This window comes from Pongo abelii, chromosome Y (assembly GCF_028885655.2).
Source record: "Pongo abelii isolate AG06213 chromosome Y, NHGRI_mPonAbe1-v2.0_pri, whole genome shotgun sequence".
NCBI classification, from domain to species: domain Eukaryota; kingdom Metazoa; phylum Chordata; class Mammalia; order Primates; family Hominidae; genus Pongo; species Pongo abelii.
This window is the reverse complement of record NC_072009.2, coordinates 38,896,665-38,968,753: the sequence shown is the minus strand read 5'-3', so window position 1 is coordinate 38,968,753 and position 72,089 is coordinate 38,896,665. Positions and strand designations below refer to the sequence as shown.

The 72,089-nt window shown below is 37.4% G+C and overlaps 1 protein-coding gene and 1 pseudogene across 1 annotated transcript; both read left to right on the top strand.

Annotated features, from left to right (window-relative positions):
• The first annotated feature begins 8,623 nt into the window (after positions 1-8,623).
• Positions 8,624-9,748, top strand: LOC129053175 (actin, cytoplasmic 2-like; annotated as a pseudogene).
• A 14,998-nt stretch (positions 9,749-24,746) lies between these two features.
• LOC129053238 (glutamate dehydrogenase 1, mitochondrial-like) lies at positions 24,747-64,942 on the top strand. The gene is given in 3 exon segments (XM_054545361.1): positions 24,747-24,792; positions 36,915-37,278; positions 63,289-64,942. Coding segments are annotated over 3 exon segments (2,064 nt in total).
• The last annotated feature ends 7,147 nt before the right edge of the window (positions 64,943-72,089 follow it).

The following is a 72,089-nucleotide window of genomic DNA, read 5'->3' as shown; positions in this document are numbered from 1 at the left end:
TGGTAAAGAAAATTGATGAGGAAAATCACCTTTGAAAAATTCTCACAGTTTATTGCTGTTTATATTGGATTTGGTTTTAAATAGTCACATAACTTGCCCTGTGGCCCACATTGGAATCCTGTGGCATGATCATGGCCTTCTGCAGTGGCAACCTCCTTGGGTTCAAATGATCTTGCCAACTTAGCCTCCTGAGCATCTCACCTCTCTGGACTCCACCAATCCTTCCCCCTCAGCATTTCACAGTACAGGCATGGGCCTCCAAAACTAGCTTATTTTTGTATTCTTTTATACAGAAGAGATCTTGTCATGATGTCAAGGCTGGTCTCATAATTCTGGGCTCAAGTGATTTGTTCTCCTAAGCCTTCTAAATTGGTGGGATTACAGATATGAACCACCGCACCCAGACTCCTACTGGTATATTTAGAAGGATAGAAGTATGCCCATTTTTGGATGCATGCATGGAGAAGACCCCAAAACTTTTAACTTTTTCCTGACTTTGGACTAAACACTAGAGTTCCTGAAAGAGTCCATATGCAAATTCTGGACAGTTTTTCTTCTCTTTCTTTTCCTCTTTTTCTTTTCCTTCCTTGGATTTTTTTTTTTAATGTGTCAAGGAAAGGATATGAACAAAAATATGAGAGAAAACAGGTTAAGTGGCCATACATGACAAAGAACACAGACTACAAAACTAGCTTTAAAGAGTTTTAAACAAGTACACAACCCACAAACTAAGCAATTGTGGAGGTCAAGAATTTTTTATCTAAATATGCTGAATAATATCCAAAGTGTTCAAAGTTCAACAATAAAATAAAAGTCATTCAAAGATAAACACAAAAAAGCACATTCAAAGAAAACATGATTAAAAGAAACTATTTCAGAAAGCCCAGGCATGGTACTAACTAGGGAAATCTTTCAATTCTCTTCATTTTAATGTTCTCAAAGACCTAAGGGAACCCAGTAGAACAGTGATTCAAAATTGAAAATACCAATAAATACACATACATTATTTGAAAAATGAAATCAATAATCTGTAACTAGAAAGATTGAATTGCTTGTGTGAGCATGCAAAAAGCATAATGAGGCAACTTGAAGATAGATTGTTTGATATTATTCAGTGTATGAAACAAAAAGAGAAGCAAGAATAATGAACAAAACTAAGGTTGCCATGGGATTCCATCAAGAATATCAACATATTCATAGTGGGAGTTCCACTGATAAAAGAGAAATATGAGGTGAAGGAAAAGAATATTTGAATAAACAGTGGCTGAAACTTCACAAATGTGTTGATAGATGGAAATCTACTCATCCAAGTATCTCCGAAGAAAAAAAAAAATTCTCCAGGAAGAATAAACTCAAGGACATCCACACTGAAACACATGCACTGAAATTGACAGAAGACAAATAAATAGAGAACTTTAAGGAAATGTCACTGTGATGAGATCTTCAAACTGCTGAAATAAACAAAATTAAGTCAATCATAAACTCAATATCTGTCCAAACCAAAATTTAAATTTATGAGCAAGTAAGGCATTGCCAAGCAAACAGAATTAAAGAGAGTACATTACTACTAGATCAGCCTTACCAAACATGATAAAAACATATAAGGAGTGAAAGTAAACCCGTACCTCATGTGCAAATCAAGAAATGAAATAAAGAATATCAATAAAGTAATTACACCAGGAAATAGAAAAGCCAATATTATTGTATATGGGGTTTCTGTAACTGTATTTTTCTACTGGATTTAAATGACAAGAGGAAAGGCACAGTATCTCACAACTGTAATCCCAACCAAAGATGAGGATTTCCTTGAGCCCAGGAGTTTGAGACCAGTCAAGGCAAAAAAACGTGACCCTGTCTCTACAGAAAATCAACAATATTAGCCAGCTGTGGTGGCATACACTTCTGTCACAGGTACATGAGGGGCTGAGGTGGAAGGATCCCTTGAGCCCAGGAGCTCAAGGCTGTAGTGAACCATGTTTAGCCTATGTGACTGAAACCCTGTCTCAATGAAGTAAAATAAAATTCAATAATAAAATGAAGAAATGACAAAGAATAAAACAATAATTACATATCTGTGTTGTTACTACATATTGTATGACAAACAATTTTTGACAAAAAAAGTAGAAAGGTAGGGAGAGCATTATAGGAAAACGATTTGTGTATGTCAATACTCAGTTATTGTAATTCACACTGTATTATTATAAATTTCAGATATTAATTATAGTGCCATTAATGGCCAATAGGAAAATAACTGTTCAATATACTGAAGAGAAATGAAGGATTCAGAATTGTACCCCAGAAAAACAAATGTAAATATGAGCAGTTTTGGAGGAATGAAATATAACAACAACAAAACTTGTAGAAAAAAAGGACAAAAATAGGAAATTAAATTCTTGTCAGCAATTAATTTCAGTCCAAATAAACTCCAGTTAAATGTCAAAGACTGGCAGAATAACTTTTTAAATGTTTTAAAAGTGAGGGAAAAAATAACACAAACTGTAACCAAAATAGAGGTGGAATTACTAGATAAATATCAAAATTGTTTAACTAATCAAGAAGATATATCACTTACATATATACCTAATAACAGATCCTCAGAATATGTGAAACAAAAACAAATAGATTTGTGGAGCTAGACAGTTCTGCAATAATAATAATAGTTGGAGATTTCAACAGCCCACTTTCAATAATGAGTGAAGTGACCACATCCAAGTTCAATAAGAAAAAAAAGGTCTTGAAAAGCAGTATAAACTAAATAAGTATCTCAGACATATACAAAACAGTCCACAAGCTGACTACACATTCTTCTAAACTGCTTATGTGTTATTCTCTGAGCTATCTTCAGAATAGACTTTATGGTAGTCCACAAAGCAAGTGTAATTATATCTAATATTATTGAAATCACATATAATGCTTTCTCCAACCACAATGGAATAAAACTAGAGACCCATTTTCTTTTTTTTTTTTTCTTTCTTTCTTTCTTTCTTTACAAAATAAATAAATAAGTTGGAGTTTCACTCTGTCACCCAGGCTGGAATTCAGTGGTGTGATCTCGACTCACCAAAACCTTTCATGTTCAAGCAATTCTCCTGCCTCATACTCCTGAGTAGCTGGGACTACAGGCACACACACCACCATGCTAGGCTAATTTTGTAGTTTTAGTGGAGAGGGAGTTTCACTGTATTGAGGAGGCTAGTCTCAAACTCCTGACCTCAGGTGATAAACCCACTTCAGCCTGTCAAAGTGCTGGGATTATAAGCATGACCACCACGCCTGACTGAGTCTCATTTTCTAAAAACTGAAAAAATACATATTGTTTGGAAACTAATAAACACACTCTTCAACAACCTATGGTTAACTGAAGAATCTGCAAGGAATTAAATAATTTTCACAAATAAAAGGAAAATTAAAACATACTAAAGCTTTTGAAATGCACTAAATCAATTTTGAGAAATATATATGTGTAAACATATAGATAAAAAAGAAGAAATGTAAAATTTATAACATAAATGTATACAAAAAGAAGCAGAAAAAGTTTAAACTAGAGTAGAGTACTTTTATAAAAAATATGGCATAGTAAAGGAAGCTGCCATCAATTGCCCCCAAGCCTAACCCCCAAAGAACACCCACAGAAAAACTGAGTATACAGTGTTGAGATTATCACCATCAATAAAGCAGAGATCAAAACTGAGAATGAGGCTGCTCCTAGGGTGACAGAGAAGTGAAGAAACCAGGCAAAGTGTAAAAAAATTGACCTTTTATATTCATGACACTTGTCCCCTATTCTGCTGACAACCAAGTGTGAAAAAAAAGAAAAAAGTTTGGTAGCCAAGATGGCCGAATAAGGAAAGATTCCGCTCTACATCTCCCAGCATGAGTGACACAGAAGAAGGGTGATTTCTGCATTTCGATATGAGTTACCGGGTTCATCTCACTACGGAGTGCCAGACAGTGAGTGCAAGACAGTGGGTGCAGCCCACTGTGCACGAGCCAAGGCAAGGCAAGGCATTGCCTTACTCAGGAAGTGCAAGGGGTCAGGGAGTTCCCTTTCCTTGTCAAGGAAAGGGGTGACAGCTGGCACCTGGAAAATCGGTTCACTCCCACCCTAATATTGCGCTTTTCTGATGGGCTTAAAAAACAGTGCACCTGGAGATTATATCCCACACCTTGCTCAGAGGGTCCTATGCCCATGGAGTCTCCCTGATTGCTAGCACAGCAGTCTGAGATCAAACTGCAAGGTGGCAGCGAAGCTAGGGAAGGGTCGCACGCCATTGCCCAGGCTGGCTAAGGTAAAGAAAGCAGTCAGGAAGCTCGAACAGGGTGGAGTTCAACACAGCTCAAGGAGACCTGCCTGCCTCTCTAGGCTCCACCTCTGGGGGCATGGCACAGACAAACAAAAATACAGCAGTAACCTCTGCAGACTTAAATGTCCCTGTCTGACAGCTTTGAAGAGAGCAGTCGTTCTCCCTGCACGCAGCTGGAGATCTGAGAATGGGCAGACTGTCTCCTCAAGTGAGTCCCTGACCTCTAACCCCAAGCAGTCTAACAGGGAGGCACCCCCCAGTAGGGGCAGACTGACACCTCACATGGCCAAGTACTCCTCTGAGACAAAACTTCTAGAGGAACAATCAGACAGCAGCATTTGCAGTTCACCAATATCTGCTGTTATCATCCTGATACTAAAGCTGAGCAGAGACACAACCAAAAAAGAGAATTTTAGACCAATAACCTTGATGAATATTGATACAAAAATCCTCAATAAAATACTGGCAAACCAAATCCAGCAGCACATCAAAAAGCTTATCCACCATGATCAAGTGGGCTTCATCTCTGGGATGCAAGGCTTGTTCAGTATATGCAAATCAATAAATGTAATCAAGCATATAAACAGAATAAAAGGCAAAAACCACATGATTATCTAAATAGATGCAGAAAAGGCCTTTGACAAAATTCAACAACACTTCATGCTGAAAACTCTCAGTAAATTAGGTATTGACGGGACGTATCTGAAAATAATAAGAGCCATCTATGACAAACCCACAGCCAATATCATACTGAATGGGCAAACATGGAAAGCATTCCTTTTGAAAACTGGCACAAGACAGGGAAGCCCAATCTCACCACTCCTATTCAACACAGTGTTGGAAGTTCTGGTCAGGGCAATTAGGCAGGAGACGGAAATAAAGAGTATTCAATTAGGAAAAAAAGGAAGTCGAATTGTCCCTTTTTGCAGATGACATGATTGTATATCTATAAAACCCCATTGTCTCAGCCCAAAATCTCCTCAAGCTGATAAGCAATTTCAGCAAAGTCTCAGGATACAAAATCAATGTATAAAAATCACAAGCATTTTCATACACCAATAACAAACAGAGAGCCAAATCATCAGTGAACTCCCTTTCACAATTACTTCAAAGAGAATAAAATACCTAGGAATCCAACTTACAGGGGACGTGAAGGACCTCTTCAAGGAGAACTACAAACCACTGCTCAATAAAATAAAAGAGGATACAAACAAATGGAAGAATATCCCATACTCATGGGTAGGAAGAGTCAATATCATGAAAATGGCCACACTGCCCAAGATAATTTATTGATTTGATGCCATCTCCATCAAACTACCAATGACTTTCTTCACAGAATTGGAAAAATCTACTTTAAGGTTCATGTGGAATCAAAAAAGAGCCCGAATCACCAAGTCAATCCTAAGCCAAAAGAACAAAGCTGGAGGCATCATGCTACCTGACTTCAAACTATACTACAAGGCTACAGTAACCAAAACAGCATGGTACTGGTACCAAAACAGAGATATACATCAATGGAACAAAACAGAGCCCTCAGAAATAATGCCACATATCTACAACTATCTGATTTTTGACAAACCTGAGAAAAACAAGCAATGGGGAAAGGATTCCCTATTTAATAAATGGTGCTGGGAAAACTGGCTAGCCATATGTAGAAAGCTGAAACTGGATCCGTTCCTTACACCTTACACAAAAATTAATTCAAGATGGACTAAAGACTTAAAAGTTAGACCTAAAATCATAAAATCTCTAGAGAAAAACCCAGGCATTACCATTCAGGACATAGGCATGGATAAGGACTTCATATCTAAAACACCAAAAGCAATGGCAACAAAAGCCAAAATTGACAAATGGGATCTAATTAAACTAAAGAGCTTCTGCACAGCAAAAGAGACTACCATCAGAGTGAACAGGCAACCTACAAAATGGGAGAAAGTTTTTGCAACCTACTCATCTGACAAAGGGCTAATATCCAGAATCTACGAAGAACTCGGACAAATTTACAAGAAAAAAACAAACAACCCCATCAAAAAGTGGGTGAAGGACATGAACAGACACTTCTCAAAAGAAGACATTTATGCAGCCAAAAAACACATGAAAAAATGCTCATCACCACTGGCCATCAAAGAAATGCAAATCAAAACTACAATGAGATACCATCTCACACCAGTTAGAATGGTGATCATTAAAATGTCAGGAAACAACAGGTGCTGGAGAGGATGTGGAGAAATAGGAACACTTTTACACTGTCGGTGGGCAGCTATAAAGACACATGCACACATGAATGTTTATTGCAGCACTTTTCACAATAGCAAATAATTGGAACCAACCCAAATGTCCAACAATGATAGACTCGATTAAGAAAATGTGGCACATATACGCCATGGAATACTATGCAGCCATAAAAAATGATGAGTTCATGTCCTTTGTAGGGACATGGATGAAATTGGAAATCATTATTCTCAGCAAACTATAGCAAGGACAAAAAACCAAACACCACATGTTCTCACTCATAGGTGGGAATTGAACAATGAGAACACATGGACACAGGAAGGGGAACATCACACTCTGGGGACAGTTGTGGGGTGGAGGGAGTGGGGAGGGATAGCATTAGGAGATATACCTATTGCTAAATGACGAGTTAATGTGTGCAGCACACCAGCATGGCACATGTATACATACGTAACTAACCTGCATATTGTGCACATGTACCCTAAAACTTAAAGTATAATAAAATAAAATAAAAAAATAAAATAAAATAAAATAAAATACTCATCTGTATTCACATTAAAAAAAGAAAAAAGAAAAAAAAAAAACTCCTCCGACTCTTAGTTACTACACAGAATAAAATAAAGTTGAAATGGATGGACAGATTCCCCATCACTGTGGATTCCCTGGCAGGAGACTTATTCTTGTCTTCACCCAAGGAAGCCCTGTGAGTGCTGAAAAGAGAAAAAAAAAAAAAAAAAAAAAACCTGAGGACAACCAGGCATGAAGTAGAAAGGCAAGACTACCATCTCCAGCCTGGATATCTCAGTCACAGGAGATGTCAACCCTGAGTGCCTGTACAGCATTACCATAAGGTAGGAGGTATAGTGCATAATTTCCTTGATGACAAACCTATAGAGAGCCTTCCCACACTCTTAGGATATCCCTTTCAAAATCTCTCAGATAGGAGACTGGCAGTGTTTCAAAGTTTGTTAGAGCCATGATAAACCTGGGCTTAAGGCACCATCTACTGCCAAAACAGAGGCACTGACCTAGCCAAAATCAAGCAAACAATACCCCACAATACTTATGTCTTAAAGAAAACTCAAAATGCAAAATAAGACAGAGAAAACAATAAAGTAAATAACTACTCCTTCAATAAAGAGATATAGATGTACAACTACAAGAAATAATACCAAACAGGAAATTGTAACCTCCCTAAATGGACAAAACATAAACCATTGACCAATGCTAATTAATGAGATGGCTATCAGTGTTTATTGGATCAAGAATTCAAGATATCAGTTTTCAGGAAACTCAGATATCTAAAACAACACAGAAAAGGAACTGATACACTTCTGAAAGAAATTTTTAGAAATGGACTGAAATTATTTAAAAATAAAAAGAGTCCCAGAACTGAGAAATATACGGGTTGAAGTTTAAAATTCAGAAAGCTTTCAACAGCAGAATAGATCAAACAGAATAAAGAAACAGTGAGCTGTAAAATGAGTTATTAGGGCCAGGTGTGCCGGCTCAGGCCTGTAATCACAGCACTTTGGGAGGCTGAAATGGGTTGATCACTTGAGGTTAGCAGTTCAAGACCAGTGTGGACATCATGGTGAAACCCTGATTTTTCAGGGAGTCAATGTGGTGTCATTGAACTCCAGCCTGGGCAACACAGAGAGGCTTTGTCTAAAAAAAAAAAAAAGAAAAAAAAGCAAAAGAAAAAAGAAAAGAAAAGTAAATTAACAGAGGTTATTAAGAAATTCACAAAGAACAAAACAGAAAAACAATCAAAAAGAATGAAGAACATTTACCAGATATACAGAATTACCTTAAATAAGAAAATCTAAGATTTAGCAATATTCATGAAAGAGTTCAGCAAAAGGAAGTTATATACAGCATATTCAAATGAATAGTAACAACTTTCAAAAATTTGAGAGAAATATAAATATATAGGTTCAGAAAGATCGGAAACTACAAAAAAGATTAACACTGCATAAAACTATCCCACAACAAACAAGAATCAAACTCTCACTCCCAGTCACCACTGCCAGCTCGCTCACCTTGTTCTTCTGCGGCTCCACTATCCCACTCCTCCGCCCATTGCAATAGAAGAAGTGATCGCCATGCTGGTCATTGACAATGGCTCTGGCATGTGCAAAACTGGCTTTGCTAGGGACAGCATTCCCCGAGCCATGTTTCGCTCCATTGTGGGTTGCCCCTGACACCAGAGCGTGATGGTGGACATGGGCCAGAAGGAGTCCTAAGTGGGCAACGAAGCCCAGAGCAAGCGCAGCATCCTGACCCTGAAGTGCTCCATCAAGCATGACATCCTCACCAACTGGGACAACATGGAGAAGATCTGGCACCACTTCTACAATGAGCTGCATGGGGCCCCAGAGGAGCAGCCAATGCTGCTAACCAAGGAACCCCTGAATCCCAAGGCGAACAGAGAGAAGATGACTCAGATTATGTTTCAGGCCTTCAACACCCCAGCCATGTATGCGGCCATCCGAGATGTGCTGTCCCTCTATGACTTTGGATGTATCACTGGCATTTTCATGGACTCTGGACACAGGGTCACCAACACAGTGCCCTTCTGGGAGATCTAATCCCTTCCCCATGCCATCCTGCATCTGGATCTAGTTGGCTGGGACTTGACTGAGAACTTCATGAAGATCCTCAACAAGCTAGGCTACAGCTTCACCACCACACCCAAATGGGAAATCATGCACGACATCAAGGAGAAGCTATGCTAGATCTCCCTGAACTTCAAGCAGGAGATGGCCACTGCCACATTCTCCTCTTCTCTGGAGAAAAGCTATGAACTGCTCAATGGTCAGTTCATCACCATTGACAACGAGTGTTTCCAGTGTCCAGAGGTGCCGTTCCAGCCTTCCTTTCTGGGCATGGAATCTTGCAACATCTGCGAGACCACCTTCAACTCCATCATGAAGTGTGACGTGGACCTCTGCAAAGACCTGTATGCCAACATGGTACTATCTGGCAGCACCACCGTGTACCCAGGCATTGCTGACAGAATGCAGAAGGAGATCACTGCCCTGGTGTCCAGCAATATGAGGATTAAGATCATTGCACCACCAGAGCACAAGTACTCAGTTTGGATTGGTGGCTCCATCCTGGCCTCACTGTACACCTTCCAGCAGATGTGGATTAGCAAGCAGGAGTATGATGAGTTGGGACCCTCCATCGTCCACCAAAAATGCTTCTAAATGGACTGAGCAGATGTGTAGCATTTGCTGCATAGGTTAATACAGAAGAAGTATAAATTTGCCCTTGGCAAATGCATACACCTCATGCTAGCCTCATGAAACTGGAATAAGCCTTTGAGAAGAAATTGTCTTTGAAGCTTGTATCTGATATCATCAGCACTGGATCATAGAACTTGTTGCTGATTTTGACCTTGTATTCAAGTTAGTTGTTCCCCTTGGTATTTGTTTAATACTGTGTACATATCTTTGAGCTCAAACTTTAGTGCATGTGGCTTGGTCACTTCATGACTGAGGTAAGAACGTGCTTGTGGAAGACAAGCCTGTGGCTTGGTGAGTCTGCATGGCCAGCAATCTCTGATCTGTGCAGGGTATTAATGTATCAGGGCTGAGTGTTCTGGGATTTCTCTAGAGGCTGGCAAGGACTCCTGACTTAGTTGCTTCTGTCCTGCCTCTCTGTCACGGTTGAAAAGTCCAAGCCATAGGACCCAGTTTCCTTTCTTAGCTGATGTTTTTTTGCCAGAACACCATGGGCTGTCACTTGCCTTGAGTTGAAAGCAGTTTGCATTTACACCTGTAAATGTATTCATCCTTTTAATTTATGTAAGTTTTTTTGTATGATATTCTAGATTCTTTAAAGACATGATAACAAATTTTTGTTTCTACTGTTATATGAGAACGTTAGGACTCAGCAACACATCACTGTGTAAGAAAAAATAAAAGTGCTGCCAAAAAAAGAATCAAACTCTCAAAGGTTGAGAAATAAAGAAAATTCTAAAAGCACTAAGGGAAAATAAACAAAAAAAGGAGGAGCTTGAAATCATTCAGCAAAAGACTTGTCACCAATAGGATTTTAAGGAAGACACTGTATTAAAAGACATAAATTGTGACATCAAAAACATAATTGGAACAGAGGGTAAATGTCTACAGTTTTTATATGACAAAAGTTGTCAGCTTAAGCTAGTTGATAATTAAGTATAAGATGTTTTCTCTGAGCCTTTGAAGACCATCAAAAACTACAGCAGCAACACTAATGATAAAAACAAAGCAATCAAAGCTTATCACTACTGAAATTATTTAAATGCTAAACATTTAAAAGCAGACATGGGAGGAAGAAAGGAAAAAATGATGTATGACTCAATCAGAAACAACTAACAAGATAACAGTAGTAAGAACTTACTTATCAATAATTATCTTGAATGCAAATGAATTAAATTATGCAATTAAAAGTTGTGGAGTGACCAAATGGATTTTAAAAATGGAATTCAACAACATGTTACCTATGAGACCCACTTAATCTTTAAGGACAAACATGGGCTGAAAGTGAAGGAATTGAAGAAGATACTGCTATGCAAATGGTAATAAAAAATTTGGAGTGGCTATACTCCTATCTATAAAAGAGATTTCAATTCAAAACCTGTCATAAGACCAAGAAGGTCATCATTTAATAATAAAGCAACCAATTCATCAAAAGGTTATAACAGTTATATATATAAATCTGCACTCAACATTGGAGCACCTAAATATTTAAAGCAAATAGAAATAGAAATGAAGAGAAAAATGGCAATAAAATAGTTGTAGGAAATTTCAGTACCTCAATTAAAACAAGGAACAGACAAACTCGGCAGAAAATTAATAAGAAAATGCCAGACTTGAATTGTAGTTTTAGCTAAATGAACCCACAGACATATACAGAACTTTTCATCGTGTAGAAGCCGAATATATATTTTGCTGTAACACGCCTGGAGGATTCTGTAAGATAGACCATATGCAAGGCCATAAAACAAGTCTTAACAAAGTAAGATGGCTAAAAATATAGTGAGTATTTTTTCAGACCGTCATGGTAGCAAACCAAAAATCAGTAAGAAGAGAAATCTTAAAAAAAAAAGTCTCAAATAATGAACATTTTTTTTTTTTTGAGACAGAGTCTCGCTTTGTTGCCCAGGATGCAGTGCAGTGGCACAATCTAGGCTCATCGCAAGCTCTGCCTCCCAGGTTCACGCCATAGTCCTTCTCCAGTCTCCCAAGTAGCTAGCACAAAAGGCACCTGCCACCACACCCAGCTAATTTTTCATATTTTTAGTAGAGATTGAATTTCACCATGTTAGTCAGGGTGGTCTCGATCTCCTGACCTCATGATCTGCCCAACTCGGCCTCCCAAAGTGCTGAGATTACAGGCATGACCCACCACCCCCCAGCCTACATGGCATTTTTAAAACATTGTCCTGAATAATGAATTGATGAAATGAAAAATGAAAAGAAAAATTCATAAATATCTTGAGGCAAATAATAGTGGAAACTCAACATACCTATACCTATGGTGTGCAGTGAAGCAGAATTATGATGGAAAATTACAACAATAAATGCATACATTAAAAAAAAAACATACCAAATAAGCAACATCTCATTGTATCTAAGAAACTAGAAGGAAAAACATCTAAATTCAAAATTAGCACAATTAATAAAATAATAATTAAAACAGAAACAAATCAAATAGGGAACATAAACATCTGATGAGAAAAAAATAAAGGCAGCCAAATTATAAAGAAATAAGTAAAGTTGTCTCTCTTTGCAGATGACAAGCTCCTATATGTAAAGACGGTTCAAATATTCTATTTAAGAATCTGTTAGAACCAATGAACGAATTTGGTAACATCATTGTATAAATAATTACCTAACTGAAAAAGAATTCAAGACACTCATCTGACTTATAAGCATATCAAAGAAATTAAATACTTAAAAAAAGGTAACCAGAAAGTAAAAGATCTCTCCATTGAAAACTATGAGACATTGTTAAAAGCAATTTAAGAAGACAAAAATAAATGGAAAGATTGTCTATGCTTATGGATTGGGAGAGTTAATATTGTTAAAATATTTATAGCATCAAAAGCAATATACAGATTCAATGCGATCCAACAAAATTTCAATGGCATTCTTCACAGAAATAGAAAACAAAATATAAAACTTGTATAGCTATATAGAGAGCCATAAATTGTGAAAACAATTCTTGAGAAACAAAAAAGAAGTAGGAAGAATCACATGAACTTATTTGAAATTGGCATGAACACAGAATCATGACCAAAGGAACAGAACAGAACATCCAAGCATATTTAGTCAATTAGTTTTTGAAATCTACAGCAAAATCATAAAATGAGAAGAGGGATCATGTTTTCTATGAGTAGTGCTGGGAAAACTAGATTTCCACATGCAAAAGAAAAAAATTGGATCCACATTTTACATCATACACAAAAATCAAATGAAGATGAGTTGAAAAATCCTAAATGTAAGACTGCAACCTCTAAAACACCTAGAAGAGAACACAGAAAAAAGCTCATGAATGATGGCCTTGATAATAATTATTTTGAATACCATATTAAAAACTCAGTCCACATAAACAAAAACAAATAAGCAAGACTACATCAAATGAAAAAGGAATCAATCGACCAAATACAATAGCCTAAATATTGGGGAAAATATTTTCAAGCTATATATCTGATGATGGGTTAAGATCTAAAGTTTATGAAAAAATTGTATGTGGGAAAGAAAGTTTCTGGGGTGCCAGTTGATTTGATCTCCCCTATGTGAGACACCCATGGGGAGCCATGGGTGGCTTCTGAGGAGAAAAATCTCCTTACTGCCTTCATGTCTTTTTCCCTGAGAGCACAACCGCACAGCACATTCCACTGGTTGCTCAGGGAGATAACACTCCCTTGAAGCAGTGGAGTATAATCAAACGTCTTGGCTCTTCCTGAAACCTGTTCCCACCCATTTCAGTTCTGATAAGTTAAAGATCTTAAGTAGTTTAGCCACCCGCCTTTGCTCAAGGGAATTCACAGAAATCACCAGTGCTATACATCTTACTCAATGACTGAGGAGTTCTCCTTCACTGATTAATCATTTTCCTCATTCCTTCCTCCCCCTCCCATCTACCCTAAGAACAAAGAACTTGTAAACCACTAAATTAGGTGGAGCCTGACAACTTTGGGCCGTGAGCAAGCCTCCAATGCTCAGGCCCCCTGGACCAGCATTTTAAATGCTTATTCTCTCTCTTTCTATCTCCTTTGTCTCCCCCAGACTCAAGGTACCTGTGGGGTGTTGTGAGACTGTTTTCCCTGACATTGTACAACTCAACAGTAGCAAAACAAATAAATATATTAAAAGCTGAGCAAAAGCTCAGAATTGACATTTCTCCAAGGAACATGTAAAAATGGGCAACAGGTATTTAAAAACTTTTCAACATCATTAATCATCAGAAAAAAATTAAATCAAAGATACTTTGAGACGTTACATAACTCACATCAGGATAGCTATTATTAAAAACTCAAAAGATCACAAAGATTGGCTAGGATGTATTGAAAATGAAACTCATGTACAGTGTTGTTGGTAATGTGTAGCAATTATAAAAATCGGTATGGAGGTTTCCAGAAAATTAAAAATAAAGCTACTTATGCCTCAACAACTCTTCCTTTAGACATATAACCAAAGGAAATCCCTACCTCATAGAGATATTTGCACTCTCATGTTCATTGCAGCATTATTAACAATAGCTAAATATGGAAACAACCTTATTGTCCAGTACAAAGAAATATTATTTAGCCCTAAGCAAGAATGAGATCTTGCCATTTGCCCCACCATGGAGGAGCTTGGGGGTAACTATGCTAAGTGAAATAAACCAGACACAGAAAGAGAAATATTTATAGTCACATATATGCAACAGAAGGGAGGGCGGTGCCAGGCTTTTTTTTCTTAATGAGTTCTCAAAGGCTAATAAAAAAAGATCTCGCTCCTTATCACAAGAATGACACTAAACTCTTCAAAAAGTATCCACCCCCAAGACCTGAGCATCTCCCACTCAACCTTTCCTCCAACACTGGGGATCAAATTTCAGCATAAAGTTTGTAAAAGCAAATATCCAAACTATAGGAGTAACTATGTGAGATTAGAAATATGTTAATTTGCTCTAGTATGGTAGCCTTTGAAATAGCAATATGTATCCCATAGTATATGTCGTACACATGAAATGAACATAATAGGATGCATTTTTATTTATTTATTTATTTTTAAATTTTTATTATACTTTAATTTCTAGGGTACATGTCTACAGTGTGAAGGTTTGATACATAGGTATTCGTGTGCCATGTTGGTTTGCTGCAACCATCAACACATCATTTACATTAGGTATTTCTCCTAATGCTATCCCTCCCCCAAATCGCTACCCCCCCCATTTCTTGACAGGCCCTGGTGTGTGATTTTCCTTGCCCTGTGTCCAGCTGATCTCATTATTCCATTCCCACCTATGAGTGAGAACATGTGGTGTTTGGTTTTATGTCCTTGTGAAAGTTTACTGAGAATGATGGTTTCTAGCTTATCCATGTCCCTGCAAAGGACAAAAACTCATCTTTTTTAATGGCTGCTTAGTATTCAGTGGTGTATATGTGCCACATTTTCTTAATCCAGTCTATCATTGATGGACATTTGTGTTGTTTCCAAGCCTTTGCTATTGTAAATAGTGCCACAATAAACAAATGTATGCATGTTTCTTTATAGCAGCATGATTTATAATCCTTTGGTTGTATATCCAGTAATAGGATTGTGGGGTCAAATGGTAATTCTAGTTTTAGATCCTTGAGGAATCACCACACTGTCTTCCACAGTGGTTGAACTAATTTACTCCCAGCAACAGTGTAAAAGTATTCCAATTTCTCCACATCTACTCCAGCATCTGACTTTTTAATGATCGCCATTCTAAGAGGCATGAGATGGTATCTCATTTTGGTTTTCATTTGCATTTCCCTGATGACCAATGACGATGAGCATTTTTCCCTGCACGTGTTGGCTGCATAGATGTCCTCTTTTGAGAAGTGTCAGTTCTTATCCTTTGCCCACCTTTTGATGACTTTTTTTCATATAAATTTGTTTGTGTTCTTTGTTGATTCTGGATATTAGTTCTTTGTTGGATGGGTAGATTGCCAAATTTTCTCTCATTCTGTAGGTTTCCTGTTTACTCTGATGGTAGTTTCTTTCACTGTGCAGAAGCTCTCTAGTTTCATTAGATCCTATTTGTCTATTTTCACTTTTATTGCCATTGCTTTTGGTGTTTCAGTCATGAAGTGCTTGCCCATGCCTATGTTCTGAATGGTATTGCCTAAGTTTTCTTCTAGGGTTTGTATGGTTTTAGGTTTAACATTTAAGTATTTAATCCATTTTGAATTAATTTTTATGTAAGGTGTAAGGAAGGGATCCAGTTTCAGCTTTCTAAAAATGGCTAGCCACTTTTCCCAGCACCATTTGCTAAATAAGGAATCCTTTCCCCATTTCTTCTTTTTGTCAGATGTGTCAAAAATGAGATCATTGCAGATGTGTGGTGTTATTTCTGAGGCCTGTCTTCTGTTCCATTGGTCAATATATCTGTTTTGGTACCAGTACCATGCTGTATGGTACCAGTATCATAGGCTTGTAGTATAGTTTCCAGTCAGGTAGCATGATGCCTCCAGCTTTGTTGTTTTTGCTTAGGATTGTGTTGGCAATGTGGCTTCTTTTTCGGTTCCATATAAACTTTAAAGTAGTTTTTTTTTCCAGTTCTCTGAAGAAAGTCTTCGGTAGCTTGATCAGAATGGCTTTGCATGTATAAATTACTTTGGGCACTACAGCCATTTTCAAGCTATTGATTCTTCCTATCTATGATCATAGAATATTCTCCCATTTGTTTGTGCCCTTTTTTATTTTGTTAAGCAGTGTTTTGTAGTTCTCCCTGAAGACGTCCCTCACATCCCTTGTCAGTTGGATTCCTAGGTATATTACTCTCTTTGAAGCAATTTCGAATGGGAATTCACTCATGATTTGGCTCTGTGTTATTGGTGTATAGGAATGCTTGTGATTTTTGCACACTGATTTCATATCCTGAGACTTTGCTGAAGTTGCTTATCAGCTTAAGTAGATTTTGGGCTGAGACAATGGAGTTTTCTCAATATACAATCATGTCATCAGAAAACAGGGACAATTTGATTTCCTCATTTCCTAATTGAATACTCTTTATTTCTTTCTTTTACCTGATTGCCCTGAGCAGAACTTCCAACACTATGTTGAATAGGAGTGGTGAGAGAGGACATCTTTGTTTTGTGCTGGTTTTCAAAGGGAATTCTTCCAGTATTTGCCCACTCAGTATGATATTGGCTGTGGGTTTTTGATAAGTAGCTTTCATTATTTTGAGATACGTTCCATGAATACCTAGTTTATTGAGAGTTTTCTAGCATGAAGGACTACTGAATTTTGTCAGAGGCCTTTTTTGTATCTGTTGAGATAATCATGTGGCTTTTGTCGTTGGTTCTGTTTATGTGATAGATTACATTTATTGAATTGCATAAGTTCAACCATATTTACATTTCAGGGATGAAGATGACATGATAGTTGTGGATAAGCTTTTTGATGTGCTGCTGGATTCAGTTTACTGGTATTGCACTCAGGATTTTCACATCAATGCTCATCATGGCTATTGGTCTAAAATTAACTTTTATTGTTGTGTCTCTGCCGGGCCTTAGTATCAGGATGACGGTGACCTTATAAAATGAGTTAGGGAGGATTACTTCTTTTTTTATTGATTGGAATATTTTCAGAAGGAATGCTACCAGCTCCTCTTTGTACCTCCAGTAGAATTCAGCTGTGAATCCATCTGGTCCTGGACTTTTTTTGTTTGAAAGGCTATTAATTATTGCCTCAATTTCAGAGTCTGTTTTTGGTCTATTCAGAGATTCAACTCCTTCCTGGTTTAGTTTTTGTAGGGTGTATGTGTCCAGGAATTTATCCATTTAGTCTAGATTTGCTAATTTATTTGCATAGAGGTGTTTATGGTTTTCTCTGATAGTAGTTTGTGTGTCTGAGGGACTGTTTGTGATATCCCCTTTATCATTTTTATTGCTTCTGTTTGATTCTTCTATCTTTTCTTCCTTATTAGTCTTGCTAGGGATCTATCAATTTTGTTTATCTTTAAAAAAAGCAGTTCCTAGATTCATTGATTTTTTGAAAGGTTTTTTGTATTTCTATCTCTCTCAATTCTGCTCTGATCTTCCTTATCTTTTGCCTTCTGCTAGCTTTTGAATTTGTTTACTCTTGCTTCTCTATTTCTTTTGATTGTGATGTTAGAGTGTCAATTTTAGATCTTTTCTGCTTTCTCTTGTGGGCTTTTAGTGCCATAAATTTCTCTCTACACACTGTTTTAAATGTGTCCAGAGATTATGGTACGTTGTGTCTTTGTTCGCGTTGGCTTCAAAGAACATCTGTTTTTCTGCCTTCATTTCGTTATTTACCCAGCAGTCATTCGGGAACAAGTTGTTCAGTTTACATGTAGTTCTGTAGTTTTGAGTGAATTTCTTAATGCTGGGTTGTAATTTGATTGCAGTGTGGTCTGGCAGACAGTTTGTTGTGATTTCTATTGTTTTACATTTGCTTAGTAGTGCTTTATTTCCTATTATGTGGTCAATTTTAGAATAAGTGTGATGTGGTGCTGAGAAGAATGCATATGATTTCGGGTGGAGAGTTCCATAGATGTCTATTAGGCCTGTTTGTTGCAGAGCTGAGTTCAGGTCCTGGATATCCTTGTTAACTTTCTGCTTCGTTGATCTGTCTAATATTGACAGTGCGGTGTTAAAGTCTCCCACTATTATTCTGTGGTAGTGTAAGTCCCTTTGTAGGTCTATAAGGACTTGCTTTATGAATCTGGGTGCTCCTGTATTGGGTGCATATATATTTAGGATGCCTAGCTCTTCTTCATGAATTGATCCCTTTACCATATGTAATGGCCTTCTTTGTCTCCTTTGATCTTTGTTAGTTTAAAATCTGTTTTATCAGAGACTAGGATTGCAAACCCTGCTTTTTTTTTTTTTTCTTTCCATTTGCATGGTAAGTCTTCTTCTATCCCTTTATTTTGAGCCTATGTGAGTCTTTGAATGAGACATGGGTCTCCTGAATACAAAACACTGATAGGTCTCAACTCTTTATCAAATTTGCCAGTCTGTGTCCTTTAATTGGGGCATTTAGCCCATTTACATTTAAGGTTAATATTGTTATGTGTGAATGTGATCCTGTCATTATGATGTTTGCTGGATAGTTTGCCCGTTAATTGATACAGTCTCTTCATAGCATTGAAGGTCTTTACAATTTGTCATGTTTTTGCAGTGGTTGGTACTGGTTGTTTCTTTCCATGTATAGTGCTTCCTTCCGGAGCCCTTTTAAGGCAGGCCTGGTGGTGACAAAATCTCTCAGCATTTGCTTGGCTGTAAAGGATTTTACTTCTCCTTCACTTACAAAGCTTTGTTTGGCAAGATATGAAATTCTGCATTGAAATTCTTTAAGAATCTTGAATATTGGCCTCACTCTCTTCTGGCTTGTATGGTTTCTGTTAAGAGATCCACTGTTGGTCTGTCAGGCTTCCCTTTGTGAGTAATTCAACCTTTTTCACTGGCTGCCCTTAACACTTTTTCTGCATTTCAACCTTGGTGAACCTGACAGCTATGTGTCTTTGGGTTGTACCTCTCAAGGAGTATCTTTGCGATGTTATCAATATTTCCTGAATTTGAATGTTGGCCTGCCTTGCTAAGTTGGGGAAGTTATCCTGGTTATTATATTGAAGAATATTTTCCAACTTAGTTCCATTCTTTCCCTCACTTTCAGGTACACTAGTCAAATGAAGATTTGGTCTTTTCACTTAGTCCCATATTTCTTAGAAGATTTGATTGTATCTTTTTACTCTTTTTTTTTTTCTAACCCTGTCTTCTCATTTTATTTTATTGATATGATCTTCAGTCACAGACACCCTTTGTTCCACTTGATCATACTGGCTATTGAAGCTTGTGCATGTGTCACGAAGTTCTCGTGCCATGGTTTTCAGATCCATCAGGTCATTTAAGGTCTTCTCTACACTGTTTCTTCTAGTTAGCCATTCATTTAATCACTTTTTGAGGTTTTTAGCTTCCATGTGATGGGTTCAAACATGTAACTTTAGGTCAAGGAGATTTGTTATCACCAACCTTCTGAAGCCTACCTCTGGAAACTCATCAAAGTCATTCTCCATCCAGTTTTGTTCCACTGCTTGTGAGGAGCTCTGCTCCTTTGAAGGAGAAGATGTGCTCTAATTTTTAGAATTTTCATCTTTTCTACTCAGGTTTCTCCCCACCTTTGTGCATTTATCAACCTTGGGTCTTTGAGCTTCTTGACCTATATGTAGGGTTTTGTTGTAAATGAACTTTTTTTTTTTGATGTTGAAGCTATTTCTTTCCATTTGTCAGTTTTCCTTCCAACTACAAGGTCCCTCAGCTGCAGGTCTTTTGTAATTTGGAGAAGTTCCACTCCAGATTCTGTCTGCCTGGTTTTCATGAGCAGAGGATGCAGAAGAGCAAATATTACAGAATGGCAAATATTGCTGTCTCATTCTCCCTCTGGAAGCTTTGTCCCAGAGGGTCAACTGCCTATATGAGGTCAGCTCCTACTGGAAGGTTTCTCCCAGATAGGCTACAGAAGGGTCAGGGACCCATGTGAGGAGGCAGTCTGTCTATTCTCAGAGCTCAAATGGCATTCTAGTATAACCACTGCTCTCTTCAGAGCTGTCAGACAGGGATGTTTCAGTCTCCCAAAGTTGTCTGCTGCCTTTTTTTAGCTATGCCTGGCCCACAGTTGCAAAGTCTAGAGGCAATAGGCCTTGTTGAGCTGTGGTGGGCTCTGCCCAGTTCAAGTTTTCTGCATGCTTTGTTTACCTACTCAAGCCTTAGCAATGGTGGATGCCCATCTACCAGTCAGGCTGCCACCTTCGGGGTTGATCTCAAACTGCTGCATTAGCAGTGAGCAAGGCTCTGTGGGCATGGGACCCACCAAGCCAGGCATCGAGAGAATCACTTGTTCTTCCAGATGTGGTGACCTTGGAAATGTGCAGTATTTGCACAGGAGTACCCTTTTTTTTCCAGGTAGTCTGTCATGTCTTCCCTTGGCTAGGAAAGGGAAATCACCCAACCCCTTGCACTTCCCAGTAGAGGTGTCACCCCGCCTTACTTCAGCTCACTCTCTGTGGGCTGCACCCACCTCCATGGGCTGCACCACTGTCCAACCATTCCCAGTGAGATGAACCAAGTACCTCTGTGGGAAATGCCGAAATCACTGATCTGCATTGATCATTCTGGGAGCTGCAGATGGGAGCTGTTCCTATTTGGTGATCTCGGAAAACCCCCAGGAAAAAATAGGATGCATTTTTAAAGGTAATTTTTTTTTAAGATGGAATCTCATTCTGTCACCCAGGCTGGAGTTCAGTGGTGTGGAGAGTGCTTCCTCCACACATTCCCTGTCCCTGTCAATCAGCTGGCTGTGAGATCATTGAAACCAGTGATCTGAGGCTCAGGACAGGCCCAGGCAGTGTTGTGGCTGCCTGCCTGCATTTCAAGGTCACTGTATGATAGGGTCAGTTCTTTGGCTACAGAAAAGGCTATCGTGTCACCAGAGGAGGGCTTTTTGAGTTGATTTGAGAGACAATACAATCAACAAGATTTGGAATGTACCAGCTTAGTGTTGGGGAAACCAACCCCACAACATTCAGTTGGTACCCTGACTCTGGGGAAGACAAAGGAATTAGAAAGAGATAGAATAAACATTTAAAAAGTAGGTCCAGGGGACCAGAGCATTGAAGGCTTGCTCATGGCCCATTGCTCTTGGGCTTCACCCTATTTATTGGTTTACAAGCTCTTTGTTCTCAGGGCATCTGGGAGGGGGAGTAAGGGATGAGGAAAATGATTAATCAGCGAAGGAGAACTCGTGAGTCATTCAATAAGATGTTTGGCACTGGCAGTTTCCATGAATTTCCTTGAGCAAAGGTGTGTGTCTAACCTACTTCAGTTCTGTAACTTATTGGGCCTGAAACAGGTGGGAGTTGGTTTCAGGAGGAGCAAAAATGTTTGATTATACTCCACTGCTTCAAGGGAGTGTTATCTACCTGAACAACCTGTGGAGTGCTGCTGAGCAGTTATGCACTTGGTGCATAAATAAGGGAAGGCAATAAGGAGACTTTTCTCCTCAGAGGCTCCCCATTGCTCCCCATGAATTTCTCACACAGGGGAGACCAACACAACTGGCACCCCAGAAACACGCTTTTCCACAGTTAGTAATTATGGGTTTTTCGTTTGGACCAAAGAGAGGACAAGAGATAAACAAAAATATTGGGGTGGCCCTGTGGTGACAGCATTTTCCAGCCAGCAGGCCTTCTTTACCTTCTGGGAAGAAGGCTGGGCCTCAGAGTCCCACAAACTTCTTCTTCCATCTGATCCCTTCTAGAGGGACATGAATAAAATGGGCCTCCACAGTCCCAAGAAAGCACTCAAGGACTTGGGCTTGGACTTTCCTGGAGACAAGACAATTTGAATGCCACTGACTACCAGGTACAGTCGTCCCATGGGCCACAAGACCATTTCACCTGTTCAGTTCCTCTCTACATTTTATTGGGGACTAAGGCATGGAATGGGTGTAGGGATGACAGATGACAGGGCCCTGTCTGTGGGATAAGGACAGACCCCAGGGAAGGGGAAGCCTCCAGCCAGGAGTCCAGGTCGGGGGCCAGGTGTGGGCAGCAGTTTCCTCTGACCTCACGCTTACTCCTGCAGCCTGACTCATCACCTGAATTTATGTCTATTTTGGAGAATGGAGAAAACAGACTTAGAAAAAGACACTTGCAGTCCTGTCATCTAAAGACAAACCCAGTTGTAATTCTGGAGTGTTTATTGTTAGTATTTTGTCTGTTTCTCTTTTCTCATGTTTCTGCTACATGTCAGTGCTTTTTTGAGCAAACTACCTGCACTCCGTGATCTTCCTTTGATGAGGAGGATCCTTTAAGATAAGAAAAGTACCGGCTGGACAGCTGTGGATCTGGTCTACATTTCGGGCTGGCCTACATCTTGTCTGGCCTTCACATCATGTGCACTTTTTCTCCCCCTTTCCACATACCATAAGGATATTATCATGTTTCCTGGCACCTCTTTTGCCAGCTTATATTTAGATCCCGCACTGCCCAGATGTGTGACCCTAGGCAGGTTAATGTGACTTCTCATCTCTAAAATGGGGATGGTGCCAGGACCTGCCATGGGGATTGTTGCAAAGTTAAGTGGCAGTGGTTATCAAAAGCCTAAGAGTACCATTGAGGTACAGTGTGCATTCATGAAATACAAATTCTTTATTATCAAGTGCTGCCTAATTGTTCTTTAGGATCAATCATCATTTATTCAAATAACTATCAAGCTCTTGTTAATCGTTTTCCTATTTTCAATACTGGAGAACAATACTTCATTGAAAGTCATTGTAAATAAAGTGCTAACATATTATCAATTTCAAGTAATAGGCATTATTAAGTGCCTCAAGGGTGCCAGGTCAATCAGAGCCTGAGCCAAGTGTTTGCAGCCACAGAGAAAATGGGAAAGGCATTGCAATTTGTGATATCCTGGGACTCACAGCCACGAGTGGCCAAATTGAAACAGGAAACCACATTCCTCAGCTTGTCTTCAGTTTCTTTCCAAGTCGTACTACTCTGACCCGAGAGAGCCTCTGCCCACCAAAATAAGGTGTGCTTTGTGTCCCCCAGGCCACTGCAGGGTAATGAGATGTACCAGTAGGGGCCCAACCATGTTGTCACCGCCCTTCCTCTCATCTTTCTTGCTCCTTTCATCTGCCTTCTGGCTGCTTACAGTAACATTCTGGACCACTCTATGGCTGCACCTGAGTCGTGGTTGATGGCACTAGAACTGGCATCCTCTAAGGAAATTTCCTTCCAGACTGGGAAGTTGGTCTACAGTTAGGGGCTGGACTTCATGATGCACACTGCAGACACCTCTGTGGTTGTGTCTATTGATACCATTGGTGATGCCTACATGTGGATCTGCTTTGGAAAGATCTTGAGTTTTTGAGTTGGATCTGGTGATTATTTGGGTCTTGTTTGAGGGAGTGGAAGTGTGGGTAGAGCCAGGATTTTCTGCTGGAATCTGTGACATTTAATTAGACTTGGAACAAGTACACCTGGAACAGAGACTGTTCCTTGAGTCTCTGATACCATATATTATTTCTCATATATTTTATTTTGAAAATAAAAATATATACACATGACTGAAAAATACAGACGTGAGCCAAGAGTAACATAGAAGGAGCTGCCACCATGTACACCTCACTCTAGTCACCTGAACTACCTGTTAACAACCAGGTACCACAGAGGACAACCGAGTTTCTTACATTCCCACCTTTCCTCCACCCTCAGCCAATTATAGGAATGCCATGATTTTAGTTTCTTTCTTAGTTATCATTGAAATTGTAAGTAACTATAGAATATAAATATTTATATATATATATATATATTTTGTTGATCCAATACAATAGAATCTTGTGACTTTCCTCTTGTAGGAAGTATATTATCACTGTGAATTCACACACACATTTTGTTGTTCTATGGGTATATACACATTTGTTCTTTAGCTCTCTATTTTCTTGAAGTTTCTATTCCTTTTCTTCTCTCTTTCTATTTAAAATTAAATTGTCTCCTTTTATCACATCCTTAACATCTTCCCTCATTTCTAACCTCCCATCTGAAAAGTCACTGCTGGATGCCTTCCTTTTTCCTGTTCCCACCTAACCAACATCTCTCTAGGCCTGGGATGGAGCTGTCATTTCAAGGGCTTTCATAACTGCCTCCCTGGGTTTTTACATGTCAAATGCTATTTCACTACTGCAACTCGGCGACTCATCTCCCAGAGAGCTAACCACTTTTCTTATGGTTCATTTTTTTAGTTGTATGTGCTTTTGAAATATTTTGTAGATTCTGTCTTCCATTTTTTGATAGTTACACATTTTAAGAGAATTTCAAGCTGTCTTTCCTAATCTCAGAATTTTCTTATTATCTTCCTAAATTTTGTTACTTTCTATGGATGCAATATTTTATACTTCTTTGAGACTACAGGGAGCATGCATTCTGAAATTTCCTTGAACGGAGGGCATGGGGTCAGAAGGAAAAAGGAACTTAAAGACTCGTTTCTCTGGAGGTGAGTTGTGTGTTTGATCATATATGTCTTTTATTTTTTGCAGTTTTAAAAACTGTTGAACACTCATGTTTGCCTGTGCAATTAGTACTTAGGCTGAAATAGGGATGTTTACAAGCTCATTTCACATTGGGACAAGAGGAGCTGGCCATCAATCCAGGGGTCTACACATGGGAAGGATGATTTCCTCTGGGAATCCCTAAGCTTCCTTGTTTCCTCTGCAGTAACCTTCACCTTCAGTTGTCCTGCTGCTGCCTTGGCATGGCGATGCTCTTCCTCCACTTGCAATCTGACTTGCACAACCATGGACATTGTGCTCATGGCTTTTCCCTTCTCTTTGTCTTAAAGAGAGACAATGCAACCCATTTCTCTACTGTGATGGAACCAGAATGTTCATATTAGAACTTGAACATCATTTCCTCTACATCAGAGGGCACGTAAGATTCTGCATGTAAGAGGAAATATCAGAAAATAGACACAAGGACAGGAAAGTCACTTTGACCTATAAAGGTCCTCAGGGGTAGCCGGGTACTATGTTAGATGGTCACTCTTCTGTGCAGAAGGAAGGACTGTGTGAGCCTTCCTCTCATGCCTGTTCTGTTTATGAGCTCAGTGCCAACTTAATTCTCATTGTACAGCCTCATAAATTAGGAAAAGAAAAAAATCTGCCTTCTCAGACCTCCTGCTCATCCATATTCTAAGCTTCAGACGGTGATTCCTTATTTAAAAACAGCTTCGTTGAAGTGTGATTGGCATACGGTAAACTGCACATGTGCAGATAGAAGAACTGGTGGTTTTCTCCATGTGAGTATTTCATTCACCGAAAGACCAGAAGTGCAATGAAGGTCATGAAAACATACCTTCCTCCCCGCAATAACAATCTCTCTCTGGCCAATCTCAGATCACAGATTTGCTTCTTTGACTAAAATTTAGCAGGTATTTTATAGAATTACATGTAAATACAGTATGTACTTGGGTCTATGTGCATCATTCTGATCTGGCTTCTTTTACTTAGCAGAACCACTTTCAGAGTCACTCTGTTCTGAGTGCATAAACAGTCCATTCCTTTTCATGCTGAACCACATGCCATGGTGTGGATGTGCCACAGCTTGTTCACCCTTCTTCTGTGTATGGGCATTTGGGAGCTCCTGGTTTGGGAACATTGTGTATAAGGATGTCTTGAAAATGTATTTATGTATGTAGCCTGTAAATTTGCCTTCATTTCTCATCGTTCATTCCTAGGAGTGCAGTGGCCACATCATGTCATGGTAGGTCTGCTTCGACCTTGCTAAGGAACCACTGACCCTTGTGCTAAGTGTTTGGTCCATTCCCTGATTTCTGTCTTGCTCCATCTGATTTAGTCATACTAACATCTTGTCTCCTTCACCCTCAAGGGCAATAACTTCTTAGCATACCACCCTTCCTTTACACTTGGAATCACCAGCTCCTTCTCCATGTCATGGCTTTGATTCCCTCACTAAAGTTGCCTTCTGTGACCCATGTGTAACACATTGCCCTTGAAACATCCTATGTATGAGAGGGTTTTGGGATAAGAGAGTGTTCCTGATGAGTATCAAATACCCACAATAGCTCTGAATGGAAGAAAGATGACTGGGTGTGTCTTGTCACCCCTTGTCCCTGGAGCTCATCTTCATTGATAGAAAGAAGACTGGGTGTGGCCTGGACATGTGTTGAAGTGACTCACCAACTTTTTCTAAATGACAACTGGAGACCTGGCAAGGGGTTGGAACCTGAAGTTACTTGGAAGCTGTGTGATTGAAAGTGAGTCACTCAATCACCCTATCCTGGCCTTTTTCTCTACATGTTGGACTACCCATACCTGGCAGAGTTACTGTGAGTTCACCTGAGCAAGTCATCTGCACATAGTGGTGCTCAGAAAATGTTAATTTCCCTTTATTTAAGTGGAACAATGCATGGATATTATATGTGAGGTCTGGATTACAAAAGAGCAAGATGCAGAAGACCTTGTAAACCCTGAGTAGACATCACTGATCACTGGGTGTCTGGATAGGCAGAATAGAAAAAGTGACCTGTAGCTTGAAATGGCCAGTCGGTGTGTTATAGATATTTAAACAGGCATCAGTGGGGCAGGAGAGGGATTATTTTATACCCACTAGAATGTCTTTTTTTTTTTTTTTTTTGGTAAAAGGGAGAGTTGGAGTGTTTGTGGAGAAAACAGAACCCTTGTGTGTTGCTGGTGAGAATGTGAAATGATGCTGATGGTTGCAAAATAACATAAACATACTTAATGCCACTTACCTATACATGTAAAAATGTTAGATTAGTAAAATTTATGTTATGTTTCTTTTAACACATACAATAAAGGCTTCCTGAGAACTGGTCCTGAAATAGTTCCATGTGGAACAAAACAAGACTCTTCTTTCCTAGAGTGAGTAGGAACCTTTTATTTTTTTCAAATGGAGTCTTGCTCTGTGGCCCAGGCTGGAGTGCAGTGGTGTGGCCTCTGCTCACTGCAGAGCTTTGACTATGGCCCCAACCAGCTAGTGAGACTCGCATTAATTTAGTAAAGATTAATTGACCAAGGCTGAAGTCAACACCACTAAAGGGTAATTGACAGTTTGGACTTCCCAATTAGAAAGCAATCTAGCACTGTACTAAGTCAGAGATTAAACTTAGGACCACATGAGTAAGCAAGCTAGTTAGATAAACACCCCATATTCATTTGTTTCTATTCTAACTTACTTAACTAAAGGGAAAAGGCCATTTTCAGGCAAGTTTATTACTGGGGCTTGTGCCAACCCGCTAGGCCTTGCAAGAAGGTTTGCATCTGCTAATTTTGCCCACCATCTTGACTGAAACCCCACAGATATCAAAGCAACAACAGGAATTTCTAGAGTACAAATTCGTTTCTGTGAAAATTGAAGAAATCATTGATTTCAATTTTAGTGCATACTTCACAATGCTTAATACTTGATAGAGATTAGAAATCTTGAGGTTTACCTTCTTAAATCTGCTTTTTCAAAAGTAAATGAAAATGTGAAATCACATGTTTTTGGTCTATTCATTTTTCTTCACCTTTCGCAACGTGGCACTGCTTTCCATTGACATTTGAAGACAGAGATTAATATATTAAAACATTTCTCACTGTTCTTTTCCCTTTGGCTTTGAGACATTACAAGTGAAATTTCTCATAATTTCAGCAGTGCACACTTTAAATAAGAAGAAAAGGTGATGAGCATCTGGCAATATGGTTGAAAAGTAACAACTCTGGTCTACAGCTCCCAGCAAGATGAAGACAAATGACAGGTGATTTCTGCATTTCCACCTGAGTTACCCAGATCAGGTCACTGGAAGTGGTTAGACATTGAATGCAGCCCACAAAAGGCAAGCAGAAGTAGGGTGAGTGTTGCTTTACTCAGGAAGTGCAAGGAGCTGAAAACTTCCTCCCTTAACCAAGGAAAGCAATTGGGGGCTGTGCTATCAAGCCCATAACCTGCAGTTTTCCATGGTTTTTACAATGCAAAGACCAGGAGATTCCCTAGTGCGCTTTCATAACCACAGACCTGGGTTTCAAGCACAAAACTGGGTGACTGCTTTCACAGATACTGAGCTAGCTGCAAAATAATTTTTGTACCCCAGTGGCATGTGGAACACCAGTGACACAGAACCACTAACCCCTCTGGAAAGGGGCTGAAGCCAGGGAGCTAAGTGGTCTCACTGAGCAGGCCCCAATCCCATGGACAACAGCCAGCTGATATCCAATGTCTTCAAGTTCTCACTACCCACAAAGAAGCCTGAAGTCAACCTAGACTGATCATGGTTGGTTGGGAGAGGGTTGACCACCATTACTGAGACTTGAGCATAAGGATTTCCCCTCAGAGTGTTAAGAAAACTGCCAGGAACTTTGGACTGCATGGAACTCACAGAAGCATGCAAAGCAGCTGTGGCCACATTGGCTTTCTAGATTCCTCCTCACTGGGTAGGGCATCTCTGAAAGAAAGGCAGCAGCCTGAGTCAGGGGCTTATATGTAAAACTCCCATCTCCCTGGGACAGAACACCTGGAAAAAGGGATGGCTGTAAGTGCAACTTCAGCAGACTTAAACATTCCTGCCTGCTTGCTCTGAAGGGAGCAGTGTATCTCCCAGGACAGTGCTCAATCTCTGCACAGGGACAGACTGGCTTTTCAAGTGTGCACCTGATGAATGTGCTTCCTGACTAGAAGACCCCTTCCAGCAGGGGTCAAAAGACACTTCGTACAGAAGAGCTGTGGCTGGCATCAGCCAGGTATCGCACTGGGAGAAATATTCCAATCATTGCTGTTGTGCAACTTCATATGGTGATACCCAGGCAAACAGCATCTGAGGTAGAGAAGCAAACTGTAGCAGATCTGTAGAAGAGAGACCTGACTGTTAGAAGAAAAACTAACAAACAGGAAACAGTAACATCAACATCAACAAAAAGACACTCACACAAAATCCCAATCCAAAGACATTCAGGATCAAAAATCACAGGTAGATAAATCCACGAAAAATAAGGAATAGCCAGCCAAAAGAGCTGAAAATTGAAAAAACTAGAATGCCTCTTCTCCTCCAAATCATTGCAACTCCTCTCCAGCAAGGGCACAAATGTGAATGCAGAATGAGGAAGATGAGTTGGCAGAAGTAGGCTTCAGAAGGTCAGTAATAACAAAATTCTCTGAGCTAAAGGAGTATGTTCTAAATCAATGCAAGGAAGGTAAGAACCTTGATAAAATGTTACATAAGCTGCTAAGTAAAATAACCAGTTTAGAGAAGAACATATGTTAACTCATAGAGCTAAAAAACACAGTGCAAGAAACATTGTGAAGCAAAAACAAGTATTAATAGCTGAATCAATGAAGAGGAAAAAAGAGTATCAGAGATTCAAGATCAACTTAATGAAATAAAGCATGAAGACAAGATTAGAGAAAAATGAAAGAAAAGCAAAAAACAAAGCCTTCAAGTGATGTGAGACCATGTCAAAAGACCAAATCTATAATTGATTGGTGTACCTGAAAGTGATGGGGAAAAATGGAACCAAGTTTGAAAACACACTTCAAGTCATTACCCAGGAGAACTTCACAAATGGAACAAGACAGGCCAACATTCAATTTCAGGAAATACAGATAACACCCTAATATACTCCTTGAGAGGAGTAACAGACATATAACTGTCAGATTCTCCAAGGTTGAACAAAAAGAAAAAATCTTAAGGACAGCCAGAGAGACAGGTCAGGTTACCTACACAGGGAAACCCATCAGACTAACAGAGGATCTCTCTGCAGAAACTCTGCAAGCCAAAACAGAGTGGAGTCCAATATAAAACAATCCTAAAGAAAAACCATTTCAACCTAGAATTTTATATTGAGCCCAAGAAAGCTTTATAAGCAAAAGAAAAATAAAATTATTACAGACAACAAAATGTAGATGGTTTTGTCACCACCATGCCTGCCTTAGAAGAGTTCCTGAAGAAAGCACTAAATATGGAAATAAAATACCAGTACTCACCTGGTGCAGAAGCTCAGACCTGTAATCCCAGCACTTTGGGAGGCATAGCCAGGAGGATCATGAGGTCAGGAGCTGGAGACCATCCTGGCTAACACAGCGAAACCACGTCACTACTAAAAATACAAAAAAATCAGCCGGCTGTGTTTGTGGGTGCCGATAGTCCCAGCTACTCAGACTCAGGGGGCTGAGTCAGAATGGCGGGACTTTTCAGTGAGCCGAGTTCACACCACTGCACTCCAGCCTGGATGACAGAGTGAGAGTCTGTCTCAAAAAACAAAACAAAAGAAAACCGGTACTCACCATTGAAAAAAATAGCAAATTATAAAGAACAACAACACTATGAAGAAAGCGGATCAACTAATATGCAAAACAACCAGCTAGCATTGCCATGCCAGGATCAAATTGACACTTAAGAATATTAACCTTAAATGTAAATGAAATAAATTTGCCAATTAAAGTACAGAGACAGGCAAATTGTATAAAGAGTCAAGACTCTTCAGTGTGCTATATTCAGGAGACCCATCTCATGGGTGAAGACACACATTGGCTCAAAATAAAGGGATGGAGGAATATTTACCAAGCAAATGGAAAGTTAAAAAAAAAAATGCAGGGGTTGAAGTTGTAGTCTATCCTAAGACAAAATTTAAGCCAACACAGATCATAAAAGACAAAGAACAGAATTGCATAATGGTAAAGGAATCAATTCAACAAGCAGAGCTAACAATCCTAAATATCTATGAACCTAATACAGGAGCACTCAGATTAAAAAGCAAGTTCTTGGAGACTTACAGAGACTTAGACTCACACACAATTGTAACAGGAGACTTTAACACCCCACTATCAATATTACACAGATAAATGAGACAGAATTTTAACAAGAATACTCAGGAAGGGAATTCAGCCTTGACCAAGTAGAGCTAATAGACATCTGTAGATGTCTCCATGCCAAATCAACAGAATATACATTCTTCTCATCACCACGTAGCACTTATTGTAAAATTGACCACATAATTGGAGGTAAAACACTCCTCAGCAAATGCAAAAGAACGGATATGCAAACAAACAGTGTCTCACACCGGAGTGGAATAAAATTAGAACTCAGATTAAGAAAGTTACTCAAAACAGCACAATTGCATGGGAACTGTAAAACCTGCTTCTGTTTGACCACTGGGTAAATAACAAAATTAAGAAAGAAAGAAAAAAGTTGTTTGAAATCAATAAGAACAAAGACACAACCTACCACAATCTCTAGAACACAGCTAAAACAGTTTTAAGAGAGAAATTTATAGCACTAAATGCCCACATCAAAAGTGGGAAAGATCTAAAATCAACACCATAAAATCACAATGAAAAAAACTAGAGGGACAGACATAGTGGCTCATGCCTGATATTTCAGCACATTGGGATGTTGTGCCAGGCAGGTCACCTGAGTTCAAGTGTTCAAGACCAGCTTAGCCAACCAACATGGTGAAACTCCATCTCCGCAGAAAATAAAAAGAAAAGAAAAGGAGCCTGGCATGGGGGCACACAGCTGTAATACAGGATACTTGGGAAGCTGAGTTGAGATAATCTCTTGAACCCAAAAGATAAAAGCCACAGTGAGCTGAGGTAGCACCACTCCACTCCAGTGTGCATGGCAGAGCAAGACAGCTTCTCAAAAAGAAAAAAAAAATGAAGAAGAAAGAAAGAAAAAGATCTGGAGAAGCAAGGACAAACAAATCCAAAAGCTGAGACAAAAAAAGAAATAACTGAGTTCAGAACATAACTGAAGGTGATAGAGACAGGAAAACCCTTCAAAAAATTCATGACTCCAGGAGTGTTTTTTTTTTTTTTTTTGTAAAAATTAACAAAATAGATACACTGCTAGCCAGACTAATAAAGAAAAAAAGAGAAGAATCAATTAGACATAGTAAAAAAAGATAATGGGGATGTAACCACTGATCCCACATAAATATAAACTACCATCAGAGAATACTCTAAACCCCTCTATGTAAATAAAGCAAAAAATCTAGAAGAAATAAATAAACTCCTTGACAAACACACTTCTAAAAGACTAAACCAGGAAAAATTAGAATCCCTGAAGAGACCAACAGATTCTAAAGTTGAGGCAGTAATTAATAGCCTACCAACCATAAAATGCCCAGACCAGACAGATTCACAGCTGACTTCTAGCAGACGTACAAAGAAAAGCTGGTGCTATTTCCTTCTGAAACTATTCCAACAATAGAAAAAGAGGGACTCCCCCTGAAATTATTTTAAGAGGCCAGCATCATCTTAATACCAAAACCTGTCAGAGACATAAAAAAAAAAAGGCCAATATCCCCAATGAACATCAACGTGAATATTCACAATAAAATACTCACAAACTGAATCCAGCAACACATCAAAAAGCTTATCCATCATGATCAGATCAGCTCCAACCAGCAAGGCTGGTTTCAACATACACAAATCAACAAACGTAATTCATCACGTGAAGAGAACCAATGACAAAAACCACATAATTTTCTCTATCGATGCAGAAAAGGCCTTAGATAAAATTCAATATCCCTTCCTACTGAAAACACTCAATTTACCAGGTATTGATGGAATGTATCAAAAACTAAAGAGAACTGTTTGTGAGAAACACATAGGCAATATTATACTGCATGGGCAACAGCTGGAAACATTTCCTTTGAAAACACAAAACACAAGGCACAAGACAAGGATGGCTTCTCTCACCACTCCTATTCAACACTGAATTGAAAGTTCTGCCCAGGGCAATCGGGCAAGAGAAACAAATAAAGGATATTCAGATAAAAATAAAGGAAATCAAGTTTTCCCTGTTTTTAGAGGACATAGTCGTATATTTAGAATACCCCATTATCTCACCTCTAAAACTCCTCAACAATAGACAAGAAACTTGTCTTTTGTATGAGTTTGCTTAAGCTTATAAGCAACTCCAGCAATCTCAGACTACCAAATCAATGTGCAAAAATCACAAGAATTTCTATACACCAATAATAGACAAACAGAGAGTCAAATCATGAATGAACTCAAATTCACAATTGCTCCAAAGAAAATAAAATAACTAAGAGTAAAAATTACAAGGAACACGAAGGACTCCTTTATGGAGAACTACAAACCACCATTCAAAGAAATGAGAGGACACCAAAAAAAAAAAAAAAAAAAAAAAAAAAAAAAATCGTGTTCACGGGTAAGAAGAATAAATATCATGAAAATGACCATACTGCTTAAAGTAATTCACACATCTACAGTGATCTGATCTTTGACAAGCCTGACAAAAACAAGCAACTGGGGAAGAATTCCCTGATATGGGAAAACTGGCTCACCATACACACAAACCTGAAACTAGATCCCTTTCTCACACCACATAATTAACTCAAGATGAATTAACAGACTTAAACATAAAACCTAAAACCCTAAATGCCCTAGAAGAAAATCAAGAAATTACCATTCAGGATATAGGCATGGGCAAAGCCTTCATGACAAAAAAACCAAAAAACAATTGCAACACAATGCAAAATTGACAAATAGGACCTAACTAATCTAAAGAGCTTCTCCACAGCAAAAGAAAATATCATCAGAGTGAACAGGTGACATACAAAATGTGAGAACATTTTTTCAACCTATCTATCTGAAAAAGGTCTACAATTCAAAAGCCACAAGAATTTTTTAAAAATATACAACAATATAAAAAAACCCATCAAAAAGTGGGCAAAGGAGATGAACAGACAATTCTCAAAAGAAGACATTTAATCAGCCAACAAACGTGTATAAAAAAAGCTCTGCATCACTGGTCATTAGAGAAATGCACATCAAAAGGACAATGAGATACCATCTCACACCGGTCAGAATGGTGACCATTAAAAAGTCAGGAAACAACAGATGCTGGTGAAGATGTGGAGAAAAAGGAATGCTCTATACTGCTGGTGGGAGTGTAAATTAGTTCAATCATTCGGGAAGACAGTGTGGTGATTCTTCAATGATCTATAACCAGAAATACCATTTGACCCAGCAATCCCATTATGTTGTATACCATAAGAGGATTATAAATCATTCTACATAAGGAAACATGCACACATATGTTTATTGCAGCACGATTCAGACGCAAAAAAGACATGGAACAAACCCAAATGCCCATCAATTATGGACTGGATAAAGAAAATATGGAACATATATACCATGGGATACTATGCAGCCATGAAAAAGAATAAGTTCATGTCCTTTTCAGGGACATGAATGAAGCTGGAAGCAATCATTCTCAGCAAGCTAACATAGGAACAGAAAAGCAAACACTACCTGTTCTAACTCATAAGTGGGAATGGAACAATGAAGACACAATGGAGCCTGTCAGGGAGTAGGGGGTAAGTGGAAGGAGATCATTAGGACAAATACCTAATGCATGCAGGACTTAAAACTTAGATGAGGGGTTGATGGGTGCAGCAAACCACTGTGTCACATGTACACCAATGTAACAAATCTGCCTGTTCTGCACATGTATCCTAGAAGTTAAATTATAATTTTAAAAAGTCAGGTTAAATGACAGACTAAATAGTATCCATGAATTCATGATTACTCCCTATTTGGTTTTTACTTTATAATTTGTCTGTGCTTTGTGTCTCCAGGGAAACAAAATAAAAATATATTGTACCGAACATTTTAAAAGAATTTACTAAAAAGCAGTTGGAGCCAATTCTTTTATCTCTTTATGAAGACAAGTGTGGATTAAAAACCAACTCTCCTAATGCTTGTCAGTGCTGCAAGGTTCTTATGATAAAAATAAAACTTCCAACCTAATGATACTTGGCAGCCTCCAGAACTTTAAGGAAAGCAGAGAAACAAAATATCCAACTTCAGGCTCTTTCTGGGAAAGGATGCCCAGTGCCTTGAGGATTCTTGGACCCTGGAGGAAGGATGGAAGTGGGGTAGGTGGGGGCGGCCTTTGGAGTCACTGCCGCTCTGGCAGCCACTGCTGTTCCCCATGAATAGCTAGGAGTCTCAGCCCTCAGCAGAAACAGCAGGCTTTCAGCAAGCAGTGTTTGGCGTGCCTGCCTGATTTCCATCTCTATATCTTCCTTAGTGATGTATCTACTCAGGTTTTTACCTTGGAATTGGGTTGCTTATCTTTTTGAGTTTGAGAGTTTCCTCGTATATTGTCCATACAAGTCACTTTTCAGATGAGTTTGCTAAATTTTTCTACCTGTGGCTGGCTTTTTGTTTCCCTTTATCGGATTTTTATTTTTTTTGACGTGGAGTCTCATTTTGTCACCAAGGCTGGAGTTCAATGACCAGATCTAGCCTCACTGCAATCCCCACATCCCAAGTTCAAAGGATTCTCCTTGCTCAGACTCCTGAGCAGCTAGGATTACCGGCGCACACCAGAAATCCCAGTTAAATTTTTGTATTTTTAGTACAGACGTGATTTCACCATGTATACGATGCTGATCTGGACCTCCTGTCCTCAGGTGATCTGTCCACTTTGACTTTCGAAAGTGCTAAGATTACGGGCTTGAACTGCCATGTCCAATGGCAACAGGGTGTTTTACAGAGTAGACAATTCAGCTTCCAATAAAGTTCATATTATCCATTCTTTTTCTTTCATGGACTTGCTAATAACTCATTACCAAACCCAGACCCATGAAGATATTTTCTAATTACAACTTTGCATTGAATAAAGTTAATGTATGGGTATTTTTGACTAATTTTTTAACTGTAAAATTTTTGTCTATATTCATTGGTTTCCATTTAGTTTCCAGCAGTTTTCTTGACACTTGTGAAATAGCTTTGCCTCTTCCAAAGAATATGCTTTGCATTTTTGACAAAATCAGTTGACTTGGGACGGTTTTGGGGCTATCTATTCTCTTCCACTTATCTGCTTGTCTATTAAATTATGAATGCCACACTCTTCTTTATTACGTTAGCTTTAGTGTAAGTATTCATATCCAGATGTGCAAGTCCCTTAGCTTTGTTCTTCTTCAGTCTTATTTCATCTATTCTAGGTTTAGGAAGAGTTTGTTGATATATTTACCTGGAATTTGATTGGGATAGGGCTGCCATAATCATAAATGTACTTCTCCAGAACGAGAAACATCTGTTTATTGATTGATTGATTGAAAAAGAGTTGTGTCACCCATGTTGGAGTGCAGTGCTGCTATCTCAACTCACTGAGATTCTCCCACTTCAATGACTCAAGTAGCTGGGACTACAGGCGTTGTATTTTTGGTAGAGATGGATTTCACCCTGTTCCCCAGGCTGGTCTCCAACTCTTAGGCTCAAGTGATCTGCCTGTGGCAGCCTCCCAAAGTGCTGGGATTACAGGCATCTGCCAACATGCCAGGCCTCTCTGCATTTACTAACATTTCTTTTGATTTCTCTCAAAGGTGACTTGTTGTTTACTGAATGAATCTTGCATATTTTGTTACATTTATACTTAATGGATTCAATTTTGTGGGTAGTATTGTAAGTGATGTTTTAATATTCAAATTCCAATGATTTCTATTCATTATTACTGATATACAAAAACTCAATTGAGTTTTATCTATTGCCCGTCTTCTTTGCTTCTTTTTATCTCCATTCAGGTATAGGAATGTTGGCTCTATTTCACTTCCACTTCCTGAGATTACCTCCTGTATGAACCCACCCCGAATTTCAGAGATTTTCCCGGGGTACCACCAGAGGGCGCACGGAGCCTAGGCACTGAGCCCGCAGAGCCCGCAAACCAACTCTCTGTCTTCACAGTGCCTCCAACAGTGCTTCCTTCTCCTCAGGACACACCGGAGAAAGGCCGTTGTTTCAGGGTACCTGGGGATACCTGTGGCACGTTCATGGTGAAGACTAAGCCTCCTTCATCTCAGGACCCGCCCAAGTGTGGTCGCGGCTTTGGCACACCTGGGGTCGCGTCCACCATGAAGATGAAGCCTCTTTCTCTTCCGTACATGTCCAGGAGTGGCCGTTGCTACAAGAGATCTGGTGCTATGACCAGGTGAGAATAAAAACGTCTCCTCGGCACCCTCCAGGAGAGGACATGGCATTCAGACATCTAGTGGCCAGGAGAGGAAAAGACACCGTGTCTGCCGCACCCAGAACTGAGGAGGGGCACTGCCCTGAGCCTTAATTCCCAGCCTTAGCCTACAATTCTGACTATACGAAAGTGTCCCTTGAGTGAGTCAGTGACCACGCATTGTCACAGCTACCAATGTATGGTTTGCAGATGATCTGAACTTGTTTCTGTGGGAGATTCTGGTACAGAGAAAGGAGAGGCGCTGAGTGGAACCACCATGACTGGCTGAGGCCAGGGGAGAAATCACAACCTCCAACAACACTTTTTTTCTTGCTTTAATGACTCATTTTTCTTAGAGAACTAAAGTAGTTCAAACAATATAGAAAAATTTTTAAGTAGGTATATGAGAACTTGAATTATTATTTAAGTTTAAATATATGATATATGACTGGTTAGCAACAATTTTCTTTTCCTGAGACAGTCACAGTTTAATTGAGAGTGGATTTCTAATGGCGATGAAAATGTCCATTTTATGAAGATTGACATCCCACATTAGGTGAGATGTACTAACAGTATCAAATTTTAATATTATACCATAAAATTAATTGAAGAATTCTGAGCCAAATATGATTGACAAATTGTCCATGACACAGCCCTACTCAGGAGATCCTGAGAACATGTGCCACAGGTGGTGTGTAAACAGCCTATATTTATGCATTTTAGGGAGACAGGAGACATCAATCAAACATATGTAAGATGTACATTAGTTTGGTGGAGAAAGGATGGACAACTTGGAAACAGCGATGGTGCGGGGATGGACTTTCAAGTTACGGGTAGATTTTAATATGTTTTCATTGGCAGTTGTCTGAAAGAGTTAAGTTATTACCTAAAAACCTAAAATCAGAAGATAGGAATGACTGGGTTACAATAAATAGTAAGGGCTGTAGAGACCAAAGTTTTATCATGATGATGAATACTCCATGTAGCAGGCTTGAGAGAATAGAAGGTAAATATTGCTTATCAGACTTAAGGTATGTGTTGCTGTTAATGATGATCAACTTTTTCTAAAGTTCAAAAGGGAGGAGCATGTAATGAATCATGTGTGTCCCTCTTTCCTTTCGGGAACTGGACCACTTTTGGAATGCCCTTGGTCAAAAGGTGGGGTCCATTCAGATGACTGTGGTGGGTGGGGGGACTGGAGAGTTAATTTTTTTTTACAATGTCTCACTTCTATTTACAAAATTATAACCAATAAATTGTTATACATTATAATTAGTCTAAGAGAAAAAGGGATTTCTTAAATTAAAAAAAAAAAAACACTAAAAAATCTAAGCCACCACACCTTGCCAGATTTTTTATTCTTTCTGTTTTTAAAGTTCTTAGAGATGATTTGCTTGTAAGTCATATAGCTGACTTGTTGACCATCTGTGTATAGTTCTGTTGCTTCTTCAAATATTGTACCTAGTAACTTTCCAAAATTGTTTCTAAGTAAATTTCTTAAATTGTAGTAGTAAACAAAATGAAGACAATATTAAAAAATACTGAAGTTTATCACAGGACATAAAATTTTCCGCAATTATTCCTATTCTTCTTTTTTTTTTTTTTTTTTTTTTTGAGACAGGATCTCATTCTTTTTCCCAGCCTGGAGTGCAGAATTTCCATCATGGCTCACTGCAGCCTCTAGCTGTGAAGATCAACTGATCCTTCACCTTAGACTCAGCTATCAACTCTGCCTATCTTTTTGTATTTTTTGGTAGAGACAAAGCTTTGCCATGTTGCCTGGACATGTCTCAAATGCCTGTACTCAGGTGATCTGCCTGCCTTGGCCTCAAAAAGTGCTGAGATTATAGGCATTAATAAAATGTTTATGTTAGGGTTAGATAAAAATTAGTCTTGAAAACTGGCTAGCCATATGTAGAAAGTTGAAACTGGATGCCTTCCTTACACCTTATACAAAAATTAATTCAAGATGGATTAAAGACTTAAATGTTAGACCTAGAACCATAAAAACCCAAGAAGAAAACCTAGGTATTACCATTCAGGACATAGCCATGGCCAAGGACTTCATGTCTAAAACACCAAAAGCAATGGCAGTAAAAGCCAAAATTACAAAATGGGATCTAATTGAACTAAAGAGCTTCTGCACAGCAAAAGAAACTACCATCAGATTGAGCAGGCAACCCACAGACTGGGAGAAAATTTTTGCAACCTGCTCATCTGACAAAGGGCTAATATCAAGAATCTACAATGAACTCCAATAAATGTACAAGAAAAAAACAAACAAACCCCATCAAAAAGTGAGTGGAGGATATGAACAGACACTTCTCAAAAGAAGACATTTATGCAGCCAAAACACAGATGAAAAAATGCTCATCATCACTGGCCATCATAGAAATGCAAATCAAAACCACAATGAGATACCATCTCACACCAGTTAGAATGGCAATCATTAAAAAGTCGGGAAACAACAGGTGCTGGAGAGGATGTGGAGAAATAGGAAAACTTTTACACTGTTGGTAGGACCGTAAACCAGTTCAACCATTGTGGAAGTCAGTGTGGCAATCCCTCAGGGATCTAAAACTAGAAATACCCTTTGACCCAGCCATCCCATTACTGGGTATATACCCAAAGGACTATAAATCATGCTGGTATAAAGACACATGCACACGTATGTTTATAGTGACACTATTCACAATAGCAAAGACTTGGAACCAATCTAAATGTCCAACAAAGATAGACTGGATTAAGAAAATGTGGCACATATTCACCATGGAATACTATGCAGCCATAAAAAATGATGAGTTGATATTCTTTGTAGGGACATGGATGTAACTGGAAACCATCATTCACAGCAAACTATCTCAAGGACAAAAAACCAAACACCGTATGTTTTCACTCAATTGTGGGAATTGAACAATGTGAACAAATGGACACAGGAAGGGGAACATCACACTCTCAGGACTGTTGTTGGGTGGGGGGAAGGGGGAGGGATAGCATTAGGAGATATACCTAATGCTAAATGACGAGTTAACGGGTGCAGCACACCAGCATGGCACATATATACATATGTAAGTAACCTGTACATTGTGCACATGTACCCTAAAACTTAAAGTATAATAATAGTAAAAAAAAAAAAAAGAAAAATGAAAGAAAAAAATAAAAAAACAAGTGTCATTTCTGTGTGTTGGGAAAAAAAAAGAAAGTCAGGAAGCAACAGATCCTGGAGAAGATGTGGAAAAATAGGAACATTTTTACACTGTTGGTGGGGCTGTAAACTAGTTCAACCATTGTGGAAGTCAGCGTGATGATTCCTCAGGGATCTAGAACTAGAAATATCATTTGACCCAGCCATCCCATTACTGGGTATATACCCAAAGGACTATAAATCCTGCTGCTATAAACACACATACACATGTATGTTTATTGCGGCACTACTTATAATAGCGAAGACTTGGAACCAACCCAAATGGCCAACAATGATAGACTGGATTAAGAAAATGTGACACATATACGCCACGGAATACTATGCAGCCACAAAAAATGATGAGTTCATGTCCTTTGTAGGGACATTGGTGGAATTGGAAATCATCGTTCTCAGTAAAGTATTGCAAGGATAAAAAACCAAACATCGCATGTTCTCACTCATAGATGGGAATTGAACAATGAGAACACATGGACACAGGAAGGGGAACATTACACTCTGGGGACTGTTGTGGGTGGGGAGAGGAGGGAGGGATAGCATTAGGAGATATTCCTAAGGCTATATGGTGAGGTAATGGGTGCAGCACACCAGCATGGCAAATGTATACATATGTAACTAATCTGCACATTGTGCACATGTGCCCTAAAACTTAAAGTATAATAATAATAATAATAACAAAAATCAATCTTTAGGATAAGCTATGAACATGTAATTAATGTAATTTTTTATTTATACCTAATTTTCATCATTTTATGTGTCAACATTAGTCATTTTAAAGTCACATTCTAAGGATAAGGCAAAATCACCTATGAATTGGCATATTTGTTTATTTCTCTGTGAAAATGTCATTAGTTTTTTCACAATGCAAAAAAATTCAATTGTGTTATGCAAAAAACACAAGAGAATCTTCTTTTCAATTAATTTTATAGTTATCTTGCATACATACCTTGCATTTAATTTTACAGTTACCTTGTATACACACCTTGTGCTATCTATAAAAAATACTAACTGAACTACAGATCTTAAACACTGAAAAAAATTAACAGTTTATTATAATTTATTTTATCCTATCAATCAATTGTATTTATGTACAATCTTGAAAGTTTACTGCCATCAACAGTTCTACTACAGTTTCAGGTGAAATGGAATTTAGAAATTTCTGTGGAGCTGTAGGTGTAGTGAAATATTTAGGTAAAATATGTCCATGATTTGGCAGCACTTGTGAAGGGGTTCCTCCAAATTAACCTCAATGCTTTTCTTCTCAGAAAAATGACCTGGGCCACTCAACATGACTTTCATTTTTGCTGATGTTCACGCATGTTCTCTTTTACCACAAATTTATGACTCTGAAAATATCCATTTGACATTGTGGCTTTAGGGCTTTCAAAACCACTGTAGATGTTCTACTCTTCATGCATTATGTACTTAAGTGATGCTACTTTGACTCCTTCGGAGTTTGAGTGGTTTCTTCTTGGCCCCACAGACAGTGCAGCATGGGTCCCAATATAGCAGTACAGACTCCACTCCAAGGCCACCCTTCACCCCTAGGTGCATGATCCTGTACGTTCCAAGGAAGTTGGATGACACACAGCTTGTTGCTTTTACAAATAAAATTATTGTGTTAATTTCATTTTCATATGGTTTATTGCTAGTGTATAGAAATAGATTTTAGTGTATTGTATTTTATACTGTATTTTGTTTAATTTGTTTACTAGATTTTATTATTTCTTGTTGTTTTCTTAAGATTTTCTGTACATGAGGCCATGAGATCCATGAGTAGATAGTTTTACTTTTATTTTTCCACATATGAATAGCTTCATATATATTTTTCTTTTCCAATTATTTTGGATGGAACATCTAGTACTGTATCAAATACAATGATGAAAGTGAGCATCAGTGCTGTGCTCCTTGTCTTAAAGCTTTTGTTCCCAAAAATTCAGACGCTGATTGTTATGGGTATTGCATAAAGACATTTCATCATGTGAAAGAAATTTGAAGCACGGTTTATTGGATGTTTTACCATTAATATGTTAACTAACTTTAAGTATTTTCTGTAACAGTTGAGATAAACATGTACTGTTTTCCCATCATTTAGTTTACATGGTATATTGAAAAGGGTTGGCTTCAGAATGTTAAAAACAAACAAACCTTAAATTTTCTAAAAAATGAATGTAATTATTGAGGTGCATAATGTCTTCCCCATGTAGCAAATTTCATGTACTATTATTTGGTTAAACATGTCTCTAATTATCATATTTATTAACATTTAGAGTTTTGTCCCAGTTATATCATCTGTTTAATTCAATTTTCAATTGGAGTTAATAATAGGTAAGGTTTAGTGTACTCTTATGGGAATTAGGGGTTAGAGATTAGAGTCACAGATGATATATTTAAAATTCTTTTGAAGGGTTATAGGATAATATTAAGAATGGGATAAAAGTTTGGGATTAGGGATAGGGGTTTACAATTGCAGAAATAAGTTTAGATTGAGGGTTAGTTCTGGCATTGGATTAGAGGTTAGTGTTGTGGTGGGAGTAGGGTTATGGTTAGGATTAGGATTAAAGACAGGGTAAAAGTTAGTGTTATGTTTAAGACTAGAGTTAGAATAAGGATTAGATGTTAGTTTTAAGGTCAGGTTATGTTTAGGTTTAGGGTAAGAAATAGGCTTACAGTTAGAGGTTGGGGTTAGTGTAGGGTTAGGCTCTGGGTTAATATCATAGTGAGGATTAGGGTTAGTACCAAAGGTGAAAGATGAGGTAACAGTGAGTGTTAAGGTAAGAGGGTTAGTGCATTAGTGTTAGGGTTTGGGTTTAGGGTTAGTGTTACGAGAGGAATAAAGATTTGGTTTAGGGTTTAGGGTTTAGGTTTCATGTCCTGGTTAGGGTTTCAGTTTAGCTTTATGGTTAGTGTTTTAAGGTTCAGTTTTATTTTTAGAGTTATTGTTTAGCAATTAGGTTTAGGATTAGAGTCAGTTTAGGGTTAGGAGAAGGGGTTAGGGTTTGGTCTAATGTCAGGGTTTAGGTTTAGTGTTATGGTGGGGTTAGGTTTAGGGTTAAATTTGGGATAGAGTTTATTGTATAGGATCATAGTTAGAGTTTAGGTTTTAGTGTTAAGAGCTATCATTGCAGTTGCATTTGAGCTGTGGGTTAGAGTTAGGAGTAGTGTTAGTGTCAGGGTTTTAAGGTTGGGGTATGTTCAATGTATGGTTAGAATTAGAGTTAGAAGTAGATTTGATTAGGGATATTGGTTAGGTGTTAGGTTACATTTTTAAGGTTTGAGTTTTAGTATTATGGTTAGAGTTAAGGTTGTATTTAGGATGAGGTATGAAGTTAGCTTTAGGGGTTAGAGTTAGGGGTTAGAGTTCATTGTTTAAAGTTAGTGTTAGAGTTAGGGATTGGTTTAGTATTTAGGTTAGGGTTTTGGTGAGTGTTATGGTTTAGGGTAGATTTAGGGTCAGGGGTAGGTTTAGGGTTGGTGTAGGTGTAGGGGTATGTATAGTGTTATGGTTTCAGGTAGGGTTACATTTATGTTTAGGCATATGTTTTGTTAATGGTTTGTGTTGAGTTTATGTGAGGATTAGGGTTAGGGTTTCAGGTTTATTGTTAGTGTTTCAGCATTAGTATTGTGGTATATTTTTGGGTTAGACGTCTTTTTCACCCATCTCAACCCATGGCACAATCAGCACACTCTTTCTGCCTTGTGAAGCTCATATGTACTCCACACTTATTTTGATTATTTATTTATTTGTTTATTCATTTTATGTATGTATGTATTTATTTATTTATTTATTTTTGGAGATGGCATTTCACTCTTGTTGCCACGACTGGAGTACTATGATGTGAACTGGGCTTACTGCAACCTCTACCTCCCAGTTTCAAGTGATTGTCTTGCCTCAGCTCCTGAGTAGCTGAGGTTAAAGGCATCTACTATCACACTTAACTAATTTTGTATTTTTATTAAAGATGGGGTTTCTCCATGTTTGTCAGGCTGGACTTGAACCTCAATCTCAAGTGATCCACCTGCCTTGGCCTCCCGAAGTGCTGGGATTACACACATGAGTCACCATGCCCAGCATCAGATTGTGAAATAACCTGACTTAAAATGGATCTACCAATTATATGCTACCTCTCCTTTGTGGGTTGTACCATTCTTGGGATTGCACGGCTGCAAATAGATAAGTCTCCTCCAAACTTAAAGCTGCAGATACATCTCAACAAACTTCCTGCAGATAGAAGCTACCCTCTCTGAAACTTCTCTCCACTGAGGCCTTCAGAGATGTTTTAACAACGTGCTTTTCCACTGAAACTGTTCACTCTTGGTCCAGTCTTCACTGAGTGTTGCACAGATGCAGTTATGTCCTGTTTTTGAAATGGAGTTACCCACTTTCTCTCTCCTGAGAGCTGTACCTTCACTCAATAAAGGATCTTGAGTATTCTGCTGTTGTCCAAATACCTCATTCTCTCTGGATATGCAGCAAGAACTCAGGACCCACTTAATGGTGCACAAGACTGAAACACAGAAACCCAGAAACCCACACTTACAAAATTGTTGGTTACAGGAAAAAAAAAGATAGAAGAGGTTCAGCCCTTAAAGAACCCAGGCTGAAACCTTTTCCAAGCCAGGGCTGTAACTCTATCTTTGGAGATTTGCAGTTTCTGGAATTTCTAAGCTTCTGGATGCCACTGCATTCCTCAGTCCCTCTGGAGGAAACAGCTTGTGTTATGCCTGATTCAGCCAAATATATGTAGGGACCTGGCTCCTGAGCTGGCACCTGGAACTTCTCATCTTATCATTGCTGACATGCCTAGAGGTGGGAAGTGGCTGGACTCAACAGTTGCTCACTCAGGCATCTCTCTCTACTCTGTGCCTGGCTCACCCATAGCAGTAATGGGTGATACTGTTTAGGGCTATTAAAACAAATTAGTTCATCTTGCAGCTAATGATTTATTTTGCTCAGCACAGTTTTTGTGTCCTGAGCAGACAGACTGACTATTAAAACTTACCAATTTTCCTTTGCATATCCTTGAACATAGATTCTATTCCTTGTGCTGAGATTCAGATTCTTTTGACACATCACACTCTCTCATTGGCCTGTTTCAACTTCATCTTAATGTTATAATAAATAAGGGTGTTACTTTTCTGTAGCACAACTGAATTATATGAAGCAAATCCCTTAATTTGAATCATAACCACTTGGAGAAAAAGTTGCAGTTCAAGACACCTTAGAGACCAGTTCTTTGCACATGCCTCCCATGTTTTAAGCTTTCTCCCACCAATTAACATTATCTTGGCCGATGCTTCACCCATCATCTTGTGAAATTTAATGGCAAACAAGCTACCTGGGCTCTGTCCAAAAGTCATATAAGGGGTTTAAAACCAAGCATTTTAACCAAATCACAAAGAGGCAGTATGGATGCAGCTAGTCAAATGGCTGGGCTATTGGCTGATACAATGGGCTTCTTAAACTGAATGAAACTATTCACAATGTTCTTTATGGTATCCAATCTTTCAATACTTGAAAGATTTCTTAAATGTTTCTGTCATTTCTTAAATGCACACAAAATCAAGATCTCAGAAAAGGACACAGCCAGCTGCACTGGGCAGCATAAGCTTCCTGTCATCTGCAGCAGTCCTATGCAGAACATTCTCTTTTTTTTTTTCATTACTTCTATATTTAGTGAGTTATCCTCAGTCAATCCTATTGATAGCACTTTCTGGGTAAAGCCGTCATTTTTCCTCATTGAAATGTCTCCAAGTCTACTGGCATTTTCTGTTAGCCTTATGGTAAAATACATGCTTTTGATAAAAGGCTGGTCTTTTTCATCATCAATAATCTTTCTTTGACCCCCTCTCACACCTGGAACAAATATATGCAAGCTTTTTGTTCTGTTGGCTGTTCCTGGAATTGCTTATACCAATGTACTATCCTTGCTAGCTAGGCCTGTAACCATGGAAGCAGTAACTGAGCCAGACCCCTGAGACATAAGTGGGTATATCTTGCACCTGTTCTCTCCTCCAGTCTTTTCTGCATCAGGATATAATACAGCTCTGAAGGGCTTCTCAGCTGCCAACTTGAGCACCGTGGTGTCCTGCTGATCCAGCAAAATAGGATCCAGTTTCCCGAGTTATTGAAATCCACTGTGTTCTTGCTGTTAAATTGGCTCTGAGGTGCAAGAGTCTTGATAGTTTAATTTCCTAGCTCCATATTCCTTGGGTCAAAGAGAGGTGAAATTGTGTTTCTCCTAGCATTGTGGTTGGTAGCAAACAACTGGCAGTTTCAGATGTGTGGTGTTTGCAAGTCACTAGCGTTTTAGGAAGGTTCTTTAAAAAGTTGGAGTTGGTAGATTCGGAAGTTCCTTTTCTGGCCTTGCTTGAAAATGTTCAAAATGTTCTACTTATTTGCCAATGATGTCCTTCTTTTTCTGTTTTTTAATTTGTCATCTCTTAGAGTCATAAATACATTTTTCACAGTTTACAAATTGCTGCTCTGCTTCCCAAGTGTCATTCTGTTTGTCATAGCCTTTCCACTGAAAGAAATACTCTGTCTTCCCATTTTTGTCTTGTCTTTTGTCAACAACAGTTTCAACCTCAAACTCCTGGGATGCCATGAAGGAAGAGATAGGATTGGAGCAATTACTGTGTCATTTTTCTTTCTGTCGAGTCTCCATATTGTCACTGCTTTCTGCCTCCGTTGCTGCACCAGCCCTGGGTATGGATGAGCCTGTTCCACTTTGTGGCCACTGGTGTAGTAAAAGTTGTCTGAAGAAGCAGCTATGCTATGTACCTTACTATCTCCTAACTTATTCCATGGTGTGACAGCTGAGGCTTCTGTTTATCATGCCAAGGTGTCTGGCTAGGTAGCCTCAGGTACTCCTACTTTCTGGTATGGTGCAGAGATCTTTCTTCCTGCTTTGTAGTTGCTCCAGTGATTATATTAAACATTCTAAAAGTAAAACACTTCTAAAATCACATTAGTTTATTCTCACTTAACATAGAAAACCCTTAATCCTTTATAGCATGCCCTACTTTATTTCAGTTATTGAGTTCTCAAAATTATAACAATATGCATTCTATCTCAAAAACAGAAGCTAGTGAGTTTTTTTGATATAATAGTGTGTTAAATTATGCGGAGAACATATTGTGAAGCTGCATATTGTTAATCTTTTTATCTTATAATTGTTCTTATATTTATCTTTACTTTATTCTTTGTTTGTTAATAGTGCTGTTCAGTGTCCTTTCATTTTATCCTGGAATAATCCATAAGGCATTTCTTAAATGGTTGTCTACTGGCAAAAGAATGTGACTTTTATTTGGGAATTTCATAACTTCACCCTCACTTTTGATGGACACTTTGTTTAAACATTACTTTTCTCTTTCAAACTTTTTCTTACTGCACTTGGAATATATGAGTCTTCTCTGAATTTTCAGATAAGAGATTCCCCTATTATTTGTGAGGGTTTTTTGTACATTACTAGTCAAGATTTCTCTTTCTGCTTTCAAGATTCTCTTTGTCTTTGTTTTAGACAGTTTAACTATCATGTATGTTTGAATGTGTTTCTTTGAGTTTATTTTACTTGGAGTTTGTTGAGTTTCTTAGTTATTTATTACCTTAAATTTGTGACATGTTTGACTACTTTTTTAGTCTCCCTATTTGTTGGTCTCTTCTTGAATTTCCAAAATGCATAAGTAGATCTGCTTGATGGTGTCACAATGGTTTCTAGACTGTTTTCACATTTTCTTATTTTTTTTCTCTTCTTGACTTAATAATTTCATTTGCCTCTTTTATTCAATTTGCTAACATTTTGTTCTATAGGCTCAATTCTCCTTTTAAATGTCTGTAGTAATTATTTATTTATTTATTTATTTGAGATGGAGTCTTTCTCTGTCACTGGGCTGGAGTGCAGTGGCAAAATCTTGGCTCACTCCAACCTCTGCATACTGGGTTCAAATGATTCTCCTGCCTCAGCCTCTTGAGTAGCTGGGACTACAGGTATTTGTCACCACACTCAGCTAATTTGTGTATTTTTAGTACAGATGGAGTTTCATCATGTTTCCCAGAATAGTCATGACTTCTTGACCTTATGATCTGCCACCTAGGCCTCCCGAAATGCTGGGATTGCATGCCTCTAGTAATTTTTTTTTTTTTTTTGTGGTTTTAGTAGAGATGGAGTTTCACCATGTTAGTCCGGATGGTTTCAATCTCCTGACCTCTTGATTCACCCAACTCTGTCTCCCAATGTGCTGGGATTACAGGTGTGAGCCACCACGCCCAGCTGTGAATTTTTATGTCAGTTGTTTTATTTTCATCTCCAGAATTTTTTTTTTCCTGAGAGCCACTGAACCTGGCCCAGAATTTTTTTCTAAGTTTGAAAATAAGTTGTCATGCTTTCCTAAGAACCTGTATTATTTTAGTTTCAATCTCTGTTTCTTTGAACATAAAGTAAGACATGCATAGACATCACATTTGTGAATTTTCCTTCCAAAGATGCATTTGTGCCAGTCTGTTTGTTTTTATGCAAGAGCTCACATTTACTGTTATTACAACTAAAAAAATTACTTACTGTGACATTTACTTACCTTTTTTATATGTTCTTTTTCTTATTTGATCCTCAATTACTCCTTTGTCCATTAAAAAAAGTTAAAGTTTTAAAAATTTTTTCTGTATTTTCATGTGATAATTAATTATATTTGGACTTTAATTATATTCTTAACATAATATAGACTTTGAATAACATTAAATTGTTTGAATAATCAAAATTTTAATTTCAACAATATAAGTATATTCTGCTCTTATACTTTTCTTTCTCAATATAACTTGTCTCAGATTGTATCTGTACACCCTGAGTGTCCATTAAAGTAAATTTGTAACTTTTTATGTGATAGCTGCCTATGAGGTCTGTAATAGCAATAGCTAAATTTGCCAGGATTGCAATAGCATTTTTTTTTTAAGGGAAAGTTTCATCACACATTATTTTAGCTTTTCTATATCTAGACATTTTTTGTTTGAGTATCATTTTTACAAGATATAGATTTTCTTCATTTCTCCAAAGTGTTTTTTTTTAGTTATTGATATTTTAGAATGCATTCCATTAACACATTAACATTATCAATAAGAGCAATATAAAAACTATTATTTAAAAAAACTGTATCTGTATTAACAAATCTGTTGTATTGTCTATTGTATGAAATAACTGTATTCTTGCTTTCAACAACTAAAAATTTTGTTTGTGACCAATTCCAGGCATTTTTCAACCAAGAGTGACTTCTGAGTTTGGCAAAACAGAAATAAATATGTTTCATCAATTCTTTACTTACCTTCTAGAGAGACTACAACAAAAACAATAAATTAGCAAACAAGTGCTTCTTCACTCCTCCCTGAATTAGGAACGAAGGCCTGAAACGGAAAATGAAAATTTCAATTTTGAAGCCTTCCTCTGTGCCTGGGAGGCAGTATGGCAATCCAAAAAAATATTTACTACTTTAAAATTGTCTCTTTTGATGGTTTGCTTGGTTGATACAAACTACTTATTTATAGTGTACAGACAGTTTTTGATTAGTTTGATGTTTCCTTGAATGGTTTGAAGCTGCCAACCCTGCAGTTTTGCCTTTATTTTTATTTGAGAAACACTGATTATTTTATAATCTCAGAGGTTATTTTTATTTAGGAGATCTATGATTTGTCCTATGAAAATATTGTTTAAAATATTTAAATTGAATTTTACACTTTTAATTTGTGTTTCTAATTGTTAGGTTTTTGTTTTAGTGGTTACGGTATGAAGTTTTTTGTTTGCTTTTAATTAATTGATGTTATCAATTTCATATAAAAGGCAAGGGCAATATTCTCTATTATGAATTACATCTTGGTTTTATGTAAAACATGTATACAATTATTTGTTTCCAAAGCGACTTTCAAGTACATATCTAAATAAAACAATAACGGAATAATTATGTAGGCATGCAGCAAGATCTACAAGTGTGATGATCTCTGACAGAAGCCTGAATAAATTGTTTGAAAAACAACCAGGTCACTATGGATGGAGCAGAATGTCGAAGGAAAATGATTGTAGACAATGAGTTATATGGGTAACTCACAGTCATTGTGATTGTCTAGGGTTTCCATAGGTCAGTAGATTTTACTTTAGTTTCACTTTAAGCCAAGTTCATGACTGGAAGTGGAAGTGGTAAGATTGTTACTAGCATCTAGTGCCAAGAGGCTAGAAATGCAGTTGAATACCTTAAAATCTAGTCTCAGGCACCTTTGAGCAATTAACGGTATTCAACTATGTCTCCAGAAAATTGTGAAAAAAAAAAGAAGAAGCACACTTTTAGAAAACATTGATTTTATATTTTCAAGGTTACTTAACTCAATCTTTGGTTTCTGTAAATCTGAAGGATTTTAAGAAGCTCCTGTAAAGTTCAGTTGATTCAAGTTAGGGTAAGTGTTAATAAAGTGAAGTCAGTTCAGTTAATCAATGATTAGAAAGTAAAGTATAGGCTAGGTGCAGTGGCTATAATCCCAGTATTTTGGGAGGCCAAAGTGGGCCGATCACAAGGTCAGGACATCAAGATCATCCTGGCTAACATGGTGAAACTTTGTCTCTACTAATAATTAAAAAAAAAAAAAATCAGCTGTACATGGTGACAGGTGCCTGTAGTCCCAGGTACTCAGGAGACTGAGGCAGGAGAATGGCGTGGACCCAGGAGGTGGAGTTTGCAGTAAGCCGAGGTGGTGCCTCTGCACTCCAGCCTGGGTGACAGAGCAAGACTCCATCTCTGAAAAAAAAAAAAAAAAAAGAAAGTAAACTATTTCATTTTTTCTCCCCCTTTCTTTTCCATTACTTTAAAATATTTCTGTAAAACACTAATATAGCATAATAAAACCCTAGGCACACTTTTTTTTTGGGGATGCCATGGAGAACAGTCCATGGCTTTTGGGATAGAACTAATCTTGAATACAACTGGAAGTCATACAGAATACAGATGTATATAAGTGCATTAGTGCACTTCATTATGCATACAGACTGGGCATAATGATTGTCATAAGACAAATATTAAATGTTTCTTATGACATAAAAGTTGCTAAGATTTTACAATAACCAAGCCAAATGGAAACTGAGATTTCAAGGATTATAGCCAGGGTTAGAGAATTCTAGCTGTTGAGTAGAATGAAAGCTCAAGCATCTTCTAGGAGAGGCCATCACTGTTGCCGTAACCAGCATGGGGATTATCTCTGCAGAAACAGGTGAAAAGGCTGATGGCAGCATGAATCTCATTCTTCCTGGATGCAGAAACATAATTTGAGATTATCTGAATGGCAGGGATGAATGACCTGGAACTCAAACAGGGATAAAAGATTCCCCTGGCTTATCACATTGTGGTAAGACAAAAATAAAACAAGAGCTGTGGCCCTTCAGTGTGCACAGACCTAGGAGCTCTCAAAGCCAGGGAGGGCTGTCACACCCTTTGCGGCTTTGGGTTTTCCAGCATCTCCAAGTTTCTGAGTTTCACTACCTTCCCCAGTAGCAGCTGTGGAAGCTGCTTGCAGTAGGACTGGTCCAGCTGCAGCTTTTCAATTATCTACAGTTCTGTTGGCAACTAAAACTTCCTGGCCTGATATAGCTGGCATGACTGACCTTGTTTAGCAGCTGGAGCACACACTTGCTCATACACCCCTCACCACTCATCCATGTTTCTCCTTGGCAGGTGATAAATCCTAGCTGTTAATGCCAGATGAGTGCAGCATGTCAGATAGTGTGTGTAGAACAACTTAGCAGGCCTGATTAAAGCTCAGGGAAAGGCACCACAGGCCACAGAGGTTTTCATCTGGCAAATTGATGCCCCTAAAATCCCATAGCAATAAAAGCAATAGCTGGTTATTTTTAAATGACTTACTTCTTTTGGTTCTTGAAATAATGACTATTCAGTGTCCTACATTTTGGTATCTTTTAACCTCTTTTGCAAATGATTATATTTGAAAATTCTTACAAAATCAAATTTGAAAGATTATTATTTGCATTGAATCACCTGATCCATCTTATGTACACTGTATTTTTTTTTAAGACAGAGTTTCAGTTTTGTCATCCAAGCTGGACTGCAATGGCATTTTCTCAGCTCACTGTACCTCCTGCCTCTGCCTCCTGTGGGGCTGAAATTACAAGCACCCACCACGGTGCCCAGCATGGCATTGGAGATCAGATTAGCATTCTCCTAGTAGGTTATGAAGCTTACTTATGAAAGAGCATTTCTAATTCCTGGACTTTGATGTTTTGTACTTATATAATTTCTTATTGAGAGTCACTTTTGCTCAGTATTATAATATGATGAGCAGCATTTCTGGCATTTTCTGCTAAATGCAATAGTAACATCCATTTTCTGTGGTTGAAATACCCTAATAAGTTTGTGTCTCATGGAATCTAAATTGTTGACATTTACTATTCTAGAGAGTTCTGAAGAAGAAATTAAAAACCACATTTTAAAATTTTGCAGAGGCCAGGAGGGGTGGCTCACACCTGTAATCCAAGTACCTTTGAAGACTGAGGCAGGAGGATCATCTGAGTTTAGGAGTTGTAGACCAGCCTGGTCAATAGGGTGAAACCTCATCTTCACTAAAATTACACACATACACACATAGAAAAATCAGCTGGGCATGGTGGTGGACAGATGTAATCCCATCTACTTGGGAGGCTGAGGCAGGAAAATTGCTTAAATCTGGGAGGTGGAGGTTGCAGTGAGCTGAGATCACACCATTGCACTCCAGCCTGTATGACAAGAGCAAACCTCTGTCTTAAAAAACATGTGCAGAAATTTTATATGAGATCTCATTTTTCTCTAATTTTTGGCTATTCCAACATCCTGAAATTTTCTCTAACTTGCTGCTATTCTAACATTCTGTAATTTGTGAAAAATACCAGGGTGTCCTGCATGTACCATGGAACTTAATATAAAACAATACTAAATTAATTAAATGAAAATAATTTTTTTTTCTGGATGTGAGGTTATAGTAGCTTTGAAATGTGTGCCACACTTTATTTAAAACATTTTGTAATTACAAATCAGCGTTGTCACGAACTTCATTGAAATGCAAATGAGTAGCATATATCAATTTTTAATTGATTGAATTTCTTTTCTTTTCTTTTTAGAATGAAATCTCACGCTGTCTCTTTGGCTGGAGTGCAGTGCTGCAATCTTAGCACACTGCAACCCCCTGCCTCCCAGCTTCATGTGTTTATTCTTCCTCAGCTTCTTGAATAGCTGAGAATATAGATGCACACCACCACACCTGATTGATTTTTACCATATTGGCCATGCTTGTCTCAAGCTCCAGAACTCAAGTACTCTGCCTCCCTTGGCCTCCAAAAGTATAGGAATTACATGTGTGAATCGCCATGCCTGGCCCCTGACTGAATTTCTAATTCAAAAAAAATCTGTCTTGCAAAACCTTATTTTCCATGTTATATTTTTGATGTGTTTCTTTATATGTCTCATTATTAAAGAAAATGGTATAATTTTAATGTATTTTCTTGTAAGTGAAAATGAATTTATTTTTATTAATATGTAATTAAAATAGTAAGTATATTTAGCGTGTTTTTTATTTTTTTTGCTGTGTGTAAAGTTATGAGGTTGTAGAAATTTCTTTAAAAAACAAATTTGGATAATTAATTACATTACTTGATTGTACTCAGGTTATTTTCCTCAGGATTTTCTTTTGTAAGAAAATTCAAAATTTCTTCAAGATACATTGAGATGTTCAATTACGTGAAATAAACTTAAAGGTATTTTCTTTGAAAAGAAAGTTTTTGTAACCTATATTTTCTACCAATAACATGTGATTATTTTTTCTAACATACTAGAAATTATTTTTTTTCATTTTCCCTGCACCTAAAGTTCAACTGCAGTATATGACAAGCAAAGAACTGTTAACAGAGAAGGCTGTTCCAGTCTGTAAGTCACCCATTACCATCAACCCTGGTTTTGAGCTACCTGCAGCACCAGCTATTGGCTGTGTAAAAAATCTCACAGTGATGCTAGACTATTTGACTGAAACATATTACATAGACAAAGTAAAAACTGTATTTTAAATTATAAAGCAGTTTTGTTCATTAATCATACTTTTGTTTAAAATTCTGTTGTTTCATTTAGAAAAATTAACTCATGGTTTCCTTTGTTTTGGGTCAACTAGTTTACCATTTTGTAGTCACCAGGTATATAATTAAAACCATTTAAGTAAGAGAACATTAATTTTTTAATAAGCATGTATTTCTTAACTTCTCTCCTATAGTTGGTTTTGGTACTTTACCACAGTGGGTTTTATTTACTCGTATGCGAAAAAAAAAACATTAATCCTTTAGGGTAACAAGAAACCTAATTTAATGCTACAAAATTTTATATTAAAAATATATTCATGAAAAAGATTTTCATAACCCAAATGTTAATGTTGCTTAATGTATTTTAATTATATTCTGAGAGGTATTTTTTAAAAAATCATAATGTGAGAACAGAACATTTGAGTGCATTTTGTTACTTTTAAATGTCCATATTAGTTAAGCAAAATGGGTGGCAATGTTGAAATCTTACACAAAACTGAAACTCAGAGTAAGTAAGTTAACAAGTAATAAGAGGAAGTTTAGTTGATTTCAAGAGAAACCTGAGGGTTAAGAATATAATTAACAACAGCATTCTGTACAGATACTTAATTGGAAATATGAAATTATATTTGTTTATGTTTTTTTCTGTATGGGTATATTTTTTAGTACATTGTAGGAGTTTGTAGCTAAACTGACTTCTTGAAAGTTCAGATCTTTATGTGTTCTGTAGGATCTATGTAGATAGAAAAATTTTTTTTGAAAACACTTTTTTTGTTATTTTCTTTAACTATTGTATTGGAATAGTAAATATATGTTTAACCAAACATTATTTTTGTTAAACTATTTAGCCATTGTTTTCTTGTGATTAGTATATATTTTCAAATATATAAGAGGACATGCGGTAAAAACTATGAACTTGTCACCAATAATATATTTCTGGTCCAGAGATTTTCTTTTAGGTATATGCACATCTCCAAACACTTACCTTTTTTTTTTTTTTACAGAAATGAGCATATGCAATATGCAATATGGTTAACTTTGTTTTGCACTTAGTCACACACCTGTCAATACATGAAGATCTGTTTAATTCTCTTTCGTAGCTACATAACTTGCAGTTCAATGTGCTCTAATTTATGCAGTCCACTTCTAAGATGGAGTGATGTGTAAGTTGTATTCAGTTTTACAAAAAGTAGCATTTACAATTTTCATAGGTATTTTAAAGATACCATCTAATTGTCTTCTTCTCACAATAAAACTGTGAACATATATAAAGCAATTATCACTATTAGCTGAGGAAGAAAGTGATAATTATGTGAATGTTATAGTTTTTATGAGTTGGAACAATAATTTAAATGAAGTGCTCAATTAAAACTGAGAAAAACCTAATGTTCTACTTATATAATGTTCTGATGAAAGTGTATTGGATAGATTTATTTTAAGTGCAAAAGTTTTTTAATATATAAAGTCATAACGATTAATGCTAAGTCTCTTTTTAACACATGAGAATTTAATATTACATCATTGTGTATGACTCTTTCTAAGAAAATTGTTACAAAAGCAATGCCATTAAAAAGTGTGGACTTAAAAATTCTGTATTTAATAGTCTTTATAGTGGCTCACATTGCTGATGTAAAAGTTTAAAGTACTCTTTCAAAATGGCTATGTTAACCTTATAGAATAAATTTCACAGTCCAATTAAGAGAACAATGGAAAAAATCATTATTTTTGTTGCAAAAGCATTCATTTTTCACAGCTTGTGAAGCACTCAGTGAGTAGGACTATCAGCCCCCTGTTGGACCCTGCCCACCAAAAAGATTGCTGGGACTCAGAGAAGCTGCTGCTACTTTTCACATAAATTCTGTGATCCAGCAACTATACTTGATCCTAGTCATCAGAAACAGTTTTTCTGCAATTGAAAAAACAGTGATAAAGATGATGATTGTTCAAAGATGAGAAACAAAATTGTAAGGTAAGTTTTAATTATTTTTTTTAATATTCTGATAGTAGATACTGTTGTTCTTCCTGAGATTAGTGTACTTTAATGAGACTTTTATCAGGACTGCATTTTGATGATACGGCTAGAATATGTATGATACTATGACTGGCATATTTATTGTGCTCACTATCTAGTAACTTGAAATTTTAGTGAATAATAATTATCACTTTTTGTTTGTTTGTTTTCAAACCATGGTAGATGTAATCACATTTGTATGACCTGGTAAATGAAATTCAGCTTTCGAATAATGAGATTTTTTTTTTTTTAAGACGAAGTCTCATTCTGACACCCAGGCTGGAGTGCAGTGATGCAATCTCAGCTCACTGCAAGCTCTGCCTCCTGGCTTCATGCCATTCTCCTGCCTAAGCTTCCCAAGTAGCTGGGACTACAGGCGCCCACTATCAAACCTGGCTATATTGTTTTTCAATTTTTAGTAGGGATGGGGTTTCACTGTGAGCCAGGGTGGTCTCCTGACTTCTTGATCCACCTGTCTCAGCCTCCCAAAGCACTGGGATTACAGGCATGAGCCACCATGACAGGCCTTTTATTTTTAATAATTATATTCACATTTTTTTTTAAAGTAGGCATTTTTTTTTGTTTTTTTTTTTTACTGTTGTTCTGTCTGTGTCATATAAGCTGTGCTTATTTTTTGGATTCTCTGAATATTTTTCTCAAATTAAGGTTTTTTCTGCAAAGGAAAAAAATTGTTTTTGAGATAATGCTACATGGACCTGTTGGCAACATGATATAACTATTAAAATCAGGCTGCTAAGAGTATAAAAGCATCTGGTTGAAAATAAAAAGTATCTGATTGAAAATAAAGCAGAAAAAAAGTTAGGTTTTAGTGGCAGTTTGCATATTTAAGATATAGCTATTAAGTAAGTGAACCCAGAAAACTTTAATTTTGGAAACATTTGTAGTCAAGTAATTTATCATTCCGTTACTTTTTTGCATAGATATTGACAGAAACTAAATAAAGAAATTAGAATACTTTAACTGTAGTAAATAATTCTTAAATTTCTGTTTATCTTCCTCAGTGATCAGAAATAGTTTGGTTTTCAAATAGCATCTCAGCACTTATCATCAATGGAGATTAAAACACAAACTTTCCTCTGCCTTTCTAGATCTGATACATCACACCATGCAGTCATTGCAACCTTGGCAGTGTTTCTTTTATTAGAATCTCCATATGGGATGTTCACTAACACTTGATTAACAGCCACTAACAAACAGCAACAACAAAAAAGTAAAATTCAAGTCCTGGTATTGTAGTTGGTTTTACCCATAGGGTTTTGAATTTAAAACAGATAGTGATGGTTAATTATACTGACAAAAAGTGAATGAGGCACACAGAATATAAAATTCTAATAAAGTCTCCATCTTTGCTCTTGGTTGCTTATGCTTTATGTTTTCTTAGCACTTCACTGTGGCGTGCATGTCTGCCTAGCTAATTTTTCTACGCGATGAACTTCATCAGGGCATATACTGGATATTGTTTATTTTTGTATCAATAACCTCAGGTGTAGAGAAAAACATATAGAAACATGATAGATATGTGTAAAATAACATTATTTTTCTCTGTAGCTACAAGGAAATTATGACCTTTGGAGCTCCTGTGTATGTTCTCATTCCTTCCACAACTAGTTTAACAGCCATATTTGTTGTGTGGTAATAATTCCAAATACATCACATAAATTATATCATGAAATCTGTAAAAATACATTATACTCACAAGAGGACACTGAATTCTAGGGGAACAAACTATCTTATTCCTCATAAGTTATTTATCTCAGAGCACATAGCCATCAGTGTCTGTGTCAGTAATGTTTTCTGATTTGCAACAAATAAGAGACTTTAACATACACAGATTCTGCAAATAGATTTCTGCAAATGTGTATTAAGATGTTTGAAAACAAAAACAAATCAATACGACCGTAAAATATAACAAATTTAAAGCCGTTGGAGTATATTATCTGCTTACAGAGCATTTACATTTTATTAAATATTTATGTAGGGGAAAAGTAAACTACACAGGAGGAGAGGTATGAATTATATTTACATACTCCATCATTGTAAATCAGAGCTTGAGCAGACACAAATTATAGTATTTAAGAGGCTCCTGGAGCCAATCCTCTATAAATCAAAGGATTGCTATATGTAAATATTTTAAGCTTTGGTAAGAAAATATTGCTTAAGTTTGTGATGGCATAATCACCCTAATGAGGTTAATTATTATTTATCTTTTTATAAATAAATTTAAAAGGTTATAAACCTTAAAATTATTATTAAATTGTTTTAATGTTTGCTCAGGGAATGTGAACATTTTACATGTTCTCTGTTTATGGTATGTTAACATAATTAAGCACTTGCTATTTAAATAATTTTTTTTCTTTTTTTTTGGCCAACAGAAATGATTTGAGTATGAATAAAAAGGTGCATTTACATTCAGTGATTATTTTGAATTTCCTTGGGAGTTGGATATGGGACCTTACACAGAAGCAGACATTGCAAAGCTGGAAGAGAATACTGTCAAATCAGAAAATCAGTTGATTTAACAGAAAGAGTAACCTGAAAATAAAACTACAAAGATCACAAAATGCAGACTTTTAAGTGTGCCTGTATACTGTGGTCAAGCAAGCAGTAGGCATTATTGTTCTTATATTATTCAAAAAATGGTAGGATGATAACTGAGATTCCTGGTATAAATTTGATGATGAAGATTTAACAGGATTTAAAATGGATGATGATAGAGAAATTTTATCGAAGGCCTTTTCTGCATCTATTGAGATAATCATGTGGTTTTTGTCTTTGGTTCTGTTTATATGATGGTTTGCATTTATTGATTTGTGCATATTGAACCAGCTTTGCATCCCAGGGATGAAGCCCACTTGATCATGATGGGTAGGTTTTTGATACGCTGCTGGATTCAGTTTGCCAGTATTTTATTCAGGATTTTTGCATCGCTATTCATCAGGGATATTGGTCTGAAATTCTCTTTTTTGTACATATGTCTCTGCTAGGATTTGGTATCAGGATGATGCTGGCTTCATAAAATGAGTTGGGGAGGATTCTCTCTTTTTCTATTGATTGGAATAGTTTCAGAAGGAATGGTACCAACTCTTCTTTGTGCCTCTGGTAGAATTCGGCTAAGAATCCATCTGGTCCTGGACTTTTTTTGGTTGATAGGCTATTAACTGGTACTTCAATTTCAGAGCCTTTTATTGGTCTATTCAGGAATTCAACTTCTTCCTGCTTTAGTTTTGGGAGTGTGTATGTGTCCAGGAATTTATCCATTTCTTCTAGATTTTCTAGTTCTTTGGTGTAGAGGTGTTTAAAGTATTCTCTGAAAATACTTAAATGTTAGACCTAAAACCATAAAAACCCTAGAAGAAAACCTAGGCAATACAAGACATAAGCATGGACAAGGACTTCATGTCTAAAACACCAAAAGCAGTGGAAATAAATGCCAAAATTGACAAATGGGTTCTGATTAAACTAAGGAGCTTCTGCACAGACAAAGAAATTACCATCAGAGTGAACAGGCAACCTATAGAATGGAAGAAAATTTTTGCAATCTCCTCATCTGACAAAGGGCTAATATACAGAATATACAAAGAAATTAAACAAATTTACAAGAAAAAATCAAACAACCCCATCGAAAAGTGGGCAAAGGATATAAACAGATGCTTCTCAAAAGAAAACATTTATGCAGCAAAAAGACACATGGAAAAATGCTCATTATCACTGGCCATTAGACAAATGCAAATCAAAACCACAATGACAGACCATCTCACACCAGTTAGAATGGTGATTATTAAAAGTCAGGGAACAACAGTTGTTGGAGTGGATGTGGAGAAATAGAAAAACTATTACACTGTTGGTGGGACTGTAAACTAGTTCAACCATTGTGGAAGACAGTGTGGTGACTCCTCAAGGGTCTAGAACTGGAAATATCATTTGACCCAGCCATCCCATTACTGGGTATATACACAAAGGATTATAAATCATGCTGCTATAAAGACATATGCACACGTATGTTTATTGTGGCACTATTCACAGTAGTGAAGTCTTGGAACCAACCCAAATGTCCATCAATGATAGACTGGATTAAGAACATGTGGCACATATATACCATGGAATACTTATGCAGCCATAAAAAATGATGAGTTCATGTCCTTTGTAGGGACAGGGATGAAGCTGGAAACCATCATTATGAGCAAACTATAGCCAAGGACAGAAAATCAAACACCACATGTTCTCACTCATAGGTGGGAATTGAACAATGAGAACACTTGGACACAGGATGGGGAACATCACAAAATGAGGCCTGTCATGGGATGGGGGGAGTGGGGAGTAGGGAGGGATAACATTAAGAGATATACCTAATATAAATGAGGAGTTAATGGGTGCAGCACACCAACATGGCACATATATACACATGTAACAAACCTGCACATTGTGCACATGTAATCTAGAACTTTAAGTGTAATGATAAAAAAAAGAAATTTTAAAAATTAGTGTTTTGATGGAGAGTACATGAATGTATTTGATCACACGCTGAAGTGCATGTCATATAGACAGCAGAAGAGGTGATAAAATGCTTACATAGTTTTGAAATAATAAACAAATGGACATGATTGATGAAGAAGATGAGATGATAAGACATATATTATGGCTAATTTTTGCAAGACCATATCATATCATCATGTCACCTGCCTTTGAGAAAAGTGTATGGTAAAAAAAAAAAAAAAAAAAAAAAAAAAAAAAAAAAGACATTTATTCCTAAGTGAAAGCAATAAAGTTGAGTATTTGCAGTTTGTGAAAGAACTGCTTACTTGTAATGGTGTTTATTTAAACCCTGCTCATGCTAAGCTTTTAGATTAGCTTCTTAGTAATAAAAATAATGTGTGCTTGGCTTCTACGATTCTTTACAAGGCATCAACATGTTTTTAATACTTTTCTTCAGTCTTCTTTTAGCTTTTTTCTTAGAATCATTAGCCTTAATTTATGTGACTGTGTTGCGTTTCTGGTTTAGTTATTTTAAATTAAAAAATTTAAGATATCTGTACCTCAGAATAGTGGACATTAATGCATGGATATATGAAAAGCATTTATTTATTATACCAGTTATTATTTTTTACTCAAGCATTAGTTTAAAATGTGGGTTAGTGAAGTGGTAAGATCATCAGTAAAATCTAGTGTTAACTAACAAGAATTATGTTAAGAAAGAGCTTGAAAATACAACTGTTTTTGACTGTATAGGTACTTTTTATTCAAAGAGCAGAATTATTTTTCTGCCTGAATCAAAATAAATTACTATGATTAGTACACAGATTGCTGCTATATTCCTCATTATCACTGTATTTTACATTTTAAAAAACTAATTTGTGTTCCTCCCAGTGACTGGTATATGTCTTTGGATTTTATTTATAGGGAATTGTAATTGGTTTGGTTGTCTATTATACTGCTTTACATTTTCCTAACCATAAAAATATTATTTCAAATTTTAAATACATTAAACATTTTTGCAGTAATTGTGAGAGAATTCTTCATAAACTTAAAATTGTCTAATCTAAGTGTGTGTTTATTATTTCAAAATTGGTTCTTACTCCAATAACTTTGTATTGCACCTTTTTCCAGTGTATCATTAAGTATGAAGCTTTACCTTTACTAAATAAAATATTAAGTAATAATTAAAAAGATAATAACATATTTTAGCTGAAGTTTTCTTGCTCATATTAATAATTCCAATAATTTGGAAGGCCAAGGCATAAAGATCGCTTGAGGCTAAGAATTTTGAACCTGGTTTGGCAAAATAGCGAAACACAATCTCTACGAAAGTTTTTACAAATCAGGAAGATATGGTAGCTCACACCAGTAACCTTAGCAATCTATAAGTCCATGGTGGGTGGATCACTTCAGGCCAATAAATTGAGGCTGGCCTGAACAATATAGCAGGATTCTGTCTATAAAAATTATTAAAATAATTAAAGAAATTGAATAATTATCTGAGCATGCTGGCCTTTTCCTGGAGAACCAGCAACCTGGGAGACTGAAGCTACAAGAACATGCGTATCACAGGCTGCCCCTAAGGAGATCAGACAGATACCTGATTCTTTTACGTAGCTAAGTGGATACAGCCTACTTTACGTTTATCTTTTTCATGTAAAAATGCTTATTTTCTTGCCTTTTTATGACTATAGGTAGGCTTGTTGTTTGGAGTCAGAAGACAGCTTTAGCTGAGCCATCTCCCCCTGAAAACACAAGGCATTCTTCCTCCCTACACAGTCACCCATCTTAGCAACCCAAAATGCTCAGCCAGAATTTGACTTAGATTTTCCTACATTTAATGTCATTTTGTCTTCTTATTCTCCCATTAACGATCTCTTTTCTCCACACTCATGTCCCATCTTTTGCTACTGTCAGTAATCATTCAACCCCTCCCATCACAAAAGAAGCGTATACTCCCTTCAGATAGAGCAACATGAAAATTCTCCAGAAAAGTAAAAAATTAAAAAAAATATATATTTTAATTTTGCACTTTTTTTAATTTAAAAAAACGGTCAAAATTCAGGAACCATATGCATCTGGTAGGAGACGGGTTTTATCTTCACAAAGAATTTACTGATGTGAACATTTTTGTTACATAATATTAGTAGAAAAATATCTGAATTAAACAAGAACAAAAAACCGCAAAACCTGGGGTGAAGCCCTGCTGCTGTCCCGGGCCGGGCCCGCTGCCCTGGACTCAGCGGCTGCCCACTCTGCTGCGTTGCTGGGCCAGACCTGGGGACAGTCCACCCCCACCCCGCAGTCGGGGCTCGCATTGGCCGCCTGGAGCCACTAAAGCGAGGCGGTGGCCGACCTCTAGGACGACCACAACTTCTTCAAGATGCTGGAGTGCTTCTTCAATTGCGGCGCCAGCATCGTGGAGGACAAGCTGGTGGAGGACCTGAGGACCTGGGAGAGCGAGAAGCAGAAGGAGAACAGGCTGTGCGGCATCCTGTGGATAATCAAGCCCTGCAACCATGTGCTGAGTCTCTCCTTCCGCATCGGGCAAGACACGGCTCCTGGGAGGTCATCTAAGGTTACCCGGCCCAGCACAGCCAGCACCGCATGCCCTGCAAGGGAAGTGTCCATTACAGCACTGATGTGAGTGTAGATGAAGTAAAAGCTTTGGCTTCTCTGATGACACACAAGTGTGCGGTGGTTGATGTGTCATTTGGGGGTGCTAAAGTTGGTGTTAAGATCAATCCCAAGAACTATACTAGTAATGAATTGGAAAAGATCACAGGGAGCTTCACCATGGAGCTGGCAAAGAAGGACTTTATTGGTCGTGGCATTGATGTGCCTGCTCCAGACCTGAGCACAGGTGAGAGGGAGATGTCCTGGATCACTGATGCCTATGCCAGTACCATAGAACACTATGACATTAATACACAAGCTCATGTTACTGGTAAACTCATCAGCCAAGGGGTAATCCATGGACGCATCTCTGCTACTGGCCATGGTGTCTTCCATGGGATTGAAAACATCATCAATGAAGCTTCTTACATGAGCATTTTAGGAATGACACCAGGGTTTGGAGATAAAACATTTGTCGTTCAGGGATTTGGTAATCTGGTCCTACACTCTATGAGATATTTACATCGGTTTGGTGCTAAATGTATTGCTGTTGGTGAGTCTGAAGGGAGTATATGGAATCCAGGTGGTATTTACCCAAAGGAAGTGGAAGACTTCAAATTGCAACGTGGGTCCATTCTGGGCTTCCCCCAGGCAAAGCCCTATGAAGGAAGCATCTTGGCAGCCAACTGTGACATACTGATCCCAGCTGCCAGTGAGAAGCAGTTGACTAAATCCAATGAACCCAGAGTCAAAGGCAAGATCATTGCTGAAGGTGCCAAGGGGCCAACAACTCCAGAAGCTGACAAGATCTTCCTGGAGGGAAACATAATTGTTATTCCAGATCTCTACTTGAATGCTGGAGGAGTGACAGTATCTTACTTTGAGTGGCTGAAGAATCTAAATCATGTCAGCTGTAGCCGTTTGACCTTCAAATATGAAAGGGATTCTAACTACCACTTGCTTAAGTCTGTTCAAGAGAGTTTAGAAAGACAATTTGGAAAGCATGGTGGAACTATTCCCATTGTACCCACGGCAGAGTTCCAAGACAGGACACCGCGTGCATCTGAGAAAGACATCAAGCACTCTGGCTTGGTGTACACAATGGAGCGTTTTGCGAGGCAAATCATGTGCACAGCCAGGAAGTATAACCTTGGATTGGACCTGAGAACAGCTGCTTATGTCAGTACCATTGAGCAAGTCTTCAAAGTGTACAGTGAAGTTGGTGTGACCTTCATATAGATGGATCATGGCTGACTTCCTCACTATCCTCTTCACGTGTAACTTCTGCAGACCTATCACAAGTTTACATGCAACTACAGAAATCCCTTTCTCTCCTGACTCATTAATAATGGATACCATTCTCAACAATCAATCCAAATCAGCCCGTTAAGGAGAAATAAGTTAAGGTTAGAGGATCATGTACAAGCTGAGTGTGAAAGTAGAAGTCACCTACACCAGAGAGCCATTTTGGTATTTTGCCTTCAAATAAAAAGCCTCCTCCATCTGGCTGTGCAGTCTTGCTCCGTGGCTTTTCCCAACACAATCAGTGCTAGTGCTGGGGAAGGGACAGTCAAGAGCAGTCAGTTGCTTACTTATTTTGCTCTGGATGAGTCTGGGACATGCTGTAACTTTAACACATTTAAGAAGTAGGTTTGTGGCCTTTTCAAAAGGTGGCATGGTCCTCAAGTGAGTTCTTAGTATTTTATATCAGCAAAATAACTCAATTCTGCAGGTTGCAAACAAATACAAAAGCTGTTTCTGTTTACGAATTTTATTATTTTAGAATAGAATAAGTACATGCTGCTGTAATAAAATTGTCTTTAATCACTTAACAAGCCTAACCTTGACTCAAATAGTGAATGCCTATAAAAATAATAAATGAAAAAAACTAGTATTTTTATATCATAAAACAATATTATTTATAACTTATCATTCATGTATTGTTGTCCAGCAAACATTAAAAGCCCTGTAGATAATTAAGTTTTCTTCATACATGCAAAATGTTGGAGGCTATTTTCTTTAAAACAGTCAGAATTTGCTTACTATAATTAAGACACATAGTCCAAAGAATGCAGGAAACTTTTTATCATGTTAACTAATTGTTCTCTTTTGAAGATCTATGGTGACTAAACTATAATTCAAGTAGAGTGTCCCAGAAAAAAAAACCACTTTGGCTCCCTGTTTGGAGTCTGGCAGGCTCTGAGCATTGCCAATGACCCCTACTCACCTGACTTTGTATCCTCTCCTTTTAGAGGCTTTCCGTTCTGCACCCAGCTTCCCTAACAGAGAGCTGAAAACAACCTTGGGTTGAGTGTTTCATTTGGGAGTTATTTCGCCATGGCCTTTTGAACAGTAGTGTTCCCATGAAGTGCTAGATAATACATGTGCAAGAATCAGCTTTTTTTTTTTTTTAAACTATAACACCTTTCAGAAATTTCTAACTACTTTGTAACTGCATGGCTTAAAGTGTTGATAAAAGCAGTTATTTAAAGTCTATGTTTTCCAAAAAAAAAAAAAAAAAAAAACTCAAAACCTAAAGGATATTAAACCAAGACAATCTTCTTACAATGACACCTCTTTCCAGTATGAGAGAACTACCTCCTACGATATGAGAAATATCTATATTTTATTTCTTTCTTCTACACGCATTCAACACTTATCAATGCCAAAGAGTTGAAATTTTAATATGTCAAATTTCAACCATAAAGATATAAAAAGTCTTACTGCTAATGCAGCATTGTTATTTTATTCAATATTAACATTACATTATAAATTCAAATCCTGCTTAATAATGATAACAATTATTTGCAGGACACAAAGATTATTCCTTACAAAATCTTTTTTATAGAGATTATGTTCTTGGAGCCAAATAAAAATTTTACTGCTTAGACAAACGTACATACTTACTTTTCTTACATTTTCTTGTTGTTATTATTTTTATTGTTATTATTATTTATTTACATCTCCTATTCTTTGGGATCTCCTTACAAGTAAATCACCTTCATTTAAAATCTCTTTTGTCGTTAAGGTTTGTCAGCTATTTACAGACATACCAAATAAAATCATTATTTATTTTTCTGATATGACTGAAAAAGGTTTTGAAGAGATATGCATGTAAATAACTTTTTATTCTGAAACATAATTAGTTAGTTTTATTCGCAATTGTTCTCCCCTTGATTAATCAAGGTAAGTTTCACATAATGAAAAATTACATTTGAGTATACAATTCAATGGAATTTAATATGTTTATGATGTTGTACAATCATCATCTATCTTTAGTTCCTAAATGTTTCTATTGCCCAGCAGGAAACTCCATACCTACTAAACAGTTCTTTTTATTTCCCAGCCTCTGATAACCAGTAACCTACTTTTTTCTCTATGGCTGTCTTTTTACCACATTGGTTTTGCATTGCAACAGTTTTCAATCCGACATGCCAAAGTCATAGAGGTTTTAAAATCGTTCATTGTTGTTTTCCTTTTCTTTTTTCTTTTTTTTTTTTTCATTTTGCAATTACCAGGACCTATTCTCCTCTCACCAATCTAATAAGAATGTCCATGTCAGGGAGAGAATTACATTTATTTCAGGGATTGAGGACATTATTTTCTTATTTATTTAAATGCTGCTACAGGGCTATGATTTTGCAGCCTACAATGTGTAAGTGAGCAGTCTATATTTTATTTTCACTGGATACGTTTCTCAGACTGGGAAGGAAACACTTTTGGCCAGATTTTTGTTGATTGCTAGTAGACTAAAGTCCTCTTGTGATGTCTTTGCTATTCAGCTTGACATATACTAGAGTGATGCTTTAGATTGCCTTACCTGCATAGACCTTCTGAAGCTGCGTTTGAAGCTTCAGTCTTGAAAACTATACAGGCTGGAAGAGTATCTAAAGAAATATTTATTTGAGATGGCACATGTTTCTTCAGAAACTCAAGTTGTTTCTCCCAGAGATGAATTAGTTGATTCAGAAGCCTCTGCTAGATCTCCACTGTGTAAATACACATTCCTTGGGGACTCAGACTTAAGGTCAATGATTGAAGAAATGCTGTTCAGGTTTTTTCACAAGAATCCTTGTTAAAATGGCCGTGTGACACAGTGTGTGTTTCTGAGCCAGATAAAGGTAATGATTTTTTTTTCTCTGATCTTCCCCAGGAAATATCAGAAAATATTTGAGAGTGACCAATTCAAGTCTATTCTATGGGATGAGAATGGAGCTTGCAGAGTGATTAATGAAGAACTCGTCAAGAAAGAAATTTTGGATAGAAAGACTCCTTACAGAATATTTCAAGATGACAGAATCAAAAGATTTGTTTGACAGGTCAGCCTTTATGGATTTAGTAAAATTTGACAGAATTTTCAAAGATCTGCCTTTGTAGCCACTTTTCTTGCAGAAGAGAATGAATCCGTTGTCTTAAGCAAGATATTTAACGTATTTCAGTTACCACTTTACATAGAGTATATATGTAATTTTACTTTGTACATCAGTAAATATGTTAATACATGCAGTAAGGCCAGATTTTGAAAATTATATAAAATACTAAGGTAAAATTTTTTTAATTTTTTGAAATTATTGAGTTCAGCTTGAGCTTTAACCTTCCAGCATTTTAAGAAATTTTGCTAACAACTTTGAATCTTACCAGTGAAATCAAAATAAATCTACCAAAGCCACTTAATGCAATGTTACTATTAATATATAACATGTTTTCACTTGAGGCCTTAACAACTTTAGTGCTTTTTTCCCAAAAGCACTTTCTTAAAAATAGTAAACCAAGTTCATGAATTATTTGATGATATTAAGTTTGTGTGATGAAACAGAAATCTGATATTTGAAGTGTTTGTTATTGTCACTTGTCTCAACAAATTGCAACAGATCAGCATGCTATTTTAAATCAGTTGACCACTATTCATATGTGCTCTCATAGCACCTGCATCCAAGCAAGTGGCCACATTGTGAATTTCATTACAACCACAACTTCTCAATACCACAACCTATCTCCCTTGCAAAACGGTTTTCTGGAGCTGATAGTGGAACCATCTGCTCTTCCAACAAGATATCCTATGGTATTAGTCAACGAGGCTCCACATCCTAACCTGCTACCAGTAGGCAAACCATGGTTGCAAATGCCTACGATACCTGATACATCAGCTGTCCCTCATTCCAGGCCAGATCTTCAACCATCAGAACTGGACAAATATCACCCTAATTACAAATGATCTTCCATTAAAACAGTATCAGATTATGCATGACAACAGAGAATAACATTTACATAGACCAAAAAAACCCTAAAAATATCTGCAATTATCTTACTGAAAAATAAAACTGCATGTCAACTTATATGTTTGCTTTTTCTTTATTTCTCAAAGTATAGTTAAAAGTAAAATGGTGTTTTCTTTCAGTGTCAGGCTATTGTACTACTTCCTATAAAAATATATGTGGGCTTTTTGATTATTTGTAAGGAAATTTGATGTGCTCCTTTGTAAGTTAAGTAATTTAGTTCTTTAAAGAGGAAAAAATAATAAAGTCTTTGGGTCCACTTGCTGCTGAAACAACATGATACCACTGCCTGGGTAATTTGTAGAAAGGCTTATTTTGCTCATGGTTCTGGAGGTGGGGAAGTCCAAGGGGCTGCATCTCATTAGATCTTCTTTCTATGTTACAATATGCAGGTGGACCTTACCTGGTGAAGGGCATGAGATGAACAGAAAATCGGGACCAAACTCATCCTTCATCAAAGCTCACTCACAAAATAACTAATTTGTTCTCCAGATAACACCATCAATTCAGTCATGAGGTTAAACACATGGCTAATCAACTCCCAAAAGTCCTACCTCCCAACATTATCACAATGAACACAGAATTTCAATGTGAAATTTGGAGAGGACATACAAAACCATGAGAGCAGGCAAGGGAAAGGAAACAACTGCAGTTAGGAAAAAGTAGTAAGTGACTTCTCAGGTAGTCTGGCATAAATCAAATAGGGCATAAATTTGGATGGCACGAAGGGAATAGATGCTCACATAAACACACACAGACACACATACAGAGAACATCTAGAGAAAGGTTAACACACACTATATACTTCAGTATTTTCTCAGTTACATTTCCTCAGTTGTTTTAACTTTAGATTTTAGTTGGCAAAGATTTTCTTCATTGCAATTCATACGTAGTGAGCTCAGTGTCCATGATCACAATTATTTGTGTCATCACTTGAATAATAAGATTTACATCATATTACGCTCTTGGATTTCATCACTGTCAGCACATAGTGGAATTTTATAGCTGGAATTAACAGAACAACATTTGATCTTATATCAAAGCATTCCAACATGCTTGTGACTTTCATTACCTCCTGCTAGAGTCCACCTTTCATGTTTTCTAATGCACATTTCTTTACCTTTTTTTTTTTTCTCTGAGAACTTCTCCCTGTGTTACCCCAGATGGAGAGCAGTGGCATTATTTCAGCTCACTGCAACCTCAACCTCTGGGTTCAAGCAATTCTTGTGCCTCAACCTTTTGAGCAGGTAAAATTATATATGCCCACCACGCTGGGCTAATTTTTATATTTTTAGTAGAAATGGGGTTTCAACATTGTGGCCAGGATGGTCTTGAACTCCTGGCTGCGTGTGATCCACCCACCATGGCCCCCAAAAGTGCTGAGATTACAAGCTTGAACCACCAAACCCCACCTCTAATGCAGATTTTCATCACATTGGTTTCATTCTCCATACAAAGTCAGATTTAATTGCTTTTGTCAGGATTTAATACCTTTTAGATTCTGAGTCCAGATCCTCAGCATGGCTAAATAAATCCCTTCCAGACCTGATATTTGTTTTCGTTTCAGCTTCATGTCCTTCTGTTTCACCACAGTGAGAGATTCAGACAGCTCCACTTTCAGACATGCCGTTTTCCATCTGGTAACTTGAGTCCCATTTTTTTTTTTCTTGGAGATAAAATTCTCTCCCCCATTTGCCTACTTAAGACTCCTACAACACAGACATCACTCCTTCCAGGAGTTGCTTCTTATCTATCAAATTAGTTTTCTTGTCTGTCTGTCTTGGACACCCAGAAATGATGTAACACAGTACCAAATACATATATGTGTGTGTGTATATATATACACATATGTATGTGAATTAGTCAAAGTTGACTGGGACATACAAATATAACATCTATTTTCATTGTCAAAATGAACATTCTTGGTGTTGTGGCATTACTTTTTATCCTTTTTTCCTCACCACAAATTTTTCTAAAAGGGTAGGTCACAGTATCGTTCATTAGAGATGCAATAATTTTGACTTACGGAGACTAGCATCACTGGTTATCACTTCAACTATCATGCTTTCTTTTTATGTCTAGTTGTGATTTTTCCATGCTTTTTCTAAAACTTCTTTTTCATCTTCTGCTTTGACTGGCAGATCCTTGCCTGAAAGAACTAGCTGTCTCCTTACTACTCTTTCCTTTATTTGCAGTAGCAATTCCCAGTGGCAAAGGGACATTTGGGAGCCCCTTGTGGCCTACGGAAAAAATTCAAATATCCCAAAATAAAAACTTAAAGAAGCTATTTTTGAAACTGACTTTGGATGCATGGATTCATTTGATAGAGTTCAACCTTTCTTTTGATTCAGCAGGTTGGAAACACTCTAATTGTAGAATCTGCAAAGGGACATTTGGGAGCCCATAGAGGCCTATAGGGAAAAACCTAATATCCCCACATAAAAACTAGAAAGAAACTATCTGTGAAACTTCTTTGTGATGTGTGGGTTCATCTCACAGAGTGAAACCATTTCTTTGATCCAACAGTTTGGAAAACTTTTGGAGAATCTGCGAAGAGATATTTGGGAGTCCTCTGAGGCCTATAATGAACTACAGAATATCCACAAACAAAAACTAGAAAGAAGCTATCTGTGAAATGTCTTTGTGATGTGTGGATTCATCTCACAGAGTTAAAACTTTCTTTTCATTCAGCAGTTGGGAAACACTTGTTTAACAGAATCTGTGAAGGAACATTTTGTAGCTCATGAGGTCTATGGTGAAAAACAAAATATCCCTGGATGAAAACTGGAAAGAAGCTATCTGTGAAACTGATTTGGGATGTGTAAATTCATCTCAAGGAATTAAACCTCCCTGTTGATTCAGCAGGTTGTAAACACTCTTTTTGGAGAATCTGCAAAGGGACATTTGGGAGCCCATTGAGGTCTTTTGAAAAGAAAAGAATATCCCCAGATGAAAACTAGAAAGAAGCTATCTGTGAAACTACTTGGTGATGTGTGGATTAATCTCATAGAGTTAAACAGTTCTTTCAATCTAGCAGGCTGAAAACACTCTTTTTGTAGAATCTGTGAAGCGACATTTGGGAGTCCTTTGAGGCCTATGAAGAAAAACTG